General features: G+C 39.2%; 2 long non-coding RNA genes across 3 annotated transcripts in view; both read right to left on the bottom strand.

Moving 5' to 3' along the window:
• LOC131383780 (uncharacterized) overlaps nucleotides 1-9,461 on the bottom strand; it is an 18,572-nt gene extending 9,111 nt beyond the window's left edge. The window contains exon 1 of the long non-coding RNA XR_009214054.1: nucleotides 9,408-9,461. This is a non-coding gene — a long non-coding RNA (uncharacterized LOC131383780). The remainder of the gene's footprint in view (nucleotides 1-9,407) is intronic.
• A 20,996-nt stretch (nucleotides 9,462-30,457) lies between these two features.
• Nucleotides 30,458-48,308, bottom strand: LOC131383779 (uncharacterized). Of its 2 annotated transcripts, XR_009214052.1 has the most exons (4): nucleotides 48,210-48,308; nucleotides 45,947-46,103; nucleotides 33,234-33,446; nucleotides 30,458-30,611 (listed from the first exon to the last, which is right to left on the bottom strand). It is a non-coding gene; the product is annotated as an uncharacterized LOC131383779 (long non-coding RNA). The 2 variants fall into 2 exon arrangements; XR_009214053.1 differs by lacking the exon at nucleotides 33,234-33,446.
• Between the last annotated feature and the right edge of the window lie 23,781 nt (nucleotides 48,309-72,089).

The raw sequence follows: 72,089 nt of genomic DNA, 5'->3' as shown, positions 1-72,089 counted from the left end.
TTATTATTTGAGACAAAGTTTTGCTCTTGTCGCCCAGGCTGGAGTGCAATGGCAGGATCTTGGCTCACTGCAACCTCTGTCTCCTGGGTTCAAGTGATTCTCCTACCTCAGCCTCCCAAGTAGCTGGGATTACAGGCACGTGCCAACACGCCTGGCTACTTTTTGTATTTTTAGTGGAGACAGGGTTTCACCATGTTGGCCAGTCTGGTCTTGAACTCCTGACCTCAGGTGATCCACCTACCTCGGCCTCCCAAAGTATCAGGATTACAGGCATGAGCCACTGCACCCGGCCAAAGATTCTGATTCAAAGGCAATTCTAGTTAGTGAAACCACCGACTGCTTCTTCCAGCAGAGGCGTGAATGTGGTCAGAGGACAATAGAGATGCATCCATCAAATTACTATTAACTTTTCCTTGGAGTTTTCTATGAAACATGGGTTATCTCCACTTTTGCCCTATACCATTTAAATTTCTATTTTCAAAAGAAATGGAAATTTTTAAAATTATCTTTCTAATTATTGGTTATTGACAGTAATTGTCTGCAGAAAACATTTGTAAGTCACCCCTTTTAACTGGTTTTGAAAACTGATTGGGGATGTGTTTTATAAACTTGAATTCTAGCCCTTGAATCCATAACACAACTTATTTCATTGTATCTTATAAATTTTAAGGTGTGACATTATTATATGTACAACTAAAAAAGAAAATTGTTGCCAATTAAACTATGACATAATGATTTCTTATCATTTTGAGTTTTTAGAACTCACTAGACTTATTTAGACATCAATTTGACTTTAGACTTATTCAGACATCAATTTTGTCATCTATAATTCATGCATTAGTTTTAAAAATGAAATAAATTGGGTAAAGTATTAATGCAACTTCTTCATCTTCAGAGTTGAAACTTTCAGTGTCACTTTTCAACTCAGAGCTGTTGATAACTGGTTTTTCCCATACCAAGACCACTAGTTAAATGGCATCTCTCAAAACAGTGTCCCATTATTGCAATGGGGATTTTTGCCCCCGACCAAGCAACTAATCATTCTGCAACTCTCATGCATATATACAGGTGATGACAACTACATTAAGGTTTCTGTCTGCCAAGTCAATAGCATTCTGATTTCAAAAATGCTAAAATGTGAAAGGAAAAATAAATGATGTCAGATATGTCTGAGTATTGATAAAACACATTAAAATATGGTGTAGAATGCACCCAAGATTCATCAACTGTTCTGGGGCTTCTTTTGATCATTAGAAACCTGGATAATTTTACAGTGATGATCTTGGAGCCCCACTTTCAACTTCAGGATCAATATTTCACTTTCTGAAGTTAGCAAAGCTCCAAGGCTGTTATTTTATTATTCCTGTTAAAATTCCATTCTGGATCCCAAACTCAACAGCATCACTTAATGCTGACCAAATTGCACCTCGGTGACATTCCAGTACTATATGACTCTTCTGAAAAAATGGGAACATTCACTTGGCAATAACAGTAACTGCAAGAGTCCATACAGTATGAAGGAAAACTTTTTTCCTCTTTGATTTTATATTTTATCTCATCCATTTCCCCTTCTATTTCACTTTGAAAATTGCTGCACAAATCTCTGGCGGAACTCTGCCTGTTAGAAAGGCTTTTTACTTACTTTCAGCTCCTACCATTTGTACTTCCCGTTATGCACCTGACAGGCCAGGTAACTGAAATTACCTGCAGAGGTGGGCCTCTGGGAACAGCATGAGCCTCATGTGGTGACCCCTAAAACTATAACAGCTGTATCCTATGTCTCTCTGGTGAGCTATCCATAGGTTTCTTACTAACAAGCTACCTATATGTGTTATAGCTTACTCTTCTATTCTTCCATATATTCCACAAATAGTCATGGACCAAATTCCACACAGTTACCTGGAATACAATGACATCAAGGAAATATCCCTGACTTCTAAAAGTTCAGAATCTAGCAATAGGACATTGGAGATAATCAAAGATGTCAAAACAGTATTTTAAGTACGAGAATCAAGGTGCCTACGATATTTTGAGATTGGTGAAGGGGGACTGAGCCAGTCAAATCAAAATGGTGTTGGGGGCAGGGAAGCAGATCAGTCTTCAGAGGGTAAAAGTAACATCAAAGTCACAGATTACTCCGTAAGTTCAAATATGAGATTGATGAATTTTGGTGAAGTTGAACACAGCTTTAATTTTGCTTGACTGGTAAACTAGGACTTTGGACCAAGTCAGGATTCTCAACATTGCTATTGTGTGTTCTTAAGGCTTCCCAGGGTTCCTTAAGCCTCGTAAAGATGACTAAATATATTTATGCCTGTTAATTTGACTCTATGTTCCACGTATCAGAAAGTTCAACATTAAATGATTGAAAATATAGGAGAATTTTTAGAGCAAATAACTAGAAAGTTCAGAGGTTTATGAGCTTCAGGTTAAGTTTGATCCAGCAGTTTAAACAATTCACCAAACACATTTTTTACTCCCATGTCTCTGCTCTGCCTTTGTGGTTTTAGTTTGAAATTAATGTTGGCTCATCCTGATTGCAAAATATTTTCTGAGTTCTTGAAGCCACACATTTCTTCTCTCCACAAACAAAAGACTAAATGTCCCCCCTACCAAGAAACAGAATTTCAAGTCTCATGTGAATTATCCCAGGTCATAAGTTTGCCAGGAAAACAATTATTGTTGTTTATCATTTACCACTGTCTGGTAAATGGGCTGTGCTTGTGTAGTGTACCAGTAGGGACCAAACCCTGGAGCTCAGAGTGAGTGAGCCTGTGGGCTTCCAGGAATTGGTGAATGCTTGATGAAAAAATGGGGTACTGTTAGGAAGAGAAAGGAGGGATATGTCTGCTGACTGAGAACTATAGATGTCCACAACAGTGGTCTTGACTAAGCAGTCTCTTCAAGTCAAGCAAGCTGCTTTGTTTATGTAGGGTGTGTCAACAAAGAAAGTTGTTAATAGACTTAGGTGGTTTTTTGAGTAAATTGGGGTTTCACTTCAAGTCACCTTTTCTGGAGCATTCCAGATAAACTCATTCTCAATCTGTGTGATGCTCCTAAGACTACCGAGTAGTCATAGTACCAACTCTAGGAGAATCCTGTGCCTGAAATGACCCCTTCTCACACTATAAAAATCTTTCCCAATTTCAGAGGCAGTTGCAGGCCAGATCTTCCCAAGCCACCTTCCCTGAGGACCTATGTCCACTGGGGTCACTTTTCTCCTGTGAGTTCCTTCTGTCCACATCACTATCTTGGATCATCATAGCCCAGACCACTTGGGGCTGTCACTCTGGCATGTGTAGGTAAACAACCACAGATCAGAGCTGGCAGGAACCTCAGGGACTTTGCAAATGGGAGAACCGCCCCTCAGTGAGGTTTAGCAAACAGGGTCAAGGTCTTGTAGATAGTCAAGAAGTGGAGCATAGGCTAGAATCAAAATCCTTGAGTTACGTTCCTACTTTTCTTCCACTTTATCACATGATGCACTTTTCAGAATATTCTGTTGTCTTCCACATTTAGCTACATTAAATGCTAAGAAATAGCCTTATACCTCATTTTGCCTTCCAGGATGCATGTTATAATTTCAACACATAGTATGTACTCATCAAATATTCATTGAAACTAGCTTGAGATTGTGGAAAGCACACTGGATTCCTCTCCAAGAAGTTGGAGATTTATTGATTGTACGATCTCCCTCCATGATGTCTCTGTATATATATTGCTCTGACTATGCTGTCCTCACAGAATTATACTGGAGATTAAATAAAATAACGGGGTAGATGCCCACTGGGATGTCTGGCACACATTGGTAACTCAATATATGTAAAGGAGGAAGAAAAGAAATCATGCCACATGTGTGCAATCTTCTGGAGGTGAGGGGCACCCTACTTCATTGGGTGAAGTGACCTCACTGAAGACATCTGTCAAGACTTTTATGTTGAATGCATTATAGACTCACAAGAAGTTGCAAAAATAGTACAGAGAGATACCATATATACATCACCTAGTTTCCCTCTTTAGTGGCATCTTACATAACTATTGTGGATGATACAAACCAGGAAATTGATATTGGTCCAATATAATTACCAGTCTACAGATTATCTTTGACATCACCAGTTATTGCAAGTACTCATTTTTGTCTATGTAATGATTGCATTTTATTTTTATTTATTTATTTATTTGTTTATTTTGAGATGGAGTCTTGCTCTGTCGCCCAGGCCGGACTGCAGTGGTGCTATCTTGGCTATCTGAGAGTTTTAAGTGTAGCCATTTGTAGAGCATGTGAGAAGGAAAAAAGTCCAGAATTCAAGCTAAATTTTCCTTACAGGGCCAATGTCCTTGTTGGTTTTCTTCTTGTGTCCATTGTGGTAGAGGTGACCTTACTTCAAACGGTGGCATTTGGACAGGAGATAGACAGAGCAATCAATCCCAGCCTCCATGCAATCTGAGCAGTGTGCCATAGTCGGGAAATGAGCCAGCTGTTGAGAGTTGCTGATGGCATTCAGTATCATTTGTTTCATAATATGTCACTGGTGTCAGCTGACATTGGATTTGTATTTGAATTGTGATGAAAATATTAGGGTGGTACAGCAGAAAAATGCTTGGGCCTTGAGGTCAGACAAACTAGGATCTGAATCCTAACTCTCTCCTTTACTAGCTCTGTAACTATTGAGTGAATCACCTTCTCTGAGTTTCAGTATGCTCATCCGTGAAATGGGTATGCAAATGGCACCCTCCTGGGAGTGGGGGAGGCTTTTGGCCCAATACCAGGCAAATGTAGGTGCTCAGTGATTGGGTAGTGCGATTCTATTTATCAATAACATTCTACAGTGACTTTCACATTCTACATGCCAATATTTACTTAAAAAAATTATAGACAGCCTGACAGGTTGCAAAAATGCTTTCACATATATTTCTGATTTGCTCCTCTCCATAACCTTGTGAGACTCCCAGGTTGAATTGCCTGAAGTCACACAGGTAGCAAGTGGCTGGCCAGATCTAATCTCTGTCTAATGATTTCAAATTCCATGTTCTCCATACATACCCAGCCATCTTCCAGGTGCCGAGAGAGTTGTCAAGATTGCTCTCAGGAAGAGTGATGAAATAGCTCTGGATAGTTTAGGGGTAAAGGAAAGAAAGCTTTCAAGTATATAACACAGCCAAACCTGGAGTGTGAGTTTGTCTTCTTCAGGGAGGCACCCAGGAGTGTTTGACAGTGATACTGAGTTTTGTTTTTGTTTATGTGTTTCCTGTGGCATAGAGAGGATCTTCCTGTCCCTTTCACTGTTCTGTGCCAAGTCATCTGTTTGGTTGCCCAAAAACTGAGGATATATGTTGTGTTTCTGTTTTCTACTCTAAGCCAGAGTGTTAGGATGAAATGGTACCTAGATAACAGATCACTTTTTAGTTTCTTTTGAGAACCTGTTGTTCTGGGGTAACTAGCAAACAGCTTGGCAAATGTTGTTGGGCAGGGAAAAAACAGGGAACACACATAATTATTTCTCCTAGTTAGAGATCAGAAACTACTTATGTCCCTTTGGGAAGGGACTATAAAACATCTACAGCAAATACATCTTTGTATTTGCTGTTCTTTACCAAGGAAAACGTCTCTGTATCTCCTGGCACAGAGACACTGAGAAACAATAGCTGATCTATCTTCTTTATTAGCCTCCAACTTGCCCTATCTTCACTCATAAAAGTGTGGTCTATGCCCCATGGAGCTGATTTGAATTGGACCCTGGTATGGAATGCACTCTGGTGTGAGGGATGGCCTCTGATGTGGGCTTGCGACAGGTGGGTTGAAGTGGAATCCTGAATCTTCTAGTGTCCGTGTGAACATGGGCAGGCTTTTGTTATCCTTGAGGCTTCTTCATACTTTTATTTATGAAATATGAGTTCTAATATATTTTTAAAAAGTGTTCATGTGAGGATTCAATAAGACGATGGATGTTAAATGCCTAAAGTAATTGTCTGGCATATAGTAGGTGCTCCGTAATTGCCTCCCTCAACCCTTGCTTCCTGTGATGTTTCTATTCATTTCCTACAGGCACGTAGTAAATATATATATATTTATTTATCTACAGCAGATACAGATATATATATATATATATATATATATATAGTCTTTAAGAGCCGATGCACTCTTGCCTGATTATACCCACTTCGACCATTTGGGTGCTTCTCCTGCCCTGGCCGCCTTGGCCATAGGGCTCAGACTCTGCCTACTGAGACCACAGATACCATGTTGGGAGGGCCCTTGGAGCCTCTGTCTGGTTCCTGTGCCCCAAGCACGTGCCCGCACCTACCACAGGACGGATGAGAGCAATTCTCCAGCTAATTTGCCAGTTACATGGAAGATTGCTTCCCAAATCACAAGGCTGTTGAGATTAAACTGGTAATTACCTCATGCAGATTTCCCAAAGTGTTCACTTGTCTGCATCCAACACTGAGTGGCTGAGATTTTGAGTGGCCTCTGAGCCAGGTTTAAATTGTGGCTGATGTGGATAAACACCGGACTGCAGAGAAGTTATGGGACTCAGCGGCCGGGTGTGGGAAATGCAGTCAGGGATGAAGATCCTCTCTTTCTCTGGCTGAAACCCATCATCTTTTCATACCCAGCCCGATGGCCTGCCTGGCAAAGCCTTCTTGAATTCCCTTTCCCTAACCCAAGCTGGATGAATTGCTGTAGATCTGCACTCGGACAGCATCCACAGGAGCATCCATATCCTGTGACAGTTCTTGATGTATGTTTGAATTGTCTGCCTCCACCCACTGGGGATTGATTTGAGATCAAGATTCATTATCCTCAGTGCCTGTCTCACTAACTGTCACATAGCAGATGGTCAAAGATATTTGGGAAGGAAGGAAAGGGGAAAGAAAAAGACCTCTATTAAATTCCCTGTAATTTCTCTCTTAAAAGCAGGCCATATTTTTCCTGCTTTTAAGAAGAATGTGATGCAAGAAACTGTACCACCTTTGAATCCTGCCTGCCTATGTGCCCTACACAGACTGCTCCCCACGACCCCCTATGAGGAAAGCTGCCTGACTCTTCCAGAGGGAGAGTGGAGCAGGAGCTTCACTTCCAACCGCCTTCTTGGGAACTCTCTCATGTATCTCAGAATTCGACTTGGCTGCGTGCAAAAGGGAAACATGACAACAATGGCTTAACCCAAGGTAGAACCTTATCTGGCTCCTTAGTAAAAGAAGTGTTAACATTGGCAGTGTAAGGTGGTCCTGGTGGCTCCTTTCCTTGGGTCTGCAGAGACCCAGGGTCCTACCTTTTTGTTGCATCACATCTTCAAGGTCACTTTATGATCTGTGATTGTGACTGGCCCTGTAGTCCACAAGGACACATTTCAGGCTGAGAGAACGAGCAAAGGCAAGAGAGCAAGATGGGGGCATCCTCCAGCCAAGGTGGCTCCCTCTAAGCAGGAATTGATCTGTACCATTTCCATGTACACCTCTTTGGACAGAATGTAAGCACGCAGCAATGCTTGGCTAAAAGGGAGTTTGAAAAATCTAGTGTTTTTTGTTTGTTTTTTGTTTTGTTTTTTTATAAGGGAGCACAATGTTTTGAATTTTGCTCCCTTCCAAAATTTGTTATATTGAAGTCCTAAACCCCAACGTAAATGTATGAGGAAGTGAGACTTTTGAGAGCTTAGGTCATAAAGGGCAGAGCCCACTTGAATGAGATTAGTGCCCTTATAAAAAAGAGGCCCTAGAGAGCTCATTTGCCCTTTCCACTTTGTGAAGACACCGTGAGAAGGTGCTCTCTCCGTGAGGAAGCAGACGCTTACCCTTGATCTTGGACTTCTCAGCTTTCAGAAATGTGAGAGATAAGTTTCTGTTGTTTATAAGCTACCCAGTCTATGGTCTTTTGTTATGGCATCCAGAAGGGAATAAGACAGAAGGCAATGATTCCTTCTGACCCCAAATCAGAGTTCTGATATTAAGGAGTTCAGAGAGAACAGGCATTGAGATGACGACTAATAGACACTGCTATCGGGAAAATAAATAGGAAAAAAAAATGAAAGGGAAATGAGTTGGATTTCTCTCTTCTATAAAGACTTTAGCCCCCAAGTGCCATTTTTCCTGGTAACTACATTTCAGATATCTATCTCAGAAAGATAGAAAGAAAGGAGGGAAAGATGCTTCCCTCTCTGTTTCATGGAAGCAGCCTAAAGAAATGAAACAGCAGGAAAGAAGCAAATATGTATTAATTTCCTATTTGCCCCAGGCAGAGGCACGCATTTTATCTTATTTAATTCTCACAACATCCCCAGGAGGAAACTGTTACTACTTCGATTTTGTATTCAGAGACTTGAGTTCAGAGAGGTTAAGTGACTTGCCCAAGATTGCAGAGTTAGTAAGGGATGAGCTGGAAATCCAAACTAAATCCCATCAAAAGCTAACTGCTGCTCTTTAATGCTAACTCTGGCACAACAGTAGAAGAGGGAGGAAGATGCATGACAACATCTCTGATTCAAAGGACAAAATGCCCTTGAATTTTGGTTTCAGCATTTGGTGTAGAATATTAAATGTTCGTAGTTCCTTTAATGTGCAAGCATTTGTCTGACAGACAACATTTTCTGCATACATGAATTTTGAAAATATTCTAAATCTCAACCAAGAGTTCTATATTGGTGGTGGAGGGGTGAGAGGAGAGTTGAATGCAAAACCTCAAAGGCTGAATGAGAGTAATCCTGTGGCCATCTAATTCACTTAGATTTCTCCTGTGCTAGAGAAATGCTAATGTTTATTTGTGTGAAAGCTGGTCTGTGCTGGGCTTCTAGAAGACACAGGCAATTAAAGAACATAGCACTGGACCTGCAGAAAGGAGCTGTCAATGCAATTCATTAGGGACCAAAAGGAACTCAGAGGTCCCTATGGGTACCCTCCTAATTCCCTGAAGAACAACCATCCAGCTTTTGGAAGAAAACTTTAAGATAGGGACTTGCTATTTTCCAAGGCAGGCATTCCATTGATGGACGTCTGCTTTTAAAATAAAGCAAAACCCTGAACCCCTGAGACTCTGACTTGAACAGTGAGTAAATATTGAGAGTCTCCCACACGATATTCTTTTACGCAAGTTATCTTCAATAATTCTAATATTGCGCCTAGGCCTATGAAGATAGTAGACATTATCTGTTTTCTTTTGCAATTGTGTAAGGAGACTGGGAGCTTAGGACTTTCCAGAAATCACAGGGCTCAAGAGATGATTAACCTTGTCATCTGACTTCAGAGTGGGTATTTTCTCCCTACATAGTCACTGAATCTTAGTACTGGATCTTGGCTCTTATTCTTACACTTTGGTCCACACTTCCCTGGTTCTGGCTGGCTGGATGTTAGTGGTACCATTATCTCTTCTATGTAGGACACAATGTTTAGACCATCATCATTTGACTGACCTTCCTGAAATACAGGTCAAATTTTTCAAAGTTTTTTTTTTTTTTTTCTTTTTTTGATGGTGGCTCCCAGAACTGAGAATAATATGCTGGCTATGATGAGGATGAGATGGGATTTGCAAACCTTGCATTTGAAGATCCACATGCACCTTCTGCTGAGCTTCTTCTTCAGTTGACCTGTGGACTCAATTGAAAGATCCAAGTTAAATGCCCAGACTCTGTTCTCCTAGAGCTCAACCTCATGCGGTTGATACTGAACACTTTCAAGTGTACTCCTACCCGTGTGAACCATATTCTCTGCCCATGCCTCGAAAGTGTTGCCACTCCTTTTCAGGAGACAATATACAGACATGGAAGTAGTGTAAATATAGAGCTACCTATGCTGCATAGCTAACCATACCAAAACTTAGTGGCTTAAAATAGCAATGGTTATTCATTCTATTCTTGGATCTACCATTTGGGCAAGGCTCAAGAACAATAGTTTATCTGTGTTTCATTTGTCTTCAGCAGGACAGATTCACTTAGGGAGTGGGAGATCCACTTTCAAAATAGCTCATTCACATGGCTGGCCAGTTGGTTCTGTTAGCTGAGAGCGTGGATGGGACTGTGGGTCAGGGCCATGGGCTCTGGTTTCTCTCAACATGAGTCTCTCCATGGGCTTTTGTGGCTTCTTCACAGCATGATGTCTGGGTACCAAGGGCAAGTGCCCCAGAGGAACTAGAGAGAAGCTGTGTGACCTTCCCTAACTTCACCTGAGAAGTTACACGGTGTCACTTCTACCGCACTTCATTGATCCACCTATCACTAAGCTCAACCCACACTCAAGGGGCAGGGACATACACCCCATGTAATAATATGATGTGTATCAAAGAATTTATGACCATATTTTAAAACTACCCCACAGGCCAGGTGTCATGGCTCATGATTGTAATTCCAGCAATTTGGGAGGTGGAGATGAGAGGACTGCTTGAGCCCAGGAGTTCAAGACCAGCCTGGACAACATAGTAAGGTCCTATCTGTAAGAATAAATAAATACAAAGTAAAATAAAAAAGAAGAAATAAAATTGCCCCACAGACGTACTTGAGAAGGTGGCCAGCTTTAATATGTACTTCAGTGCCACCTGGAGCAAACTACTTAACTACCCTAAACCCACCTTTCCCCTTTCTGTAGCAAGAAACTAGAATTTGTGGAAAGGTGTACTGTACTGCCTGCCCCTGTCCCTACTCAGAAATATAAGTTGGCTTCCTCCTGTCTGCTCAGTTTCTTGTTATTATTCAATTCATGTTATCTGAATAAATTAGTCCGTCTGAAAGAATCACTTTATCTTCTCCAGCTCCTTCCAAGTTTTTAATAAAACTTTCAAGCAGGTCACAGTGCTGGGGCACACCATGTGGGGCTGCTCTTTGCCTGACCCGCCAATCTCCATCAGGTGAAGTGACTCATTCCACTAGGAATCCTTGTTAACCTCCTAGAGTTCATGTGGTTTCCTTAATCTTTCTCTTCCAAATGTGTGGTACTAAAAAAAGTAATGATGAATGAATGAACAAATAAATGGAACCTACATGGAAAACTAAATCTCATACTAATTTTATGACAATGCGTTCAAATCGTAATTTCTAGATGTGGGCTAAGAATTTATTTTCTTATTAGGGAACAAACTCGGGAACAAACATGACCTAGTAGATACTTACTCTAAGATTGGAAAGTTACGTCATTGTATTTAGGATCATTTGATATATATGCTTTTTATTACCAAACTGATTCTTTCTGTGTGTATGTTATTGTAATTAGGTGAGTTAAGGTGGGATAATTTTCCAGAGAAAAAGCTTCCAAAGAAAACTTTTCTTGAAAAATTGTGTTAGATTTTTTTTTTTTTTTCAGCAGACTTTAGTGCCAAGTCAACTTCACAACAGGCCACTTGTCTTACTCCAGTGAAAGTGATCACCAAGAACTCTCTCGATAAAATAATTGCAAAAAAAAAATCACTTTCTTTTGTCTGTTGATATCTATACATCATATCATTTGATTCCTGCAGTACTTAAAGTGGTTAGAAATCTTCAAGGAACTATTTTATATATTTGAATAAAACTGTTATTTATTGCTTTCTGTTGTGAAGGCATGAACCAGCGAAAAGATAAAAGCATCTTTCAAATTTAATGTCTCAATTAATTAATTTTTACTTATAAAATTGGAGGCTTTGCCAAGGCTTCTGGAAGCATTATAAAAGATTGATGTCATAAAGATAAGAATTTAACTGGGTCAAGCCCGACCATCAGATTATTCTTAATTAGGACTGAATCTCTCTATAATTTCTATAAAATTGGCTGAATAATGGATGACACACTGAATTACTAATGTAATTCAAGGGGGTATGTGATTTAAAAATGGGCTGCTCCTTTTTTCGCCTGTTTCATTGATGGTGCTCTCTGCCCTGATTCAGTCTGCAGGTTGTTTATTTTCCAAGTTCAGAAAAATGTCATCTTTAATTATAGATGGTGGCCAGGACACACCTCCCCCCTCATGCCTACTCTCAGTATTGAATGTAAAATATTGGCCTGGATAGAAAAACATGTGCTTGTGTCAGAGGAGGCATCATTTCCCAAAGGTCACATTTGAAACTTGCCGGGTGAGTCAGCCTGGAACTTGTGGGCTGTGTGCTGTGGTTTTCAAGAATCAGAAAGGTCAGTCCCTCTAGGCAACTCTAGATACTGCGGAGGAAGGTAGCTTTCATCAGGGAAAAGACAGAAAGCATGTTTGAGAGATTTAATGTACATTATGCCAAAACATCATAAATGACACTCACAAATGTAATGTTGAGAACACCTGCGTACCTGGGAATACATACTGCTTTATTCCATTTATATTGAGTTCAATAACAGGAAAAACTAGGCTATGATGATAAATGTTAAAAACAGTGGTTAATTGGGGGGTTGATATTAACTGGGAAGAGGCATAAGGAAACTTTCTGGAGCCATGGAAATGATTTATGCCTTGATTTGACATGTACATAATTTGATATGTATATCTAAACATTAAGTTTCTGTAGCTTGATCTATGTGAATTTCACATCACTACAATGACATACACACAGAAAGAATCAGTTTGGTAATAAAAAGTATATATGTCAAATGATCCTAAATACAATGGCTCAACTTTCCAATCTTAGAGCAAGTATCTGCTAGGTCATGTTTGTTCCCTAGACTTCTGCATCAGACTCAGCTGGAGTATTTGTTAAAAATACAGATTCCTGGACTAACTCTAGCCTAACTGACACAAAAGGGCTTTGAGAAATCTCCCTTTTCAGTAAACTTCCTATGTAATTCTCCTATCTCCTTATTAAAATGTATTTTGGAGGGGTGATCCATGAACCTAGCAACTCAGCATTTTCTGTTAGCACAGATGGGCTCATCAGAATTATTAAGGGGATACCAGGAAACCAAAATTCAGAACCAATATGCAAAGGAGTTATGGTATTTGCCATGAGTCTTTGTATTATCTTTTTTGATTTTCACAACTCTAATGTGAGACTTCATATTATCCCATATCCAAGAGGTGTTGGGGTTAAGCTGGATAAGTCAGGCACCCCCAAGTCACAGCCTGTAATGGAGGAGTCACCAAGATATGGATGACTCCATAGCCTAGACTTTGAGCTACTATACCTCTTTAAACAACCTTATGGTGTCCTAGTCAAAAAACTAAATATGAGCTATATTGAGAGAGTATGCTGAAGTGGAATCTGCCTGTGCAGTGGAATCAGACAGAGCAAGGTCGCCAACTCTGTAAGACTGGACAAGACCATGCTCCCTCTGTGCCTCATTTTTAATCTCTGAGAGGTGAACCTCCTAGCTCATAGGGATTGAACACCTTTATCTGAGTAAATAGCTGTCTTAACACACAACCCCTGCCTACAGAGCTCACAGCTCATCTTCAGCAGAATATACATTAGTAATTGGCATTTCAACTGGTATTTGTTGAGTACTACTGTGCCTGGTGCTCTGTGACTCACACCCATAGTGTTACACAGATGGGGTGCTGCAGTTAGGGTTTCCCACCAGGCTGTGGAAGCAGCACCAAGGATGATGTGGGCTGGGAAGGACCAGGGCAAGAAAGGTTTCAGATTACAAAGGACCCATTCTGAGTCTTGCAGGAAGGGTAGGGTTAAGTTAGTTAAAGAGGAACAAAGATAGACACCGAGGTGGGAAAGGCAATGGAATAGACACTCATCAAGGAATTCCACAAGGGACAAGCTTTAGGCATGATTGGGTAAGTGCTGGATTTTAACCATAAGGAATGAATAGTAAATGTAAACGGGGAGGCTGAGACAGACTGGCGAGGGTCTTGAATGCCAAGTTACCAGGTTGGTCTTTCCCTGTATGTTATAGGGAAATAATGAAGGTTACTGGGTAGGAGACTGAAAAGATGACAACAGATACTTAGGGATATCAGTCTGAGGCCTACACTAAGAATGAATTATTGGCCAGGCGCGGTGGCTCATGCCTGTAATCCCAGCACTTTGGGAGGCCGAGGTGGATGGATCACCTGAGGTCAGGAGTTTGTGACTAGCCTGACCCACATGGAGAAACCCCGCCTCTACTAAAAATATAAAATTAGCCAGGTGTGGTGGTGCATGCCTGTAATCCCAGCTACTCGGGAGGCTGAGGCAGGAGAATCACTTGAACCCAGGAGGCGGAGGTTGTGATGAGCTGACGTGCCACTGCACTCCAGCCTGGGCGACAAGAGCAAAACTCCGTATCAAAAAAAAGAAAAAAAAAAGGATTATTAAGCCATTGCTCATGGACATTCTTTTCTTTGAATATACTGGCTGATCATCTAGTGGGATCTTATCTCCCTTTATCCCTTCCTTCCTTCCTTCCTTCCTTCCTTCCTTCCTTCTACCTTCCTTCCTACCTTCCTTCCTACCTTCCTTCCTTCCCTGCCTCCCTCCCTCCTTTCCTCCTTCCCTCCTTCCTTCCTTCCTTTCTTCCTTCATTTCTCTCCTTTCTATCTTCGTTTCTTTCTTTTTTCTTCCTAAGGAAGGGGTCTTGTTCTGTTGCCCAGTCTGGAGTGCAGTGGCGTGGCACATGCATAGCTCACTGCAGCCTCAAACTCAGTCCCCCTTTTTCTTAATCTCTCTCTTTTCTTCTCAACTTCTGGGCTAGGCCATCTTTCAATAATATGGTTAGCCTAATCTTTTGAGAGCAAAAGTTTGTACTGCTTGAATAAATCCGACTTTACAGAAAGCACATTCAGCCATTCAACTGCGGATTAAATTGATGTATGCATATCGCATACAATTTGATTCCATACATTTCTATTTATATCACTTACTTTTTTGTTGCCTACTGTTAAAACTATCTATTATTATGTTTGGATATGTAGGCGGGTGAGGTTAGCCCATTTTGAGATATACAAATTAGTTTAGTTATTCATATGTTAATCTCCCCATAAAATCACAAATATCTCAAAGGAGCAACGGAAAACTTACTTTGATTTTTAGTTAGCTAGGGCACATTTAATTTTATCAAGGCTTAGGTCAAATTTAGAATCTCTTACATTGCTGAATTGTAATGTTGCACCCAAAGAGTGTGACAGGCCACAGAGAGCTAGGGTAAAAGAGAGAGCATGTCTCAGAAAGAATTATCCCCCATGCGAAAGAAGTGACCTATGCAAAAATTTGTAATTGTAAAATTTGACCTTATGAGTCTCATAGCATAATGGCCACTGGGAACATGAACTCTTGCTTATGCCTGTCTCTGTCCAGATATCTTTCTTTTTTTCATTTTTTTTTCTAACTCTTAGTGAAATACATTTCAGTTTGTCTGTACTAATTTTCTGTTCTTAAGTGCAATGGGCTTTTCTTCTGAGTGCAGTTTGACTTCAGCAGGCACACATTTCTACTTTTCTCTGTTTTCACATGAATCTCTTCATTACTGAAAATCATCTTTATAAACAACACAGAAAAAAACTACACAATGAAGCATGACCCAAATGTTTATTTCCCATCGCCACATTTCTCTAGGCTGAAGTAAGGATATCTGCAGCTCTTGTCCAAGCAGAACAGGCTTTGGAGCCCACTATGAGTCACAAGGTTTGTAGCAAGAGAGTAAATAAGTATCTCTTGAATACACTGCTGGATACGCTACACCCACTTTTAATGTAATCACCCTGTATCTTTTGGTTATTTCTATTTTAAAATGGAAGAGATGAAAATGAATGACAACCACAAAGGCAGCTGCAAGATCCGACAGATAAATGCAAATATCCAACAAGGTAGAGTGGAATGAAGCTACCATTACAGAAAAAAATATTAGTTTATTATAGAAAACTGAATATGGAAAATAGTAACAACTTTATTAATAATCTTAACCATTACCTCTAGGACACACCTGCCAGATGCCAACCAAGGAATCAAAGTCTGGGGCATGACAAGGAACAAAGCAGATAAACTCTCTACCCTGGTAGAGTTCACAGCCTAGGGGGAAACAATGCTGAGACATGTCTGTCAGTGAATTTTTAATTCTTAATGGTGCCTTTATGACAGCCCCAAAGGAAACCAGAGCTAGTGGCAACAAGCCTGGTTGCAAAAACTCTATGAGTGGGTCCAGGGCAGGGTCCACTCCCTTTCTTTTCCTTGTTTTGCCTCAACCCAACTTTGACTTGTCTAGAGATCATATTAGTTCCCCATTCTTACATAGAAAATTTTACTTCTGGGTGGCTATTAGGCATCTATCCCTGTAAATGCACTACCTTTGATGTTTGTTTTCTGCTCCTTTAAAAGTAACTCTTGCCAGTCTCTGGGTTCAATCTGAAGATGCTCAGTTTCACAGCTGGTGGGTAGCTAAGCTGGGATTCCTATTCATCTATGTTCATTCTGTTGCCTTCCCCAGTGCATGGAGCAGGAAGTAAATTTACACCTACACTTCTATCTCAGTTCCAGATACTTTACTAAAGATGTGGCTTTTTCCCATCCAAGTGTCCACCTCACTAGTTTTGTACTTGTATTTGTTTTAATAAATCAATCAATAAATAAATAAAACTGAAAAGATCGCATTCATGGAAACATTTTTGCATCTTACAAAAGTAAGTGGCTTGGGTGAACTTGGTCCCAAGGGTTGGAAATGAGTAGATTCTCAACTACAATTTAGCCTTCCTGGAAGGGAAGTTTGGCTTTTGAGTCAGGAGAGTAATTTAGCTTTGGGAGTTTCCCAAAGTGCTTTATACCAACATTACAGCATTAGTCATTTCCATAAGATCTTCACATAGTACCTGCAAATCTTGCTGTGATATTTGAAATTGAAGGCTCAAGAGGTTTTACGTGGAAATAGGTGTTTATACTATCATGCATGCTCCTAGAGCTTCAATTAGTTGTTGCATTATATCAATATGGACTTTAGGAATAAAGGGAGCCACTTGTACAGCTGGACGGGAAGTTGGCAGATTTGTGAGGACAGGATTGGGCTACAGTTCTTTGGGTAGAAATAATTACTTCGAGTATCAAAAAGATCATGATAGACTTTGATTGCAAAATGATCTTGGTTCAAATCTCTGCACTGAACATTACTAGCTGTGTGGTATTAGACAAACAACTGGATGTCTCCAAGTCTCACATGATATAAAATGCAGATAATAATGCAGACACTGATATTATAGGTTAATTTATTATAGTTAGAATAGAGAAACACATATTAAGGAAGTAATTACATATCCCGACTTTTTCAGGATTAATTCTGATGTCAGTACTAATCCCTCCTATCCTCAAATTCCTGTATCCCTAAACCTAGTACATTGGCTGGCTTACAACAGGCATGGAAATATTGAGTGGGTGAGATCTTTTTCTTTAAAAAATTATTTTCAGAAACTTTTAGTATTTTCTCAATAAGTATTTTAGGTGAGCATGCAAAAAACATGTCAAAAGTGAACACTTGGTAAGGAATTAAGAGAGTTAATTTCAAAGCCCAGCTCAGGCATTTTGTGCGTAATTTAGGCTAAGACACTGGACCACATGGGTCTCAGTTTCATGAAAACAAAAATGATGGCGGTGGGAGTTATAGGATGTGAACAAGAGAAACCTTCAAGTTTTATTGGGTTTTACCTTTCAATAATCAAAAGAACACAGCCCTCATCTATTTATTTCTTCTACAGGCTGATTCTCGGGAAATATATGGATCTAATAAAACAATATATATTTATATATATAGACAGAAATATAATAAAAATCCCCAACAGATGCACAATACGCTATTTTTCTTAAAGAATAAATTGGTACTTTGGCATAGCAGGGTGTTTTCTGTTCCTTTTATGAAAGAATGGTTTTAAGGAGCATAAGTATATCGTCTTTGTCAAACATGTATGTCTGCATTTTCATTTAAATGTAAATGCTGCTTTGGGTCTCAGGAAACACACACACCGGATTCACAGCCTTTGCAGAAAAATACCAGAAATAGTGAGCTTTGGAAATTGAAATTCCTTCTTAAATTAATTTTTATGTGTCTCAAGATCATATTGATAATTAATTTTTTAATATATTTTAAACATCTTTTTCTTTCCTTGCAAAGAGGAAGAAAGAAACAATGGTGAAAGAACTCCGATAGTCAAGACAATACGATGCATTGCTAGCTGGGGAGACATTTGAGCAACTTACAGAGATGTATAAATATATTAGTTTGGGGATTGCTACTTTCAGAGCAAATATTGCATTGTCACAAATATCATACCCTCAAGCCAAGGTATGTATTAATGGCTTCATTATTAAAATTTGGTTACAGTTTCAGAACTGTAAATCCATCAGTTATGATAATTTTATAAAATGAAACCACAAATATTAATAAAAGTTTTCAGTTCAATAGAGCATCAACAATAACCAGATATTATAATTCTGGGAAAGTTAGCGAATGGTATTTTTAAAGTATCAGAAAATATTCTCTCATTCAAAATTTTGACTAGAGTTTTCAAGTACCAGCCATGACAATAAATTTCTCCTACTGCCCTCTCTACCAAAATGCATCATTTCTCACAGTGTAGAGGAGAGAGCCCATGTTTTCCTAGCTTGGCATGCAAGAGCCTTACCATCTTCATTTATATAAGCTTTCCACACTGCATCCTTAAATGCAGGTACATCCTCAATGCCTGCCTCTATTATGACATTACATTGCCTTCTGATCTGTGCTCTGGTTACTTATCTCCTTGCCCCATGTGCCCACATTGCAAATTTCTATATGTCTTCAGGGTCAATACATAGGTGGCTCGGAATAGATGGCATTGAATATCTGCTGAACAAACAATATCTCTTCTTTGCTTAAAGCAGCCCTCAATGGGCATGTTTCCCTTTAAATTATTTTTCTAAAATTGCCAAATTAAATTTTGGTTGGATTTTAAGCTCTTTAGTTTCTTGTAAAGAATAGATTCTTAATAGCCTATCAATGACAAAAGAATGAATAAAACACATTTGTTTCTGGTTTCTATTCAAGAGCCATAGAGTTTATATCTCTAAAGTAGGCAAAAAGGGTTTTAAAAAAGAATATTAAAGCTCATTAGGAAAATTTCGCCAAAAGAAAATCTGGAGAACAAGCAGGATGGCTTTAATGCCAATTAATTGTTTCTTTTTGATCAAGTGTACAGCTATTTATGCAGTTATTAAATAGCCAGATTTTTTAGGAGTTGGCTGGTACCCTTTAGGGTTAAAGGCCCTTGCTTCTAATACATGCATCACAGATTGAGCAAGATTGAACTAGACATACAGAAGGAAACGGCAACTTATTTTCTTTTCTAAATTGCAGAGGAGTCAGTCTTTCCACATGTTATCTCCATTCTCTCTCCAGTCATTCTCTTCTTAATCTCATTTGCCAAAATTACACACAGAACTGCAGCAGTACTGTGCACCAAATATGCCCTGGCTTCATCATAAGTATTTCAAAGTACACTATTAAGGCAAAAAGAAAATCGAATCTTATTAACAGGATTGAGTTCTGAACAAGTCTCAAAATCCATTAGAAATAGAAGTGACAGTGTCAGCAATAAGGATCTGAGAAATCATTTAATTAAAACTCTTTTATTTTAAAAAGCAGATTACTTATGTGTTCTAGTGGCTCTAAGCATTAAAACCTGGCAGAATCGATATTCCATGGTGGACCACAATCCCTTATGGTTTGTTTGTTGAGGATTATTTCTTAAAGTCGCATACACAACACTCATCTGTCTCACCCTAGCAAGTTGATTTATCTTCTGAAGAAAACACACATAAGGCGATGCACATAACAGGAGGAAATTAATACCATAAACCTATCATGAAACATTTCAAGTCAAAATAAGATCTAGTGAGACTTAAGTCCTTTATGGTGTGTGAGGGAAACTGTATAGCCCATAGTTACAAAACCAAGTCATCCAGCTTCGGCTTCTGCAAAATAAAAGGCCTACATCTTTCTGAGAAAGGGACGCTTTCTTTCTTTTTTGTTTCCCATGAATTCCACCCTTCCTACTGACTTTAAGGTAATTCATTGGTTTATTCATTTATTTTTTGCTTAACAAATGTCTGACACATGGAAGAACCCGGAGGAGGTACCCATGAACAAGGCAAAGCCCCTGGAATAGAAGGCTTCTTTACAGACAGCTGAGTCCAATTTTACAGCCATTTGTCAGAACAAGGACCTCTGGTTGGTGTCTGGTGTGGGCATGGGAAGGCTGGTGACGTGAAGTTTTGCAATTATTAAGGAACTGACAACCTCACTGCTGTAAATATGTTAATGAGGTCAGAGAGCCCAATAGTTCTGGTTTCTTACAATTGGGATTCCCGGAGTTTCACTTTGTGAGGTGCCAATTTTGTGAAAAATGTTGGTTATCTGGTGCATAGGCTCAAGTTCAGAGAGAAACCAGTGAAGTGTTTCCAAACCAATTCTAGTGCTTGTGATGGATTTGCATCAGGGATGTTCTGATCATCTTAGAGAGGCGCTGAAACACAGCCCACCACCTCTTTAGCAAGGGCTGGGGTTTTGAACTCAAAGGCAAACAGAGGGTAAGGTCAACACAGTCATGGGCTTCTTCTGTCATAAACAAGATGAGCTTCTGGGTATGAGGTATTGGGACATAGCTTACTTCCTCTTCTGTTGATTTCTAGGCCTTATTTGAAAAAGAAAACAGTTCTAACTAGCTTAAGACCTAGTATAATTTTCAAGTCTTTTGTATTACAATTCTCAATAACCCATTCCTGAATTCTGTGAGAATAAACTTAAAAAAATTCTCCAAGTATCTATATTGCTTTTCATATTATATTGGCATCTGACCTTCAACTATGGGCTATTTGCATGTTCATTTGGTGACACCATGTATATTGTAACAGATTTTACCTACATGTATTTTTTCTGATCCTACAGTTAGAAGGTCTCTTATTTGGAGCAGAATTCCACAACCTTTGATAGTATCTTTTAAATATAATATACAAAGAAATCTATTTAATGATGAATTGTGCTTCAGATGTGTTTCCATAAATTTTTAATTTTTTTTGCTTGTGAAAGAATATTTCCAATTTAACTTTAAAGTAGTATATGAGAGGAATATTTATCTATATATGTAACTTCTCTCCCATCCATTAATAAGCATTTATCAAGTGCCACCTATATTTAAGAAAAGTTATTTGCATAGAGGTTATAGTTGAATCCTAACATCAATAGGCAAATTTTTATTACCTGATTGGATGGCACTCATTCAAGGGTATGGCTGCCTGTGTTAAGAATGTGTACCTCTCTGATGCCCATAGTGTTCTTTCTTTTAAACTCATGAGGTGAGAGCAGCAAGTTGACCCAGGGTCTTTTTCTCTTATTCTCCTGTATTGTCTTCTCAGGGGTCTGAATGCAGGATGAGAAGGTTCGAAAGCTGGGTTGGGACTTGGTGGAATAGGCAGCTTTTTGGCGTTCATTATTGACCCTGAACTGCAACCCAACTCACCAGAACTTTTTGTACTGAGATGAGGTACTCAAGCCCAGCTGACAATGAGGACACTTCCACTTTTCTTTGCTCCTATTTCCCATTTGTTTGTCTTCCTTGGAGAGGTTGGGGGAAAAATGAGAGGGTCTAGGGAATGAGCCCCCGAATCCTGGGTCCAAATGCCATCTTAACACCTACAGAAAGACTCTGAATCTTCACATTGTCTTTCACAGCTGCTGCTTCTCTCTCTAAACCAATGCCTGCAGGTTCTCCTGAATGAGAATTAACCCTCAAATTGGGCATCGAGCTGGGATCACAGCATGGCTGGCGTCAATTCCAGTGTGAGGTTTTCTCTGGATGCTGTTCATAGCAGCACCTGTGTTCTTAGCAGGCACAGTGGAGTCAGCTTTGGAAAGTAAGAAGTCAGAGTGCAAGAGGTGAAATGGCTTTGGGCCATGAGTAGAAATTAGCTTCATGTAGAAAAGTGATTCTGACCTCATAAAATGGTTTGGGTGCCAACCATTGCTCTCTTTTGAGCATTTCCCTTGAATTTGATCTTGCTTATTGGGTTTTGTGATGAAAGGCTTTTATTGATTACTACTAAGCACTTGAAAGTTAAATGGCTCTGTGGAAAATAGGGAATTAGATGATCATTATTTTTTATCTTTTTCTGAAAAGTACAATTTCTAGTTAGACATTTGACTAAATAAAACCCAGGGCACCTTTATACCAGAAAGTGAGTGAAGAAGTAAAAAGTGGAATCTCAAACGCAGCATTTCAGTATGATTGGATTTAATTAAGTACTTCAGATGAGGCTATGGGGAGGAAGCCAGTTCTCACCAGAAGTTAGGTGGCATTTCCTTTTATGAACCAGTGTAGGAGGGAATAGGCAGGCCCTGTTAGCCATCAGGGTTCCCTTCCCTCATGCCTTATCAAATCCCAGCAGGGCCTTGGACTAATGCCTAGTGTCAGTCTGTTTTTGCTCCAAGGCACTCTGTAGCGGTATTAAGGAACTAAAGCAAGTCTGGCCTCACTTAGTCTCTAAGTCAATCTTAAGAAAAGCCTGCTGAGAACTACAAGCAGGTGAATTGGTACACTCCAGGATGGGAGTCCTGATCCTGCCATGCTTGGTTAACTTCCTTTATCTTTATCCCAGTCACTAGATGATATTCTTTTTTTTTTTTTTTTTTGAGACAGGGTCTTGCTCTGTCGCCCAGGCTGGAGTGCAGTGGCTCAATCTCGGCTCACTGCAAGCTCCACCTCCTGGGTTCACACCATTCTCCTGCCTCAGCCTCTCCAAGTAGCTGGGACTATAGGCAACCGCCACCACGCCCGGCTAATTTTTTGTATTTTTAGTAGAGACGGGGTTTCACCTCGTGATCCGCCCGCCTCGGCCTCCCAAAGTGCTGGGATTACAAGCACTAGATGATATTCTTATGCCTGCTCACCAAATGCCTTTGCTGCTAACAATGGCCATGACAATGTCATTTTTAGAGTTGTGAAGATTGTGTACAGCAGAGGCGTTTCACCTGAACTTCAGGATGGGTAAATGGGCTGATGTTGTGGATGAAATTATCTTTTTGTGTTTCCATGCACAAGACAGGCAAGTCCCTGACTACCTGGAGCTTACACTTAAACTGGAAGAAGCAAACCATGAACTAAAGAGATTAATATACTAGATAAGTTCAGGTTGTGATAAATTCTACAACAAAAACCTACAGGGCCTTTTGACAGCATTTTACATGAGGTTTTCAAGGCGAGTGAGCAACATGAGGATTTCTCAAAATTCTTCACGCCTCTTGGAGAGTAAATGAAAAGTCTTAGCCTGGGAAATCTGGCAGAACAGCCCCAAATGGTCCACTGAAATGACCAAATTTCTTTAACACTTCTTGTTTTAAAATAATGTTTCATGCAAATTCTGTTACTGCTCCTTTCTATATTCCTGTTGGTTTTGATATGGAATATATTTTACAAGTGGTCAAGAAAAGTCAGGAACAAAAGGATATTTGCTATACTGTCCCCATCAGTTTATGTCTCTAGGCATATAATCTGCTCTAACTGGAGAAGCAATTTGGGACTAGTACTGAGCCACCTTCTCCCACAAAGGATTTTCAGACATCGGCAATAATTGATTCTCCACTCCAGGTTGTCCCATTCCCATGGACACTGTGACCTGGGTTGCTGGACTCCTCTTAGTGATGTTATTGTCTAGCTAGTCTTCCCATCCTGCCTTCTCCACTGGATCCCTTATCTTGACCTATATAGTAGCTCCACTGAGGTTCCCACTGTGCTATGGCTGGACTCAAGCAGGTTATAATCCTCAGAGTCCTGGGTCGTTCTCTTTTAACCTCACTTAGAAAAGTCATTAATGACATGGACTTATAGGGGATTTGGGGAATATAAGTGCCATTCAGTTCCTCTCTAATTCTATAGGCTCCACCTGAGTGGTAGAGTGTCTGGATCCATAGGCAGCTGGATATACACGAGGCCTTGCTTTTTTTGGAATTCTTGCAGCATGGAGAAAAGATTAGTGCTGAGCTTTCTCTGCTTGGAACTGGCAATAAGTCCAGGGCATTAATAAGAAATCAACAGGAACTGACAGAAGCTGGTACTTAGTACTCTGAGGATCTCAGGGAGAAGAGCTGGCATCAACCCAATTGAATGCAACTGGTAACCCCCAAGTCCCTGAGTGCTATGACCTAAATGAATGGCTTAAGTCTTCCCTGCCTCCAAGGTTGGATATAATTGAGAGTCAGAAAGAAGGTGATTTCCCACACACGCTTTGAGAATGAAACCAAAAATAGATCAATAGATAACAAATACACTACAGATGAATATAAATGAATGTAAAGTAGGTAGATAAATAGATTAGATAGATAGATAGACAGATAGATAAACACATCACTCTGAAAATAGAGAGTATACATTGCTCTTCATCACAGGGATTTTTTTTTTTTTTTTTTTTGACAGAGTTTCACTCTTGTTTCCCAGGCTGGAGTGCAGTGGTGCGATCTCAGCTCACCGCAACCTCCACTTCCCGGGTTCAAATGATTCTCCTGCCTCAGGCTCACAAAGTAGCTGGGATTATAGGCATGCACCATTATGCACGGCTAATTTTGTATTTTTAGTAAAGACAGTGTTTCTCCATGTTGGTTAGGCTGGTCTCGAACTCCCGACCTCAGGTGATCCACCTACCTTGGCCTCCCAAAGTGCTCGGATTACAGGCGTGCACCATCATGCTCGTCCCATCATAGGGATATTTATAAGCAGCATTTCTTAAAGTTAAAAAAGGTCATATTCTCTGTTTCTTATCCTAAGATGAAGAAATCAATCAATAATCAAAATGTTAGCTTCTTGGAAATTAAATGATACCCTCCTTGATGATACTAAAATCAGAGAAGATATAAAAGTGAAAACACAGATTATCTGGATAACAACAAAAAAATACTTTATAATGAAAATTATAGGATGCAGTAAAAGCTTTCTCACCAACCTTAATTAATTATTAGTGGAAAAAAACACCAAAGGAGACTAAGTAATAACTGTTAAACAAAAATTATGGGAGGACTTTTTTTTTTTTGAGACAGAGTCTCACTCTGTCGCTCAGATGGGAGTGCAGTGGTGTGATCTCTGCTCACTGCAACTTCTGCCTCCTGGGTTCATGCAATTCTCATGCCTCAGCTTCCCAAGAAGCTAGGACTACAGGCACGTGCCACACCTGGCTAATTTTTGTATTTTTAATAGAGACAGAGTTTCACCATGTTGCCTAGGCTGGTCTTGAACTCCTGGCCTCACGTGATCCTCCCGCCTCAGCCTCCCAGAGTGCTGGGATTACAGGTGTGAGCCACCATGCCTGGCCAGGAGGCCATTATTTTGAAAGGAGGTCTTGCATTTGACCCCAACAGACCAGACCAAACCAAAGTCACTCATGCTAAATGCCACATAATAAAACTGAAACTTGAAAGAAAAGATCCCCAAACAGATCAGTGTTTCCTAAAAACCACAGATTTTAGTCTGCCTGAGGCACTGTAATAAGAAAGTGTCTTCAGCTTTATCCCTTACCTAAAAGTAACCTAAAGTAACTTTATGCTAACCAATCAGCTTTTTTTTTTTTCTATTGTTTTGTGTCCTTGCTCCCACTTTATGAAATCCACTGTTTTGCCATTTCCCAGGGGGGTGTTCTGATTCTACTTTGTAGAATAGAGGCTGCCCTGATTTGTGAATCACAAATAAAAGCCAATTAAATCTATGACTAAATATCTTGTAATTTTGTCTTTTGACATAACCTCAATAACTAATAAAACAACAAAAAAATTAAAAGGTAGAAATGAGAAAGTTAACATACATATACACACAGTCACACACACAAGATAGTCATCCCAGGAACACGTAGAAGAAATAGGGAAGGTGAATATAATTCAAAAATGTACCAAGATTAGAGGGCTTTGAAGAACAGACAATTTTTATGTTATTTAAATAAACTCAGGCTATGAAAGAAGATGGAAAGTTTGTCAGTTTGCTTTATGGAGCAAGCATAGCTTTAACTTTAAAACTAACAAGCATAGTTCAAAGAATTAAAAAGATAGATAGAAATATGATATCAGATATAATATATTATTAATAGTCTGTTGTCATAATCAAATATATGAGTAAGTTTAGCAAGATCTATTATATCCCCACATTTTGAAAATATATTTTCTAAATTCAGTGGAATAAGAAAAATAAATCAGCTATATGTGATAAATAATGCTTACTAAAAATGGTAGCAAATACATCCCAAAGAGAAAAATATTCAGACAACTTCAAAATCAAATCATGAACTTCACGGCGATATTTGTCATCACCATTATTACCTTTCCTCTCTTGAATGTTAAAATGTAATATAACAAGAAAATTAAGTGACTATTATAAATATTGAAGAATGAGCAGTATAATATAACTTTCATTGAAAAGTAGTTTAAAATACAAGAGAATAAAAAATAGAATTATTGAACAGGTTTTATAATGTGAAAAATGAAAGGAAAAAATAGCTTCTGCTGTTTTAGAAAACAGTATATAGAAATTAAAATGGGAAAAATAATTCATTTTTAATATTGTAAACAAATGTAAGAATACCTTGTACAAGATAGCAGAGAAACTGTCAAGAAAGTGTTTATATCTTATTGAAAGAAAATGCAATTTGCAACTAATGGAAATAAATGACTTGCTCTTTAATTTAAAAATTTAAGCATTATAATTAATTTTACCAAGATTAATAAAATAAAATTATTGGCCAAGTTAGATATATTTCAGGAATTCAAAGATGGTATAATATTACCAATCTATTATCATAATCATTTGTATCACAAATTAAGAGAAAAAAAGATATGTATCATCCAGTTTTGCTGAAAATATATTTGTAAAATTCAGTAGGTATATTTCGTCTAGTTTTTATGATTAATTTCTAAATCTTAAATTTTATCCCAAAGAACACATGTCTGAAATTATCCAAAAAATATGACAAAGAAGGACCATGTAAGAAGATTTGACTAAAGAGTTATATTTAAAACAACAACAAAAAAGCAATAAGAATTTTGCCAGAAAGTACAGGAAACTACATTTACAATCTAGAAGGTAGCACATTCTTAATCAATAATGAAAATACAGAAGTTAAAAGGTAAAGTCTACGTATGTCAATAAAAACCAAAAAGCAGAAACAAAGCCGATAAACATTAATAGAGATGGAAAAATCAAATTGCATCATTGATACTAAATCGTAATGTCTGTAGTATACAAATGCTTCTATATGTTGCCAAGAAAAAAATGAAGAGTACAACAGAAAGATTGGACAAAAAATATGATTTACAGAAGTGCAAATCAAAATGGCTAACAAGTATATTTTAAAAGTGCTCCATTCACTAGTCATGATGGAATGCAAATTCAAGTAACAATGAAATACCACTTTACCTCCATCGGACTGAAGTAGCCATTTCGGCTGCTTGATATGGAGAAAGTTTACTTCAAGTATTGCTGGTGGAAATTCAAAGAACTTCTGCCTTTGGAAAACAATCTAGCAGTAGCAATTTAACTTTAAAAACATTTACTCTTTGAGGTAATAATATCATTTCTGGGAATCAAGAGCCTGGAAATCAAAGCACCTATATATAATGCTCATGATGGGAGTAGGGGATGAGAAAGAGAATACTCACTGATCAGTGAACAGGTATATAAATTGTGGCATATTCACAACATGAAAATAATAATTATTCAAATGAATGAGTGTAGTGAAGTTTAACAACGTGTGTATAATAGCCGTTATTGTAAAACAAATTACAACTAAGGAAAAGCACACCATCAGGTTAGCCTATACAGCACTTTAAGAGCACGGAGAAAAATATGGAAAGATATAGATTGATGCATACGTTCTCTTGTTGGTGGTGGCAGGTCTTACATACTGATTTATGTAAAACCAATTGTGGGGGTGTATATAGACAAGATTGAGGAAGAGAATAACAAGTGTGTTGAGGCATTTAGAGTTCCAAAGGTAGGATGCTCACAAAGTGTTAATATGAATCACAAGGGACCTAATATTCCTACTGACTTGGTTGGGACTTAGATAGAAAAAAAAAAACTTCAGAATTAATCCTCTGCTGGGGATGGAGAACCATCTCCTCAGTCACAACATCCGTGAATAACCAACTATTTACACATATCATTTTTCCCATTATTCCCTTTCATTCTGGGTAATCACTTTTCAAAACCTCCTCCAAAGACGGAAAGCTACTTTCCTTGGGATCAGATATATTCCCTAGGAATGTAAGGTTCAGAAAAGTTGAGTAGTGTAATCTGTGTTTCTTACTGTGGTTCATATAATAGAATGACAAGATTTTTGAGGAATTGCATGGGGCACAGAAGAGTCCAGCGTGGTTTACTGGTCGAGGTTGTGAATGAGTAGCTACAGGAAGGGACACTAGTTCTAGGCAAGGTGACTGTCAGAATCTCTGTGAACCATCAGAGTGATGGAAGGGTAAAACTGGGAGGAGACTGGATGAAATATTGGGAATTCACTTTTTTTTTTTTTTTCCCCGAGACAGAGTCTCACTCTGTCGCCCAGGCTGGAGGGCAGTGGTGCAATCTCGGCTCACCGTAACCTCTGCCTCCCAGGTTCAAGCGATTCTTCTGCCTCAGCCTCCTCAGTAGCTGGGATTACAGGTGGGCTGTAATTACAAAATGCCCGGCTAATTTTTGTATGTTTAGTAGAGTCAGGGTTTCACCATGTTGGTCAAGCTGGTCTCAAACTCCTGACCTCGTGATCCGATACACTCGCCTCTGCCTCCCAAAGTGCTGGGATTACAGGAGTGAGCCACCGTGCCTGGCTGGGAATTAACTTTTAAAGCTTCCAATTCTGATGAAGACATGAACTAGGGCATAGCTTGATTCCCTGAATGGGAGGAAAACAAAACACCCAACATGGTATCTTGCATTTTAGCAAAAACAAAAATAAGTAAAAATGCAGTTATGGCATTTAAGGGAAGAGATCTGGGTTTAGATCTTAGCCCTACCATGAACTTGGGCTAATTGCTCGGTTTCTTCGACCCTCACTCTCATCTGTACATAAATGGGCACAGAAACCCTTGTCCTGTGGAGCTTTTGTGAACAGTAAATGGGATCTTGGCACGTGGCACTCAGGGATCTGTGTCTGGTATTATGTTTTTGCATGAAATAAAATATCTGGGCGAGAAAATGTGCTGGCCCCATATGCCAAGAGTGAACAAGAAAGCTTCAGTGCACAATCAAGTCTTCCAGGAGTATGTTTGAAAAGGTTCCAATGGAAACGGACACTAAGTGGCAAACAAAACGCTTTGTCAGCCTTAACTGGGAAGATGCTGGTAAGGAAGTTATTAATTAATCACCAACCAGCCATAAGGTGTTATGGAGCCTGCTAAGTTTAAATATGCTTTATTATCCGACATCCAACATATGGCACATGGTTATGAGGTGGATGACACTAGTTTTAAAGGTCATCATTACCCAAATGAGCGGATCTGAAATGGAGAAATTAGTTAATGCTTTCATCTGCTGATTTAGCATGAACACATCCAAGAGAGCCGAGGCACTCCAGATGGCAGGCAGCAAAAATAGATAAGAAAGATGATGTGTGTTAACTGTTTCTTAATGACACTGGTGGTTCACCAGGGGAGGACGGGTGAGGAAGAAAGAAGGAATCCTTCGCCAAGTACTGATCGAACTTACGGGTGAAATGAAGATCTCTTTACCTGGTTCTCAGGAGATTAAATTCCACCTGTAACAAATGGAAAACCTGCCCTTCCATCCATATTATTGGTATTGCTACTGAGGATGATGATGATTTGTTGTTTCGGCTACATTTAATAAGCACGTCCATGTGCCTGGCACTGTTTTGTGTTTAACGTTCATCTTTTTAGTTATTTCTCTCAACAACATACTGAGGCAGTTATGGTTAAGAATGGTGGCCGACAGGTGCAGTGACTCATGCCTGCAATCCCAGCACTTTGGGAGGCCGAGGCGGGTGGATCACAAGGTCAAGAGATTGAGACCATCCTGGCCAAGATGGTGAAACCCTGTCTCTACTAAAAATACAAAAAATTAGCTGGGCGTGGTGGCACGTGCCTGTAGTCCCAGCTACTCAGGAGGCTGAGGCAGGAGAATGGCGTGAACCTGGGAGGCGGAACTTGCAGTGAGCTGAGATCTCGCCACTGCACTCCAGCCTGGGTGACAGAGTGAGACTCCATCTCAAAAAAAAAAAAAAAAAAAGAATGGTGGCCAAGGAGCCAGATTTCCTGGATTCCAATCTTATTTGTGTGGCTTTCAACGAGTTACTTCTCTGTGGCAGTTTGTCTGTGAGGTCCAGATGATGTTACTATCTATCTCACAGGTAACTGTAGGCTCACATGAGATAACACATATAAAGCACTGAGAAGAAGAAATGTTTGGGACATAGTCAATGCTCAGTAAATATTAGTGCTACCTCCTCCACCCTGCACCCAGGTGATTTTCTCCTTTTTTGCATAAAAGGAGAAGGAAAGTTTCAGATGTTAAAGAGCATGACCAAGCTCACTTGACTCAAATGTGTAGACAGATTCAAGTCTGCCTTCTACACTTGTGTTGCACTGTCCCACGCAGCAAATCTTTCTCCCAAATGCACGCAAGTGACATTTTCAGGATAGCAGCAGAGAAACAAGAAAGGTACTTGCCAGTCTTCAGAACACCACCGTATCACAAGCAGGAAAATTCAGGAGCGTCATCAAGGCCAGACCCAAGTTACTTTCTTTCTATTAAAAAACAAACAAAACTGTTCAGGCTTTGGGTGGGATGGTGAGGAAATACATTGGAAAAGTAATCTAAAATCATTAAATCATAATAATGACACGTAGCATTTAGCAAGTCCTTATACTGCGTGCCAGGTGTTGGATTAAATGTCTTATATGCATTTATATTTTTCATCCTTCTGGCAACTCAACGTTTGTCCTGTCATTATCCACATTTTACACATAAGAGGATTATGGCAGAGGAAGGATAAATATCATTCCTAGAGTTGTATAGTTAAAAAGTGAAAGATCTGGGATTTCAACTCAGGGATTCAAGAGGCAGGACACATGGACTCTACGATTGCACTCTCCTGGCCTGGCTTGATGGATTAGGGGCAGGGATCCTCTCTCAAACCGGGGCCACACTTTAAGAGCCAGTGGATAATTAGACTTTAGAGCCTAGATTAGAGTCACAGAAAACTTCCCAGTGCCACCACTTTGTACTTGTACAACACTGAGCAAGTCCTGTAACTCCTCGGAGCTTCAGTTTCCTTATCTGCTCAGTAGGAGTATAAGTCATTCTAGTCTTATTGACTATGTAAATAGTCATTAAAAGGATGCAGTTAATAAAACCTATCTCCTAGAGCTGTTATGGAGATTAAATAAAATACCATGTATAAAGTACCTAGTAAGTATCCCGGAACACAATAATAGCTCTCACATGGTGGTCAATAAATAAACTTGTCACAAAATTATTAAGTCCTCTCTGTGTACAGAGCACATGGAGAGAGAGAAAGATGAAGTCACATTTCCTATCTGGAACAAGTAGATTTAACAACTGAAAAGATCCAAGAAGAAACATAGATGCACACCCAGACCCCAGGACACACACACACGTGCACACGCAAATACCAAGAAGCAAAAAGTGACTGTGTCTGTCTGGGGGCCTGCAAAGCACTAAGAAAACTTGAGAATGAGCACAGATGTTCAAGTGGAGAAATTACCAGAGGTTTATGGAGAGAGGACCATCTGAGCTGACTCTGAAAGTAGCCAGGCAGACATATAATTATTCTTATTTTTTATTTTGAAAGATTGAGTGCTGACTATGTGTGAGACACTGTGTTTGGCATTTTGTGCTTAATTCTTGTAGCCCCCAGCTGGCTAGAGGCTGGGGATTGCTATTCTTATTTGACAGAGGAACAAACAGGTCTGAAAATATTAAGCAATTTGCCTTAAGTCATGCCGTGTGCATGTGGCGCGTGGGCCTTGGGAGTGGGAGTGGCACAGGCAGGAAGCCTTGTTTCTTTGTACTTAAGCCCCAAGCAGTGATCTTGTCATTCTGCCCCGTGATTTCCTCTAGTGGAGTATTGGCAAGCTGAGCTCTGTAACTTCACATTCTCATCCTCTTTACTTAAAGCTGGTCCCCCGAGGAAGGCAGCGGAAATGTAACTGCATATACAAAACTGAGCTTGGAACATCTGAGACAAAGCTGGGGGAGTTCCAGGGAATCCTGATGAGCAGCTGTTTGGAGCCCCGGGACAGCTGTGCCATTTGATGACTCCCATTCCAGTTGGGCATAAACCTACCTCTGCAACTACCTGCCATACCTCCACTTCCTTCTTCTGAACGCAGGAAGCTCATCTGAGCAATAATGTTTAGGAAAGGTTGTGGTTCTCTCCAAATCCATAACAAACACACCCTCGGAAAGAGAAACTTCAGGTCTTTGTCTCTCTTTTGCACATAGTATGTTGTTTGGGAGCAGGGTGATGATGTTTCTCACTGGAACATGGGAACAATTCATTTGAATTCCCAATCTGTTCACAAAACACGTCCACCAGTCACTGCAGAGATGCAGAGCCTGGGATTCATAGGATACTTGGTGTCTTTTTATGAACAATGATACCCCACTTACCTAGAGGCCAGACTTCTAGCAACTTTACCAAAATGTATTCCTGAAATTCGAAATAAGAGAGAAGGGCTTGCAATAGGCAGAGATGGTTTTCAAAAAGCCCTTTAAACACATGCACACACGCACACACATGCGCACACACATACACACACATACACACTATGGGAGGAGCCTTTAGAACTTCAGTCAGTACACGCAGGCTCTAACTCTATACATGTTTCTAATAAATCTTTTTACCTGGTTTCCAACTCATAGAAGACAATTAGGGAGGTGCCTTCTACTGCTTGGGGCACTGACAGTAGGAAGGTTAGATAAAGCAGGTTACTTGCCAGCTTAGAGAAAGATCCAGATACAGAGACCTAGGAATCTCTGTCCTCCAAAATAGTCACACACATGAGCAATAATAACAAAATAAGCAAGTGGCAGTGTGGAGTCGGAGAACTCTACAATTAGTGTCAGTATTGGCAAAAGAGAGAAATGGCAGTCAAGGGGTGAGGATATAAGTTGGCGGGGCCAGTAGCCCTAGGACTTGGAATGCATGTCTGACTCAGAATCAGATCCATTTCCTAGGAGGCTGTGGTTTGGCATGGAATTATCACGAGAGTAGGTGAGTCCCAAAGGAGCGGAAGTGCAGATTGTCCTCCATGCACAATAATGCTTTTAGCCTTTGACTAGGTGGGCTTCCCAAAGGGCCAATTAATGCTTTCCTTGGCAAAAGAATGCAAATCAATCCAAACCTCCATGACCATGATCCTTGGAGAGTTTCCTTTGTGCTTGGACTGATATGAGTTGTTTAGTTTTGTCTGAAACAGCAGCCTGAGTGCAGCCAGGGCTTCTTTGGAGTTACTCAGGTCTCCAAATTCCTGGGGCCTCTTATGTGTCGGAGCACTGCTTGGAGTGTCTCCTTCTGTGCAAATTCCTGAGTCCAGGATGTGGACCTCTGTTCCCTGCTGTGGGCAAAGGACACAGGTCATTTCCTTTGTTTATTTTTGCTGTGGTTTGCAACAAGGATAGATCTGAATCCTGGCAAAAGCGGGCTGCCAAGACCCCACTGAGATCAAGTAGAGGACTGAGAGGTGAGGAGAAACAATTGTATGTCAATGCTCAGCATAAAGAATGCAATTCTAAGCCATGTTTGGGGCCAGAGCTAATTAGAATACCACATTCTGACTTCACTCACGTATTCCATGGTTCCCTAACTCAGGAACCACCAGGTGAGAGAGATCTCTGGTATTAATGCAAGGAAAAGCTGAGCTTCCCTTGAAATACCAGCTCTTCTTTTCTACTCTCCCCCAAGCTCCTCTTTAGTGTTGTGTTACAGAAATCAAGAATCATGTAAACAATTGTATTTCCTGCATGTTTTGGACACTGGGGAGCTTAAATGAAAATCTGGGCCAATATTTAGGCTTCCATAAGGCCATGTAGAATGCTTATATAGTGGCTATTGCTTTTCTCTGAGGGTCGTTCCTTTCCCTGATCAGGAAACAGGTTCACTCATTTACTCAACTACAGGGATGACATTGGAATGAGACTGGCTGCATCATAATAAACATCCTCCTAGCCAGAGTGAATTGTCCAGAGATGTCCATGGGACCCAAGCTGTGCCAACTGGGGTCCTACTCTAAGAACTGGTAGAGAAATGCAGATGTTCCAGTAAGTCAGACCATCTCCTTGCCTTTAAGTAATGGAAAAGTGAGGACTCGGTTCACAGAGCAACAGAGATGAGAAACTTATGGAGAGAGTCCTGACAGTGTTCAGAAGCTATTTCTGGTCAACCTCAAGGCCATTTCTGCCATTGTTTACTACTGCAGTATTTTATATGCAGCAATTAATTCTTCATTGGTCCTCAGGCAATTTCAAGCTGGATTTCCATCACTTGCAGCCAGCGTGCTAAGTCAGGATCCTGGCTCACTAATCTTTTTCCTGGCTTTTGTATTTGCTTTCCTGTATTTTCTCCTCATCTCGATTCCTTCAATTATTTGTCATTTTTCTTCTGTATTACATATAATTTCATAAGCCGCCCTCAAATTCTTTGTGAAGAAAAGCAGAGTGTAAACATGCACGTAGTATCAAGTAACTTCAAATCCAGCACTTTTTCTCTCTGCCACAGCTATTGATAATGGCTGACTGTGACATCAAGAAAAGGTTAGCTTGGTTTCTGTATTTCTGTTTCAAAAAGCCAAGAGGTATGTGATACAATAAATTACAGTTTCTTTTAAAAATAGTTAATATAAGCAATTACCACTGGGATCAATACTAAGTCTTAGTTATCTGGAAAATTCGTTCATGTGAAAAAGTATACTCACTAATTTGGCCAAACACACACAATATCACCGTTCAGTAGTCGCCCCTTATCTGTAGGGAATATGTTCCAAGATCCCTATAGGCTGCCTGAAACTGCAGATAGTACTAAACCCTATATACACTTTTTATTCCTATACATACATATCTATAATAATGTTTAATTTATAAATTAGGCACAGTAAGAGATTAACAACAATAACTAGTAATAAAAAAGAATAATTATAAAAATATAGTGTCATAAAAGTTATATGAATGTGCTCTCTCTCTATCTCTCTCAAAATATCTCATTCTATATTTACCTATTTTTGGACTGTGGTTAATTGTAGGTAGCTGAAACTGCAGAAAGCAAAACTACCACAGAAAAGGAATGACTATTGTATTTAAAAAATATATATATGTGTATATATATATATTTATATTTATATTTATATATAAATGAAGTCAATTTACAAGACAACCAAAAGCAACTTAGTGGCTGTTATTTTAGTTTTGGTATATTTTTCAGAAACAGTTCTCTAGGCTATAGAGACTTCCTAAAGCATATTTTAGCCCAGGTCCTAATTTCTTGGAGAATATTGTACATGATGATTTTGTGTGCATGTCTCTGTATACGTTGTCCAGTCAAATAAATACTTCTGGTCGGGCATGGTGGCTCATGCCTGTAATCCCAGCACTTTGGGAGGCTGAAGCTGGCAGATTGCTTGAGGCCAAGAATTTGAGACCAGCCTGGCTAGCATGGTGAAACCCCATCTCTACTAAAACCACAAAAAAATTGGCTGAGTGAGGTGGCGCATGCCTGTAATCCCAGCTACCTGAGAGGCTGAGGCATAAGAATCACTTGAACCATGGAGGCAGAGGTTGCAGTGAGTTCAGACTGGACCACTGCAATCCAGCCTGGGTAACAGAGTGAAACTCTGCCTCAAAAAACAAAAACAAAAGCAAATAAATACTTCTGTGCAATGATGTCTAATTTGATAGAGCAAATCAAATGATAATAGGACCAGTTTCTTTGGTGATCCATGGCTTTAAACACAGAAACCTTCTGGATTTTTATTTTAAATTACATTCTTTTATAAATAAGTCATCTTGGAGGGGTACTTATTCCAAATGTGAATGATACAACTGACCCAACCCACTAATGGGAATACAGAGATTATGTTGTCACACCCCGAGGTAGTGCTGAGCCTGTTGACAGGTGATACTTAATGGGGCTGAAGAGGGTTATTGAGGACTGTCTTTATCTAATGGATAATCTATTTTTGCCATAAACCCCCAGTTGGAATTAATTCTTTCCTTGGAAAAACATGTAAAACACTTGTCCGTAAACCAAAGTGGTCAAATGACTCTCACCCCTAAATACAGACACCACCAACTCTATCACCGCTGCAGAGAAAGCAGGGGCAGAATTCAGCATTCAGTTTGGCAAAAAAGAGAGCTCCTTTGAATACTCAAATAAGCACGGATATCAATAGGAAGCATGCTGGAAGGAGGCAGAAATAAATGGAGGTATACCCTTACTGATGTATACACTTAACTGAGAGATAGGGGATCTGGACTGGTTCAGGATTCATGGCAGAAAGTGGGGTCACACACACATAGAAACCCACAATATGGCTTTTTCCAGTTGTGTGCCCATCAGACATAGTTGTCAAGCATTTCTACCAGCACTTCTGGGAAGAGGAATGAGGTCAACATCAGAACCAGATCGAACAGCCCTCTCTATAATTGCACTTATCTTATTTCAGATGATAGTTAAAAATGCCTTTCTCTGCATGGCACATTTCAGAAAGTTTTCAATACAGAATATAGGCTCACTCATGCTTCACAATACAAGGTATCCAACAAAGCATGGTGAGGCATACATGACCTTTGCATTTGGGCCACCCAGTTCTGTCTTATGCCACCTCTGTGACCTTGACAAGTGCCTTAGCCTTTACAGGTTTCAAGCTTTTCATGCTTAAATAGCAATATTAATAGTACCGATTAGAGTTGTGAGGATTTATAAAATTATATGTATGTAAGGAGCTTGGTTCCATGCCTAGTGCATTTACATGTTTAATAAATGTTAGCTATGATAATTTTATTATCATCATAATTAGTATTATTACCAGGATTATCATGTTCATAAATCCTTTAAGGGACTTCATCTTTCTTTTAGTTATTAAAGTAGAAAGGATGGAAAAAGAAAGATGGTAGAGAAGGACCAAAGAGTAAAGAAGGTAGAGAGGGATGGTAGAGAAGGAAAAAGGAAGAAAACGGGACAGAAAGAAAGAGGAAGGAAGGAAGAAGGAAAGAAGGAATGGAGGGAGGAAGGAAGGAAGGGAAAAATAAGGACGAAACTATGATCTTATTAGGATTGGGAAATACTGTGTATTTATTTCAATTAAGATTCAGATGACCAGAACAGGACAAAGCATAAAACATGTCTGTTTTGTAGATGTCTGCCTTGAGTTATTTCTGCTTGGGGATATTAAGCATTAGAATAGCTCTTATAGATTCAGCTTTCAGAAGGCATGCCAGGATCCGAGTGGCTAGTTACAATAGGAAGAGGATGAAGACCTGTCTAGATTCCTGAGCGGATATTCAACAGTAGCTCGACCCTCAGTCTGCCAAGAGGCAACACATTGAATTCAGACTTAGCTGGGATAACTGAGCAAGTGGAAGTGATGGGAGAGTAATGGAGAAGAGATATCTAGATAGCCATCACTACCAGCATCAGAGGGAAAAAGGGGTAGCCAAGTAGCAGCCCAGACAGTAAACAGAAACCCTGTGGTGAGGATGGAGTTTTGACTCCAGAGAAGAAGTACAGAAGCCCCCTTATGGGAAAGTTTCCTACAAAACAAAGTTCGGAGGGAAGTCCCAATCCTGAGTGTTGAGCAAGAGTCTATATAAATAAGATCAAGTTTCATCTCCACTTGCAACCCTTCAAAACTTTCCACTTCCTGTAAAATTCTAACTTCTTTTTAGGGTTGGCAGGTGTCTAAATGATATGGTTTGGCTGCACACCACAACCCCCCCACCAAATCTCATCTAGAATTGTAGCTCCCACAATTCCCATGTTTCATGGTAGAGACTCAGTGGGAGGTAATTGAATCACAGGGGTGAGTCTTTCCCATGCTGTTCTCATGATAGTGAATAAGTCTCACGAGATCTGATGGTTTTATGAAGAGGAGTTTTCCTGCACAAGTTCTCTCTCTTCTCTGCCGCCATGTAAGATGTGACTTGGTCCTGCTTGCCTTCCACCATGATTGTGAGGCGTTCCCAGCCATGTGGAACTGTGAGTCAATTAAATCTGTTTTCTTGATAAATGACCCTGTCTTGGGTATGTCTTTATCAGCAGCATGAAAACGGACTAATACACTAAGTGATCTGGATCCTGCCCGGTCTTCTGAACTCCTCTTTTGCTACTTGCTCCATTTGCTTGAACATACCAAGCTCTTCTCATTGTGGGCCCTCTGCACTTCCTTTTTTCTTTTTATTGTAATGTATTTCTACCCATCTCCACATGACGAGCTTTGTCTCATCACTCCAGCCTCAACTCCAATGCCATTTCCTTACAGAAGTCCTCCTCTGCAGAGTAGACTTATTGTATATGGTACCACCATGTTTATTCCCATTAGAGCATGCATCACAATCAATAATCACTTTGTTTCTTTTTTTTACTCTTATTATCTCTCTCCCACTGTTTCCAGGGGCCATGCTTATCTTGTTGCATTCCACACTGCTATATCCTCAGCACCAAGCACAAGATCTGACAGTGGACAGATGCTCCAGAAATACTTGTTAATTAGGTGGGTGAAAACTCTTAGGGCTGAATACAATGCTCCACAGCTCATGTGCTATTAACTGTGCAAGGTTAACATGGTAACCTGGTTAGGAGTTCCTGCCTCAATAGGGCCCACTAGAATCAGCCAAGTAAGCTATGAAATCTGTTTGGGTCACAGTATGTGTATTCCCAATTTGGCTACATGTTGTAACTTAAGAACAGATACTTGGTGGAAAAAAGAAGCAGAGGATCACATTAGTGTTTCTCAAGGACAATAGGTATGAGCAGCAACGGTATTAGTGGAGGGTGTATTATGCAGGGCACAGGAGAAAGAATGCAGCTTCTCTTCCAACTCTAGCAAAGAGAAGGAAGAACCTCTTTTCCCATGTCACTACTGAGGGCTGCTTTGTAGAATTCTAAGAGTGGAAGGAAGAACTCCACTGCCTCCTAACTTACAGGTCATGTCAAAAGAGAATTAGAGATTTTTCTTCTATGAACACTGCATCATTTGAAATAAAATAGAACATTTTTTTAAAAAGTTTAGAAATATTTTGATGCTATTTGATATTGCCATCCTGAACTTTTTGGATATCCCATAATATTCACAAAAGAAACTTTTAAAACCCAATTTTAATGCTTTAGTGCCAGTTTGCAAACCAGGTACTATTCTCATCTGATTCAAGATTTAAAAAGACAAAGAAACAAAAAACCTTTTATGAGAATTCAGTATTTGAGAAATATGGTTTCCAGTCACTCAGAAGAGCTCTAGAGATGGAAAACATGTGGGGTGAATAATATATGCTGTAGACAAGGCAAAATATGTGAAAAACTTATATTTGTACTTTCGTTTTTGCTATGCAGTTTACACAAATCACTGCCTAAGGATTAATATTTATACTCCTAAGCGTTTTTTTCTACCATGCCCATCAAACTGTCACATAATCAGGGTAGTCAGTATATCACATCACACAGGGGAGAACAACTTGTCGGCCTCAGTTCCTGTAAATATTTTTCTTTTGTGCTGGATTAAGGTTATCTTCATGGCAGGGGTCCTTGTGGAAGTAAAGTTTGCCAACATATTTTATGATTTAAAAAAATATGGACACTTGATGACTCTACAAAAAGTTGGTGTTTATGTTCTGCATGGAAGATGTGTTTCTGACCTAGCCCCTGAAGTTTTTGAGGTTTATTCATCCTGAATTTATTTTTAAGCTAAAGAGAGGGCTCTTTTCTGCAGAGAGATATTTTGCTTGGCAGAAAACACAAATACCAAATTTGTTCTTGGGTTATGGCATGTTAGAAAGTGTTCCTGCTACCCCCACGCTGCCTAAAGAAGGTAAGCACTTTTGTACTACTTTTGCTAAAATAATTGTAGGACTGCTTACTATCTTCAACACATAAGCAGGTAAAGCTCTTTGCCCTGGTGTCTAAAAGCATGTAGATTTAACCTCAATCTTCCTTTATCATGGTATTACTTTTTCAGTACTTCCCTTTTGTGTGAGAGAGGATAGGATGGCACAACAAGCGTGTGAGTTTAGGGTGAGGCAGACCTGACTTTGCATCTTGTTTCTGCTTCTTCATATGTGCCCGATTTTACTTATTCCAAATATAACTGCAACATTTGGATCATATGGATAGGCAGTATCAGCAAGTGGTTAAGCCTTCTGGCTCTAGAAAAAGGACAATCTGAATTAAAATACTAGCTACACGTGACCTACTACAAGTGACTTCGCTTCTCTAAAGCTTTAGTTATTTCACCTTTAAAATGGGGATGTGTAACAGTACCTATTTCACAGTTGGTTGTGAGCAGCATATGTATATCAGCTAGCTGTTGCTGCATAACAAACTAACAACACTCAATGGCTTAAAACAATAACTGTTTATTATGGCTCATGAGTCTACTGGTGATTTGGGCAGCTCTTCTGTTTTACCTGGGCTCATTTTTGCTTGTATGTTCAGCTACAAGATGGGTAGGTGGCTTTGCTGATTCTGTCTGAGTTCTGTCACGTGTTTGGGAGTTGGCTAGCTCAAGATTCTATCATGGTCTTTGCTGGAAAAACTGGGTTTTCTTTCTCCAGTAGGCTACCCTGGACTTATTCTCTTGGTGGTTGGACAAAGTTCTGGGGGAGAGAGAAGGTGGGGAGAGACAGAGAGATTGAAAGAGACAAAAGGAGAGAGAGAGAGAGAGAGAGAGAGTGAGAGAGAGAGAGAAGGAGATGGAGACAGAGAGAAAGAGAGATTCAAAACCTATTGAGGCTTGGGCTCAGATCTAGTATAACAACATCTTTGCCACAAAACAAGCCCAAAATCAGAAAGGCAATTACAAAGTTGCAGCAATATCCACAGCTACGGGGAAGTCAATTATTTTGGCCAAAAATACCACAAAATTCAAAATGCTTAGCATAAAGGTGATCATATTGTAACTGCTTAATAAAAAGTTTTCTGTCATGACAGATTGGATATTGAACAATAGAATTATGCTGAGGATTAAAAGCTCATAGAGACAACCCTAACTAAAGTAACAGCATCTACTATGAAATAAGTTATCACAAAATAGTGTCAGTGATGCCCCCTGTGGCCTAGACCAAAAACACTGTATCTCCTCTTCTTTTTAGATGTCTTTGCTATGGATGTTTACCCACCCTAGGATGCTGTGATAGTTAATTTTATGTTTCAACTTGACTGGGCTAAGGGATGCCCAGAAAGCTGGTAAAACTTGGGGCTATGTCTGTGAGAATGTTTTTAGAGGAAATTAGTATTTGACTTGGTAGACTGAGTAGAGCAGATTTCTCTTCCCCATGTGTTTTATATTTATAAATTGTATTTTCCTTTTTAGCTTAAGAAATATTGGCCAATCTGATAATATGTGGGTAGAAGCCAACCAATCCTTTGAAGACCTGAACAGAACAAAAATGTGGAAGGGTGAATTTGCTCTTTCTGCTTTAGCTGGAATATCCGCTTTCTGTTGCCTTCGGATGTCGGTACACCTGGTTCTCACGCCTTCAGACTGGGGAGTGGCACTTACATCATTGACTCCTTTGGTTGTCAGGCCTTTGGGTTTGGACTGGAACCAGCTTTCCTGGGCCTCCAGCTAATGTATGGAAAGTTTTGGGTCTTCTCAGTGTTCATAATTATGTAAGCCAATTCCTCATAATAAATCTTTATCTGTATATCCTATTGGTTCTGTTTCTCTGGATGCCCTTTCTCTATCTCTATAGGTCACAAAATCTTCTCCAAGGTCTTACTTCCGATTGTTACCATCCCTCATGAGGTCATCCTCCCACTAATCCTACAGAGACTCTATCTGCACATTGTGTCATCCAGCTACTTCCTTCCTAGATTTTGGTTATGTTGACGTTTTTATCTCCTTGTTGATTCTACTCACTTCTTGAGCTCAGAGACTGTTTAAAAATCATGTTTTATTTCCTTCTGCACATGATAACTACTTAACAAATATAGGTATTTGAGAATTAGTGTGTACAAGAGAGAATCAGGGAGAAAAATAAATTGTATTTTCCTTCTTAGCTTAAGAAATATTGGCCAATCTGATAATATTAAATTATTCTTTCACCACATACTGCATGGTTAACTTGAAGAAATAGAAAGACCTATAATTAGGTTCAATATCTTATTTTCTCTCTGTTTTCTTTTATGTTTAAAATTTTACCATTAGAAATTTGTTTCTTATGTCTCAGACATTGTTACCCCTTAGAATGGCTCCTCTATAAATTACTTTTATGGTAATTGATGCAGTGTTTCTGTATTAGTCTGTTCTCATGCTGTTCATAAAGACACACCCAAGACTGGGTAATTTATAAAGGAAAGAGGTTTAAAGGACTCACGGTTCCACATGGCTGGGGAAGCTTCAGAATCATGGCGGAAAGCAAAGGAGAAGTAAAGGCATGTTTTATATGGCAGCAGGCAAGAGAACTTGGAGGAGTTCAGGAGCTCCCATTTATAAAACCATCAGATCCCATGATACTTATTCACTACCAAGAGAACAGCATAGGGAACACTGCCCCCATGATCACATTATCTCAACCTGGCCCTGCCCTTGACATATGGGGATTATTACCATTCAAGGTAAGATTTGAGTGGGGACACAGCCAAACCATTTCAGTTTCAAATGAGGTGTTTACTTATATTAATTTATACCTAATAACTCGCTTATCCAGATGCCAGCCTGTTCTCTTGACCCTGCTGGTCTCTTAGTCTTGACCTGGAGTCCACTGATATGTATTCGAATTGGCAACTGTTTACATTCCCCAGAAATAATCACTTTGTGTCCAAAGACTTAGAAAATAATTTTGATTTTGCTTTATATCCCTGACAAGTGAGGAATGTGAACTTGCCCATGTTTTTTTATACATTTTACTGCTCTACTTTTCTCCAGAGTCAAAATTAAACCAACATCCACCCTGAGGGTAGGAGTTACAACTAGTCACAGGTGACATATGACTTTCTTGTCATCCTACAGGCCAAATTTTCTATGCTTTGCAAAACTATTCATTTCCAGCTTGTCAGAGAGCCTTATATTGTGTTTTCTGACTTTTTTTTTGAAGGGGCGTGTCAAACTGGTATTAATTTAGGGGTTTATTTTTTAATATCAATGTTAGATTTACTTTACTCTGCCAACATTTCCAGAAGAAAGGCAGTGGATAAATACAAAGCATCATTATTAAGTATTATTACATTGATGTATAAAACACCACTATTATTACTGTCAGTTTGGTCTGCTGGAATTATATGACACTTAAATATTTTAGGCCAGTTATCAATACCTGTGATTTTTGCCCATGTGTTTGATGTTTTCATCCTTTAGAACCATAGTTCACTAAGCAGGCAAACTATTTTATGGAGGCAGAGCACAGTGGGATGGAAACTGCATGGGCTTATGGAAATCAAGTTTTAAATTCTACTCTCTAAGCACTGGATGGAGAAGCCCTATCTAAATGGCAGTCCCTGCAGAAAAATGGGCTGCATTGGTTGACCTCATGCTCACCATGACCAGCAGCATAAAATAGCTGCTCGGAAAAGCAATCATGAACTTAGTCTAATAAAAATCAGTGACAAAGAGAAGAGATAAGTAAATCATCTTCTTTTATAGAGACTGCAGCTATGGTCACATGCTGCATTGGGGTATTGCATTTGAACAGGGTGTTGAAAAAGCGTGACATCTCCCCCACCTGCAGGAGAGTTGAGGCTGTTAAGATATTTAGGCTGGAAAAGAGATCTAAGCAGAATGATGATAGTAGAAAAATGACTGGGTTCAATCATGTGATTGGTAGATACATAAGAAAGATGTTAGAATTGTTCCTCTTTTCCAAAAGGCAGAGCAAAGCCAAAGAAAGTGTTGTTTCAGAGAAGTTAATTTTGGCTCTATAAAAAATTCCTAGAGATAAGGATAATTCAATAGGAAGTACAGCTACCTAAAAATGAAGAGATCATTTTGTCACTGAACATAGAGTGGGGATAGTATTATTCATTACCGTGGAGGTGGGCAACGAAATTACTCAACTGGGTTGAGTGTGCCCATAGATGATCTAGCTATCTTTAAGATTCCATGGCCTAGTTGGGGAAGATTAGGAGAGAGTTGAGTTCAGAGCTGGGGCTTACCTGAAGCTTAGAAATTTCATAGGTAGATGTCACATGAGATGGGAGAAACAGCAAAAGCAAAGCTTATGAGTAAGTATGAGTTTTCCTGTGAACATGAGGAGAATGATGAAAAGCGCTTATGTGGAGTGCAAGATTCATGGAGAGGGAGGAAGATAAGTCTTGATGTACATAACATGAGTCTAGAACATCGAGGATACCCTAAGGATTTAGTCTCAATTATATAGGTAACTTGACAAGTTAGTAGGTTAAAAGAGGTTGGAGAAAACATATTTGGATCAGTATTTAAGGAAGATGACCCAAGTTCCAGAATGTACTGAAATGTGAAGTGTGGCAGAGAAGGAGAGAAAATATGAAATTAAGTGAAATAAGCCACCTCTAAATTCACATCTCCATCCCATCAGGAGAGAAGGTCACTATTCTTTGCATTATATTGTATTAACCAATTTTTCATGTCTGTCTCTCACACCATGAGCTTGAGGTTAGCAGAGTCTCTGTCCCAATGACCACTTTATCTGACTCTTAATAAGTGCTTAATTTGTAATTATTGAATAAGCATTTCATTTGCAGTGTAAAATGAGGAGAGCTTGGGCATGTGACAAAGACAAGCAAACAAGAAAATCAAATAATTTTTGGAATTATGGAAATAGATCATTTGAAGAGTCTATGATGGTGGGTGGTTTGGGACTGGAAGTAGAACCTACCCTGAATCTTTGATCCATATTTATTTATTTCTAAATATTTTGAGCCCTTCTCTTTTTGTTGTTGTTTTATTTTTTGTTTTGTTTTGTTTCTACAATAAAAAAGATATATATTCCTAAAATGGAATAGAAATAGAATATAACAAGTAATGAGGATGCCAAAATGCCCCCCACCCCATATTTTAAAGATTAATCTCCTCAGTTGTGTAGCAAAGGTAGGTTGTGGTCATAGTTGTTTGTTTAGGTGAAGTCATAAATTTTCCCTTGCAGGAAATCATAGCCAGAAAAGTAGAACTGTAGTCAAATAGGAAGTAGAACTTTAGTCAAATAGGAAATGGAAAATTTGTATAGCAGGTGTATAGCTAACAAGCCAAATTCTCAAGGCAGGTGGAGTGGGTTGGTGATGAAATATTGTGTTCTACTCCTGAGAATGGAAACAGATCTGTGCATGAGTCTAATGATTGCCTGTCCTCCTCTCCCTGATCACCTTCAAGTTCAGGGGATTTTTGGTCGACTGAGACCTCTGTCCAATTGACTGACCAAGTACACCCATGGGCTTGGTTCTCCTGTGGTCCAAAGAAGCACCTCTGGACCTAGACAGACAGGCTGTTAGAAGATTGGATCATACACTGAGCTTCCTTTGGGCTCAACTTCATGTTCAAAGTGGAATATATTTGATTTATAGTAAAATATTTCAGATGACCCTAGGTAAAGGAATATTGTAGAAGGAACATGAATTAGGAACCAGACACTACTGAGTTTGATTTGCAACTTCATCACTATATGAGTATGGAAGCTCTTTACATCTCTGGGACCCTTAATCATCTCATCTGTTTAAGAGGAATAATTTTAATACTTATAGTATGTAAGAGCCCTAGTACCAAAGCCAATTCTAGTAGAATTCTTCAAATTATTGAGTATTTATAATTTAAAATATTTATATTGTGTGTGTGTGTGTGTGTGTGTGTGTGTTTAAATAGTGCATCCATTCTTTACTTATCTTTAAAATGACATCTTATGACTTGGGGGAATTGTCAAAGGTCAAAGGCAGAATGAAAACAAATACCTCAAGTTTCTTGATTTGCAGGCTTGTACTATTTCTACCCCACTACTCTTCTCCAGGAGATGTTAAATGACAGCCAGGACCATAAGAATTTAGATGTTGGCTCTTCATATTTTCGTCACTGAAAGAATTAGCTTCACAGAAATTGTCCTTGAAGGGTCTAAAGTGGATAAAAGTAAGCTTCATCCTAAATGAGGAGATATCTAACAAATTGTCAAACTTTCTGGAACTGTATCTCTTATAACATTATTAAGAGAACTGATATATTTCATCATTTGTAAATTGAATGACTTCATTGTCACAAAGGTATCACAAACCACCAGACAGCAGATGTTTGGGTTAATATGGATATTTTATAATACGTGGAATCATAGTACAGTATGAAGAGTCAAATCAGTGTGAGTTTGAATCTATACTTTTGAGCCTAAATGAATTGTATGAATTTGCCAAAATTACTTACCTGAGTCTCAGTTTCCTAGTCAGCAAAATGGGTATATTATCCCTAATTTAAAATTAATGCAATATGAAATAATGAGCATTATATATCAGACAACAAATAACTAGTACATAAAAATAAAAACATTTTATTATCCTTCTGCCTTTGAAAGATGTTGCTTTATAAAACCTCTATTGCTGACAACCTTTTCTGCAAAAGAAACTCAGTGGCTGTGAAGTCTCCCTAAGCCTTTATTAGGAAATCAAATCCAGTTGCCGATTTTACACAGACGTTGAAAGTAAAGCCCCAATGACAAAGTCAGGCAACTCAATATCTTTGGCATTTCTGGTGTCAAGACCTAGCCAGAGCTGTCACGGATGATGTGGGTGAAAAGTCTCCCATTGTATTTTTTATTTTTCAAATCAAGGTCACAAGGGACAAACACATAAATTAATAAAAGAATGCCCTGGAAGCCCTAAGAAGCCCAGGAGGTTGAGAATACCCCAAGCCCTAAGGCCAGGGATACAGAAGGACAGTATCACTCATGAGCTCACATTTGGGCTGGCTCAATGAATGCAGCACTGTTTTTCTGCATCGCTGAGATCACAGCAGGTTTTGACAAATCCCTTTATATCCCCCACTGAAAGTGAATTCATAAACATTGCCCCTTTTGAAGGGAATTTAAAGATAGTTCTATTTTGTGATCACCCGTCAAAGTAGGGATGACATTTCTCTTGTTCTTAAGTGAACTGTTAGCCTACAAACTAAATCTGTGGAGGGTCTTAAGGGGGGAATTAACATTTAATTTTCAGAATGTAAAAAAAAAAAAATGACAGCTTTGGCGGTCACATAGGTTTACTGCCTGGAAGGTAAATGCACCTTGGATCTATTTTATTGCTGTGCCTGCCAGGGCTGCACAAAACTAATTTTAAGTTGATATTGGAGGAATCTAGAAGACTTTGCCCCTCTTCTAAGGGAGTCGAGCACTAAAATTACAGTAGCTGTTCTTCTGCTTGAGATTCTGACTGCCTCATAAAGAGAACATGAAACATCCAGACATGATGGGATAAAATACGGGTATTAGCATAGCATCATGCTACGACCAGGATAGTCCTGTTCTCTTAGCTATTTGACCTGAGGCAAGTAGCTTCACCCCGTTGAGTCTTACTTTTCCTCTCTATAAAATGGGAATGTAAGCACAATGTGATGCCACCATACTCCCACAAGAATGCCAATAATAAAAAAAATAGATGTTGGCATGGATATGGTGAAAAGGGAACACTTCGACATGGCTGGTAGGAATGTAAACTATATACGTACAATGGAATGCCACTCAGCCATAAAAAGGAATGAATTAATGGCAGTCACAGCAACCTGGATGAGATTAGACACTATTATTCTAAGTGAAGTAATGCAGGGATGGAAAACTAAACATCATATGTTCTCACTCATAAGTGGGAGCTAAGCCATGAGGGTGCAAAGGCATAAGAATAATACAATGGACTTTGGGGACTCGGGGAGAAAGGGCGGGAAGGGAGTGAGGGATAAAAGGCTACAAACTGGGTTCAGTGTATACTGCTCAGGTGATGGGTATACCAAAATCTCACAAAACACCACTAAAGAACTTACTTATGTAACCAAATACCACCTGTTCCCAAAAAACCTATGGAATTGTTTTTAAAGGGAATGTTGATGCCATCTTTATAATACCTTGGAGGATATATATAGCATTCTGATAAGGTCTAATTTCTCATGCCAGTGAGAAGGTGTTATGGATCAATTTGTGCCGCCCACCCCAAATTCCATATGTTGATGTCCTAAGCTCCATACCTCAGAATGTGACCTTACAGGAGTGACTATAAAATGCAGGTCCCAGAGTTGAATAGGACTCTCCTTCTCCACCAAAGCCCTCTCCAGAAATGACTGGCCTTTCGGAATACTCCAATTGGGATTTAATTGTCTCAGAAACACAGTTGTCATGACAACTGGATATAAAGTTTAGTTCCAGAACTTAAACCTAAATATGTTAAAATCTCCACAAGACATTTTCTTTGACTGGGAGTGAATTAAGAAAAGCATGTGCATGCACACACAGACACAATCTCTTAAAAACGTTAAAAACGGACTATGTCCTCTGACTCACACATCAGTGTTCTGGAATAGGAGACATTCATTACCATCACCCTTCTATTCACTCACCTGACATTTATTCATTTAATTGGCATTTACTGAGCAACTACGATGTGCCAAGCACAGAAGGAAAGTTCTTGGCAGATGAACTGCTTACATCAGAAAGTTTGAGATTGTTTGAATATCTGGATTGAAAAGTGGCATATTTACTTGTGACAGGTTAAGGACCACCATGAGCTTCACGAGAAAGGGGGGCTGTGGCTTGCTCATTCATTTCTTCTTCCCCAGGGATGTAATGCAGTTCCAAGGACCTTATAGCTGCCTAGCAGATATTTACTGAACAAATGAATGAATGGTTGAACAAAAGACAATTCAAAGACAGCACTGAAACCAGTCGGGGATTCTTGAAGCATTAAAATGTCTAGTTGTGGATGTAACATTAATATTAGCCAGTACTTACTGAGCACTGACTATGTTCCTGGCTCCAAGCACTCCACAGATGATGGTACGGGTTTTGCGTAATATTTGCAAAGCTCTTTGCTGAAGTGAGGCATAGCCTCATTTTATACATGAAGTGAATGAGGCTTTTAGAGCTATCATGAATTGCCTTTGGCTATACAGAAACACACAGACCTGCATTTGAGCCCAGGTCTGTCCAAATTCAATGCTTGTGCTCCCTAATGTAGCTGCTCACCTCCCTCTTTCTTTAGACTCTGTTGCCTCCTCTCTCCAGAGAAAAGGAAGAGTGAATGAGAGTCGATTTCTAAATCTATTAGTTGCTCATTTACACCCTCTTAAATGGTTTTCATTAATTTTCATAAATGACAGCACTAAGAAGAAATTGAAGAATCTCGATGTGTGTTTTGTCTTCTTCACTGTCTCAGGAAACCATCCAGTGATTCTTTTTTTCAATCTTACAAACAAAAACCCCAAAAAACTAAAATATGATCCACCTACAATACTTTCCTACAGGATCATAATGTAGCTCCCAATGATGCCCCGCTTGGCAGGATTTTAACACCAATTCCAAAAAATGTCAAGGAATGTCATTAGTTTGAATTTACATAATTAATAGAGTACGGTATTGATTCAGATTAGTAAACCCAAAGCCTTGAACCTGAGATGTGAGTTAATTGGGGTTAAATGGTATCATCTCTTGACGGAGAAAAATGTTTTAGCCTGGTTCTGTTGGATTCTGCAAATTATTGCTGCCTTCCCAGTCCCCATTCAAATAAGAGAGACTTCTCTTCTGGAATTGCTGAATGTGGAGTCAAACTGAATGTAACATAACAGGCTCTTTAATTAAAAAAAATGAGAGTAAAGCAACTTGACCTTCCACTTTAAAGGTGAGTTTTCCGGAATAAAGTACAAATACTAGATAAAGTTGCTTTGAAATTAAAGGTATGTCTGTAGGGAGGGGAAGAGGAAAGAGTGACAAGTGTATGATAAAGGCTGACTTATTTTTAATGCACAGTATAAACATTCCAGTGAGTGACTCTCCATGTGTCATGAACTTGACTTACCACCATGATATATGGATGCTTGAATTCTGTTCAACATTGCCTATCTGCTGAGCCTGACACTGTGCTGGGCAACTGGCACAAAAGCTGACAATGCTGAGCTAGACCTCTATGATTACTTAAAGGGTTCCAAAACTAATAAAATATGGAGATGTAAAGGAAGCAATCACAGTAGGGCAGCATGCTATGGGGCACAGCAGCAGGTATGGCCCACTCTGCTTGGGCAGGTGGAGTTAGACTGCTCGCAAGGGAAGGAGCCCAATCCGGCGACCTTTGAATGTGGACGATTGGAGTTACTCAGAATTTGAGGAGCCTAGGACACCATGTCAGAGGTGTTTGCATGGGTGAGCACAGCTAGTGTTGGAACTCACAAGAGATTCAGCATGACTGGAATAGAGAGAAACGCGATCTCACAGCACCTTGTCCTTTTACTTCCTAGCCTTTGTCAAAGTTGCAACTCATTCATTCATCACGATTTTTTGTTTGTTTGTTTGTTAGATGGAGTTTCACTCTTATAGCCCAGGCTGGAGTGCAATGGTGCGATCTCAGCTCACTGCAACCTCTGCCTCCTGGGTTCAAGTGATTCTCCTACCTCAGCCTCCTGAGTAGCTGCAATTACAGGCATGTGCCACTATGCCCAGCTAATTTTATGTTTTTAGTAGAGATGGAGTTTCTCCACGTTGGTTGGGCTGGTCTCAAACTCCTGACCTCAGGTAATATGCCTGTCTCGGCCTCCCAAAGTGCTAGGATTACAGTCATGAGCCACCACGCCTGACCCATTGTGATTGTCTTTAACAACACCCTCATTAGGCTGAAAGCTCCATGAGGACTGGAATTCTAATAGGCTTGTCCACTACTTATTCTCAGCTCAAACAGTGACTGGCAGATTTTAAACAGCCAGTATCTGTGGATTGAATAAGTGAATGAATGTGTATACAGGCATGTCACGACACGAGATCAGAATCAGGCCATTATCATATAGAGAGCCTTGAATGCCACTATATAGGTGCTCAAGAGATAGTTATTGAATAAATGAACAAATGAATGAATGAAAATCCAAAAGAACACTAAAACTGCTCTGGGAACCATGGAATCTACAGTGAGAGGGAGATTTTGAAGGATCCTACAGAGGGCATTGACGTGGTTTATTCTAGGAAAGAATCACTTATTAGGTGCTTGTGATGTCGGTTATTTGAGGACAAATGAAATATAGCCCTATTTGATGAAGATTATAATCCAGGAAGTAAAGGGATTTACTTTATACCTTTAAATATTTTGGACACTTCTCTACATGGAAATATCTAGATATTTTTTCATTCAATGCAATGAAAAACAGGATTCGTACTGAAAATAATTATTTTTACCATCATATGTATATTTTCTAATGGTACAAACCATAGTGAGAAACAGCTACAATTCCTCTATATTAGGGACCAGAAACTATGGCAGGAGGGGCAAATCCAGCCCACTGCTCATTCATGTATAACTGAGCTAAAAATATTTTTCACATTTAAAAATTATTTTTCAAAATCAAAAAAAGAATAAAATTTTATGTCATGTGAAAAGCATGTAAAATTCAAATTTCAGTGTCCATAGATAAAGTTTTATTGGAACACAGCTATGCCTGTTCCTTTTTGTATTCTCTGTGGCTGCTTTCTTTTTACAGAGCAGAGTTGCTAGTAACTACAATTTGGCCCACAAAGCCTACAGTAATTACCATCTGGCCCTCTACAGAAAAAGTTTGCCGACCCCTGCTCTAGATTCACAGTAATTTTTAGTGGCACGATTTGTGCCAGTATCCATTTTGGTGACCTTCCCTTAAAGGAGTTCCTTTTCCCGAATCAGTGGTTCCCTGCAAATTAGAATGTAACCACATTTGGGGAATTTCATTTCCTACTTCTCAAAATGAATGCCTTGCAAATGATGATTGATTACACCTTTGATTAGGAAGTAAGGGGACATACTGCTTAGTATGAAATGCAAAGCTATTTAGGTCAGGGCAGCACAGTTAAAATAACAGCAGCTTAGGATCAGGAAGCCCATAGTTCACCCTGCAAGCTTGGGCAGCTCACATCTGTATCAGGACCAAGGCCCCCTTATTTATCCAACTACAGGGCCTAGAAAGCAGTCTTTAAGATTTTTTTTTTCCCTGGGGCTAAGAGTCTGTAATTCAGAAAAGTCACTGTGCTCAGAGCTCTACCTACTCCTAGTAGATATACGTTTTACAAAGAAAACACTCATTGACCACTAGATACCTTTGATTATTTACCCATGTGTGGAGTTAACAAGAACTGCATGGGAATGAAGCACAAGCTGGAATTTCAAATCTTCAGGAAGCATGGGAACACTTAGAATTCTGTAGTTCATCTCGTAGCTTTGGGAGGCATTTTGTCTTTTTATCTGGAGGTGGCTGGGGAAAGAAATATACTTACAACATTGTGGAAGGAAACAGTCAATTTTAAAAAAGGAAGTATGGTTGCAACCTGTAGTTACAACCTCTTCACCCCATGCCAATTTCTCTATGCTTTAAAAATTGCAATCTCTTTCCTGCTTAGTCCCATGATTATTCTACCTTAGAGTTTCCTGGCAGAATACAGGCAGCTGATAACCAGGGAGGGATTCAAACAAACAGCAAAAGTGACCAGTGAGCACTCCTATGTGGTTTTTCTGGGCCCCTAAGTGATCGCTCATTGTTCTCCCTTTTTAGGCCAGATTGTGGGTGGGAACATTAGAAAGCAGCTTGCAAAATATCAATGCTTAAGTGACTGTTCCAGTCGTTAAATCATAATACAGCGTGATTTCACTGAAATGAAGTAATTACAGGAGGGAAGAAGAAAAGTCAAATGATATAAAAACAGGTCTTTTTGGATTGTCTAATTACTAATGCGCTCTCTGATGCATATGCATTTCTCATTTCTGAAACACTCACCACACAAAAGGTTCCACTCTGTTAAGAGTGGAGGTTCGTGTTATTTTGGCTCAAGCTCTTATCCCCAAATTTGGGCAAAGATAGCTGCACTTACAAGCCCTCAAACATTTCAACTACAAAGAGGCTGTAATTATTCTAAATCAACACATCTCATGTTTTAATATTTTCATCTGAAATATACAATTCAATCTCCCTGCTCTCCAGCCTTTACATTTAGCAAACAGCATCCTTGTTCAAATCTTGGCCCTCCTCTGTCCCAACTGTGTGATCTTGAACAAATTGCTTCAAGTTTTCAATCCTCAGTTTCTGCATCTTTTTAAAGAAGGATAATAATAGAATACACTTCATATGGCTTTTGTTACCTTAAATATAGATGAAAAGCACTTCCTAGTGCCTGGCACACAGTAAGCACTTACCAGATATGAGCTATTATTCTCTGCCCTTTGGGTTCAGATGTTACTAGTCTGGGAATCTGTCCTTGCTTCCTGAGGGCTGGTAAGGAGGCTTACCCTATTACCCTCTCTAGGCTTTTCTTTCTCCTACCATTATTTTCACTGTTGTATCATTATCTAGCTACTTCCCTCTTTTCTAAACAATGGATTTCTCGAGGATTGTAAACCTGTCTGATTTATTTCTCCATCTCTGGCTTCCTTCTCAGACAGATACATAGTTCTGGCCAAGAAGTGTGGTTTTGAAGAGGTAAGTATATAAAAGCAGTATGCATTTTGAAGCAACGCAATCATGGAAATTACTTGTCTATGGAAACCTGCTGCTCTAAGAATAATAAAGAGAAAAATCCAAAACCTTAGCAAGGAATCTGTATAGCTCCTCCCTTGACTTTCAGCCTCTTCTCAGAACATGCCTACTCTCTGTATTCCCAGCCACAACAGAAATTTTTCAGGACCCCTGGCCACAGGATCTTTGCAAGTACTGATCCTGCTGTTTGGGTCTACCACACTTACCTTTCAGTTCACAGCTCAAGTCTCACTTCCTTGGAGAGAGCCTTATGTCACCTCTCAGTCTAAGTCATGTCTGCTTGCTACATGCTCTCATAGAAATGTGTTTCTTCCTATTTGAGCTCTAATTTCAGTTTTAATTAATTATTTAGTTTTGCGATTATTTTAGTAATGTCTATCATTTCTCAAGAGATTGAAAATTCCATGGAAACAGGAATTATGTCTGTTTTTTTGCTGTTTGACATCCTCAGGGTTATAAATAATGCCCAACACATAGTAGGAACTCAGTAAATATTTGTTAAAAATTAATGAATGAAGAGCCAGCATCTTGTATTTCAGAAACGGATATGAAACAATTTTAGTTGCTTGACAAGGCATTGAAATTTTTTATTCAGTTAGTCTAACCAATGGCAGGCTTTCTACATGTTTACCAAGAGACAGGGCTTCACCTGCCTCACCATGCCAGGCTTATTTAAGAAGCTGTATTGCACCGTTCCTGCCAATACTGGGTGAGACATAAACTGACAATGATCAAAGATGGATTAAACTCCCCTAGGTGAGAAGTATAGGCTAATGGAGGACTGGTTCTTAAGCTGCCCACGTGGCCTTTGCTTACTTTATCATTTTTTAAAAGCTTTTGACCACTTTTTTGTGGGCTCTCCTGACATGTCTGGGATATCAGTTTAACTCCATTTGTGTCTTTCTGGTCATAGCCGTGATTCCTCCACAGACGATTCTGTTCTGTTTTTCCTCCCATACCCACTCCACTCTTTAGCCCAAACTGTATCTGTTACCTGATTTCAAAGAATATTCCACCTAGGAGAGACCCAGTTCCTGTAGACTTCCTCTGGACACTTTTGGCAGTCATTGTTCCCAGCTGATTGTGCAAGAGATGAAGGACGGAGGATAGAATCATGAGTAACAACATCTTAGGTTTGCTGATTGGGTAAGGAACTCAAGGTTTCAGGTGAGGGTGGGAGAGGAGAAGCAAGATGTGCTCTCATGCCTTCTTCACCTGTTTACCTGATGTGGTTGAAACACACCTACACCAATAATCCTTAAAGATCACTCTTCTAAGCTCAGGTATATGATCTGGAAGCTAATTACAGGTATGAGTCCTGCTGTGATTCATTGGATGATCTGAATATTGGTGTCCCCTGAAAAGTCATACATTGAAAACCTAACCCCTAAGGTGATGATATTAGGAGGTGGGACATTTGGATGGTGATTATATCATGAGGGTGGTGCCTGAATGAATTGATTAGTGTCTTTATAAAAGAGGCCAAAGAGAGTCCCCATTTCCCCTTCTACCATATGAGAATGCAGCTAGGAGTCTCTGTCTATGCACCAGGCGGTGGGCCCTCACCAGATACTAAATCTGCCAGTGCCTTAATCTTGAACTCCCCAGTCTCCATAACTGTAAGAAACAAATCTCTGTTGTTTATAAGCTACTCAGTTTATGGTATTTTGTTATGTTATCTAGCAGCCAAAACAGTCTAGACTTGCAGCCCAGGTCATCTTCCTTCATCCCCTCACTCACAACGTACAGTGTCTTAATTTGCAATAGTCTTTTTATCTTTGGTTTCAACATATCTGTTTTAAATGAACTGGTCTTTGTTCTTCGCTTTTTTGAAATTATGTAACTTTTAACTCATTTCATAAAAAAAATTCCTTCCATCCCTACTCAGCCATTCTTGATTCCTCCACACTCTTACTTTCATGTTCAATTTATATGCATTTTATTTATCCCCAGAAAGCTTTTGATACCTTCAATGACCTGATCTATTTTTCTTCATTCCATTCCACAGTCTTGGTTCAAACTGTCATCATTTTATTCACAGCAAAAAAATAGTTAATTAGTAGGCATTTTTTCCTATTCTACCACCCAAGAGGCTGACAGTGTCATCTTAAAACAGAACAAAACAAAAACTATACTTATTAAATTGTAATTTCAAGCAATGGGCATCTTCCAATTTCTCTCTCGTCACCTGCCTCATCCCGTGCCCTGAATTAGGTACCCCACCTACATAAAACTTTCCACCAATACCTTCTACAACTCCAGACCTTTGAAAGGACTGCTAACCCCTGATGAGATCCAGCGGCCTTTGGTTCAGTGGAAAATATCCTTTTACCTGCCCTTCAAGAATCAGATTGGCCAAGTGCAGCGGCTCACATTTGTAATCCCAGCACTTTGGGAGGCTGAGGTGGGTGGATCGCTTGAGCCCAGGAGTTCAAGACAAGCCTAAGTGACATGGCAAAACCTCATCTCTACTAAAAATACAAAAATTAGCCATGAGTGATGGCACATGCCTATAGTTCCAGCTCCTCAGGGGGCTGAGGTGGGAGAGTCACCTGAGCCTAAAAAGTTGAGGTTGCAGTGAGCCATGATTATGCCACTGCACTCCAGCCTGGGTGACTGGAGTGAGAGCCTGTCTAAAAATAATAAGATTTTTAAAAAATCATATTTTCTCTGAAGCCATTTCTAACTTTCCAGAAAGAATGAGTTATCACACCTTCTGCAAAACCATAACTCTATACATAAAGCAGAAATAGATACTTTAAAACACAATGGGATTTCAAAAAGTTCATGGAAAAATGGAATTAAAAGTTACAAAATAAAGACAAACTTTATTTCTCAACGTAAGCTCCACTAGGTGTAAGACACTTTTATAAGCCACAATAATAGCCATTCGGACCATCCCTAAAAAAATTGAGAACCCTGGGAATTTAACCACCTCAATGCAATCTTTTTTATATTATTAACTGAAGAAAAATTGATGCCCTTTACAGATTTTCTTAGAATTAGGAAACAAAAAAAACAAAGTCAGAAAGAGTCAGATCAGGACTGTAAAGTGGATGCCCAGTGATTTTCTACAGAAACTATTGATAAATTTCCCTGGTTTGATGAGAGAATGAGCAAGAGCATTGCCATGGTTGTGAAGGATGCTTTGGTGAAGATCTCCTGGGCATTTTTCTGCTAAAGCTTTGGCTAATTTTCTCAGAACACACTCATAAGAAACACTTTGGCCCTCTGGAAAGTCACCAAGCAAAATGTCTTGAGCATCCCCAAAACTGTTGCCACAATCTGGCTGGTCTATTTTTGCTCTGACTGGACCACTTCCACCTCTTGGTAGCTGTATTATTCCATTTTCATACTGCTATGAAGAAATACCAAGAAATAGAAAAAGAGGTTTAATGGACTCACAGTTCCACGTGGCTGGGGAGGCCACATAATCATGGTGGAAGGTGAAGAAGGAACAAAGGCATGTCTTAACATGGTCGCAGGCAAGACAGTGTGTGCAGGGGAACTGCACTTTATAAAACCATCAGATCTCATGAGACTTATTCACGATTACGAGAACAAGATGGGAAAAACCCACCCCTATGATTCAGTTACCTCCCACTGGGTCTCCCCCATGACACATGTGAATTATGGGAGCTACAATTCAAGGTGAGATTTGAGTGGGGACACAGCCAAACCATATCAGTAGCCTTTGCTTTAATTGTGCCTTGTCTTCAGTATTGTACTGGTAAAGCCATGCTTCATCTTCTATTACAATTATTTGAAGAAATGCTTCAGGCTCTTAATCCCACTTATTAAAAATTTCCCCTGAAAGCTGAGCTCTTTTCTGTAGCTGATCTGGGTATAACAATTTTGCCACCTATTGATAGAGTGAAAAGTTTGTTTAACTTTGATTTTTCATTCAGAATTGTGTAAGCTGAGCTAATTGAGATGTCTAGGTATTGGCTGTTGTTTATACTGTAATTGCCAGTCCTCTTCAATTAGAGCATAAACAAAATGAAGTTTTTCCTCCAAACTTGATGTGGCTGGTCTACCACTGTGGGCTTCATCTTCAACATCATCTTGTCCTCTTGTACCCATTTGCAAACTGCTTATTTCTTTGGGGCACTCTGTCCCATAATTTTTTTTTTTTTTTTTTTTTTTTTTTTTTTTTTTTTTTTTTTTTTTGAGACGGAGTCTTACTCTGTCGCCCAGGCTGGAGTGCAGTGGTGTGAGCTCCGCTTACTGCAAGCTCCACCTCCCGGGTTCGTGCCATTCTCCTGCCTCAGCCTCCTGAGTAGCTGGGACCACAGGCGCCTGCCACCAGGCCTGGCTAATTTTTTGTATTCTTCGTAGAGACGGGGTTTCACCGTGGTAGCCAAGATGGTCTTGACCTCCTGGCCTCGTGATCCACCCGCCTCGGCCTCCCAAAGTGCTAGGATTACAGGCATGAGCCACTGCATGCGGCCTCCATAAACTTTTTTTAAACATCAATGATTTGACCATTGTTCCACTCAAACTTTACCATAAATTTGATATTCATTCTTGTTTCAACTTTAGCAGAATTCATGTTGCTGAGAGAGGTGCTCCTTTCAAACTGATGTCCTTCTTAGTGCCTCAAACTAGATGCCCTTCAGACATGTTATAACAAGTCAGTATGAGTTTTTTTTTTTTTTTTTTTGGTGCAAACATTTTTTAAATCAATGAATAGTTTTTTTGTAATATGCATTTTCTAAGAAATTTTTGAGGTCCCCTCATAATGATCTCATGGCATCTTTCTATCTTAATGAACTAGGAGGTTTGTGAGTGTGAGACCTATGACTTACAGTACAAATGTTCCCTTTGTGCTTAGTACAACACCTGGCACATTATAAGCATTATAATATTTTCAGTGAATAAAGAGTTTAGCTTAAAAATATATCTTTTTTCCTTTGATAACAAGCATTTACTCCAAAAAAGAAATGTGTTCCCTCCTGACATTGAAATGGTGTTTTGTTGAAGCAGCAGCCATTTGAGAAATACAAAAAGTGGGTAACATCTGCATTTTGATGTGTGTATGTCTGTAGTAAATTGTCATTTATGATGATCAAAAAGAAAGGGAGGATAAGGACATTTTAAGACAGACTACAAAAATAACCTAGATTGTGATTCTGCCATTTTAATTTTATCTCAGTTCTGATAAATATTTCTCTTTAACATGCTTGCCCTCCTAAAGAGTGCTGATAAGCCCTCCAAACAGATCCCCCCACTCCTTGCATTTCTAAGCCTTTGATTTCGGTTCTTAGTAAATGCTAAATGATAAGAATAATCTTCAATGATGTTTGTGAATTTTTGGAAATACTCTTTTCATCTAATTTTCCTTTTCACAGGCTTAATCTATATTAGCATTCCAATGCTTCTCTTTAAGTATGATCTTTATTTATTTCAAGAATTCAAGTCATTCCAATTTTCTATGAACATTTTTTGAGTGCCTACTGTACCCCAGGCTTTAAATTGAGTGCTGGTTGTTCTGTAATACATAAGACAGTGTGTCTAAGCTTAAGAGGTTCCAAGTCTGAGCCAAAGATGTAAAGGAATAAGGTCTTAGTAACAATTGTATTAAAGGAAATATGTTTAACCTAAGGAAACAATTAGACTGACTGTTGGGAAACTGGATGGCAGAGTTGACTTCAAAAAGTGATGGCTTTTGAGCTGGGCTTTGAGGGCTGAATAGGAGTTTGCCGTTACACAGAATAAGAAGCAAATAAAAAGATTTAATAATGTGTTTATAAACTAATATCACAATTGATTTTAATCAAGTCCAGAGAATGGATATTACAGAGGAGGGAGGAGAGATAGGGGGATGATGTGATTTGAAAAAACTTTCCCCTTTTGACATTTTTGCTGTGATTTCATTGTCTTTGAGGCCGCAGGAAAAAATACTTTGTGAGGGCTGCTTTGATGTGTATGAATTATTCATCATTAAGAAGTCAGGCAGCTGACACTACTCTTTATTAAGGCTATTGAGTGTATTATGGCCCCCCTGGAAAAGCAGCGTGTTTTTTTATTCCTCTCTGCCCTGTGTGAGGGTCATCCGCATGTGTAGGAAGGTCTTGGTCAGCTTCTCTCTGATTGGTGCAAATGAGAGGACATTTTGAGCCTTCCTGTCCTGTTGTTTTTTTTCTCCAGTCTTTTTTTAGGATGAAAACTGTTTATCATTGGAGACACAGGCACACATACACACACCCAAGCTGCCTGAGTGTGTGGGTTGCTTGCTTTATTAAAAACCCAGAGTCTAGTCAGACGGAAAGACACGACCACCTAGTCCATTAGCGTTCTTGCTCTGACACAGGCAGCTTGACCTGGGAGCAGCCAGAGCTAACGGGATGTCTCATTAAAACAGCTTTCGTCTGAGTGTTTTCCCCACCATTTAACATTCTCCTGTGCATTGTGCAGGATGTAGTGTGAGGAGCCAGCTGTCTCTTCTCAGGACAGAACAATGTAGGCAATAGAAAGACTTCAATGCGTGCTGAGGACCTACTGTGTGCCGAAATTACCCAGCTCTCTCAATATCTCCACTAAAGCCACCATGAATTGTCATTTTGCATACATGCTAATAGTATGAGTCAAAGCTAACATTCATACTTGTTGGCTGGGTCTCATTGTTCTATAAATGCTTATATAGGTAGATTATATCATTTACCCTAAGAATTCTATGATAGATGCATTATTACTGTTCCCATATTACAAATGAAAACAGATTATGTTACTTGCTCAAAGTTAAGAACAAGTTTATTTGATAAAACCATACTCAGTGTGTTTGCTCTTTGTACAATATTATTATACTTCTAATCTGGTGTTTTATCTCCACAGTAGGCTAAGCAGCATAGAATAAACTCAATAACAAGAAAAATGCTTGGGTTGGTGGTTGTGATTGTCATTGTTACAATTAAAACCAGCAATTGCTGAGGTCTTGCTATATGCCATGCCTTGAACTAATTACTTTATTTACATATCTCATTTAATTCTGTTTTCAGCCCCGTGAAGTAGGTTCTCTATCTGTTCCTATTTCACAGATGTAGAAATAGAGGCTTAAACTAGTTAAATACGAATGTCAGCCTACTTTGATTCCAAATCTGTATGACTTTAAATCAGAAGGAAGAAATGATGGTGGCTTGGGCTAGGGTAATACACTGAGAGAAATGAACAATTTTGAAAGATGTCTGTGATTTATGATTGATAAAACTTGGCTATTTATTGTTGAAATGTAATTCAATTTAATAGCTTTTTATTGGGTAAAGCTACTGGTATGAGATATTATGCTAAGCCCTAAGTATATCCAGGTAACTATCACACAATCTCTATGTTATGATTCTAATTAACAAGAAGATCAATGAACATGTGAATTTTATGATACATGTGTCTACCTATATGTAAATATGATACATGAACAAAAACAGTGATCCACTGATTTATTTTTATTCATGAAATATGCAAATAATCATAAGAACAAACACTTGGCATTTGCTTGTGTGATACCTATGCGTTTGTTTTTAAAATCTTCTTAGAAGTTTGATGTGATAGGTGTTACTATCATTCCCATATTACAGATGATGGAAACAGAGACACAGGGAAGATGAGTAACTTCTGTGAGTTCCTAGAGCTAGCCATAGTCTCTGAAAACAAAATGAGGAAACAATTACTTCCACCTGGCTGGGGAAGTGTGAGTTATGGTATGGAATAAATCCTACAGAGAAATAAAATTTGAAACGGGGGAAAGTAGAAACAATCTCCAAGGAAAAATCAGATAAGTACTGAAAACAATTGATAATTTACACAATAAAAGTGCAAGTTGTCTCTCAGCTTATGGCAAACTCTTGGACTCATGCAAGTTAACATTGTCTTGTTTTGAATTCTAATTGCACAACTTACTGAGCCTTCATTTCATGTGAAAAAGTGTGTTTTGAATACCTATCTGATAGGGTTGCGATGAGAGTTAAAAGTGATAAAGCAGGTAGCAGCCCCAGCATAGTCTGTTTGGGACATAGTAAATGCTCAATAAGTGTGCAATCAGTTAATCAATCAATCAATAAATGTGGAAGATACTGTAATGGGCCACCCTTTTGTGAAGCTGTGGTAGTCTCAGCAACTAGGAGTGCCATCTGCAAATGACTTTCAACTCTTGCCCCTGCAGGGATTATCTCATGTTGTGGATCTCAAGATCGTGATCCTTACTGGGGCAACCCAGAGTCAAGAATTGATCACTGTAGGGGTATAAGGTTTTGGCCATTGACTCTGGTTCAGAACAACTCTGATGTACCATTCTAACTCCATGATTCTCTTTGGGGTCAGCCAAATCTGTCTTGTCTGCATCACACCTTGAATTTTTTGAAATCTTACTTACTTTCTCTTATTTCCACAGGTATTGATTCTAAGGATACCGCCGATAAACATATTTCATGCTAAAACCCATTCCAGAACTTACTTCCCAGCTATCTTTGATGTTCATGTTGTCAGAGGTGGTAGCCGCTGAAATAGGCAAAGACATGGAGCATATCTTGGGTCCAGGTTAGTGTCTTAGGATGTGTGACAAGTGCCAGCTTGGCTTGCTAAGAGACAGCTTTAATATGATGTTGTTTTAAAAGGGGCTTGCATTTTTCCTATGCCAGCCAACAGGACCCTTCACTTAAAATGTTAATTGTTAATAAAATCACTACTCATCCATTTTATAGGTAAAGGAGGTGGGTGCACACAAGTGAAAAGATGTTGCTGAAGTCACGTGGCTTCAAGCAGTAGAGATGACTGACTGTCCTCTAGTCCATTGGTCCCTACAGGATGAAAGCTTCTCTCCATTACAGAGCATGTGTATATATTTTCTTTGTCTGAAGTTATCTAGGGCTGAATCAGAGTTGCCACCTCTTCACACAAAAATGATGGTGTCTACCTTACAGGACCTTGGGAGTCCACAGGAAGGTCTTTTTACCATCAGCATTCTCTCCTGTGTTCAAGGACTGTCAGCCAAAGATGGCCAGGTAAGTGATGGAGCTTTAAAAGGTTAATTACCATTAATCATTATGAAAAGGTGGCTTATTATCCATTCATAAATTCAGAATAAATTTATTTTGCTGACAAGCAAAATGTCCCATTTGCCCTGTGGACCTGGTTCCCATTTTGAAAAATATATTTTTTTTATATTATGGTCTTTGTATGAACTGCTGTCTTTTCCAACACACCATGTGGGGAAAAGCTTAATTAAATTCATAAAGTTGGTTAAGTTATTCCACATTTATCAAAAACCTTTAGGATTACACATCTATGAGTTTCTGTGCAGACTCAGATATATAGTTACATATCTATGAATAGAGATACACAGAGGTTGTTAACCAACACCTTTAAAGTGTGTTCTACAGGTGACTCACAGATGAATCTTACTTTAAAACTTCTACAAAACGTTTCGTGTATTATATTTTAATAAACACAAAGCTTAAGCATTCAAGGTTGCAACCTGCAAAACTCAATCTAGCCCAACTCTAGGTTGCAGTTCAGGTATTATTAAAACTATCTCTATCCTTCATTATCCTTTAGAATGTATTTATTAATTGCTTGCATTTTCATGAATGAAACTATGAGGCAAAATAAGGCGATCTAAAATATTAAAAGTAACAAGAATAAATAATATCTGCCATTTTACCATTTATGTGTCAGGTTCTCTACTGTGATGGTGAATTTTATGTGTCAGTTTGGACCATGGGATGCTCAGGTACTTGGTAAAACATTTCTCTGAGGATGTTTCTGGATGAGATTAACATTTAAATTGGTAGACTGAGTAAAGCATATTGCCCTCCCTAATGTGAGTGGACTTCATCCAATCTATTTGAGGCCTGAAGAGAGCAGCTGATTCCTTATAATAAATCTATTTTTATATATGTATACATTCCAATGATTTTGTCTCTTTGGTGAATCCTACTACCATTTATAGTACTCAATAGTATACTGGTATGATATAATGAGAGTTATAGCTACCTTCTTTCACTACCCATTCCATATTCCCTTTGCCTTCAGCAAGTACCTTAGTTGATTGTGGTTCTTTGCCTGGTGGGGTGACCCAAATCTTCATTCCTGATGAGTCTGAGCCATTAGTAGGATTGAATTGTTGTAGTTTTTCATTGACCTTAATCACAGGGCATGACCTTAATCACCCTAAAGGATTTCTTGTATTCCAGACATATTCTTCCTACCTCCATTGGGCAGAAGTGCTTCCATTTCTCCTTGGTGGTCATAAGCAGTCACCCCAGTCAGCACAGTGACTCCCTTTTTGCCTGTTGATTTAGAGGCAGGGGAGCCCAAAGTGACCTGGTGGCTGCCTTAACTTCCTGTTTAATGCAATCATTGTTGGGTCCTAGTGGAAGCACTCCTCCCTTTGGAACTAAGTAAGACCTTTAGGCCAGTAGAGCATAAGGTCACAGCGAATAGAAAGCAAGGTTTGGGGTGGAAAGATAAAGAGTATGCCTTAGCTGCACTCATCTACTTGAAAGTATCAGCATACCGTCTACCCTGTGTCTAGCTTCCTGCCCTGGTAATTAAAGGGCAGGTAAACAGGTCAACTAAGGCTTCAATATGGAGACATTTTTGGTGGTCTGCCCAGTATTTATGGACAATTTTCTTGGCCCCACCCCATCTTCTTTTCTGTGGCCCAAGGAGAAGACCCTCTCCCTTCCTCCACAAAAAGAGATAGAATAACATCTTTCTGAGAACACTGAACTTCCCCCAAACCTGAATTCTATCTTCTTGTTTAATCAAGGAGGACAGGGTTGGTGTTAGGGTAAGCTCCCCAAATTGCTTCCTTTCAGTAAGCCCTGCAGAAAAATGACCACAAGAACTAGCATTCTTCTGCACATATAATTGACATATTTATTAGCATTGTCAGCATTTAAATATGTATTCTTTTTCACTTATTTCTCCCATCCATTTCTCTTTTGTTATTTGCTTTTTCTAAACTATCCTTCTCTCTTTCTCTAACTTTGCCCCATTCTGTCTCTTTCTTGGTTGCTCAGAAATTAATTTTAATAAAAAGGCAAAATTATTGTTCTGATGTTCCTTCTACTTGTACCATCTAGGAATGAAAAATCTTAATCTTCACCTGTCCCAAACATATGGGCGAAATGAGTTCTCCCCACCCCTGCCCAAGTTTGACCCTCTGCTATATCTTCCCTGGTTCCGTAGCACCAATGGGATGGAATGCTTTCCCTCCAACTGCTTACCTAATTTTAAGGATGCAGTGGAAACACACACACACACACACACACACACACACACACACACACACACACACGGCAAAGTATGTTCCTTTCTTGAACATTATAATAAGGGCACTTTGGTATGGAGCATGTGAGATTTGTGGGGAGGGAGTGTCCCAGAACATGATATCATTGGCAGTCTTTCTTATGATGGCATCTGAAATTTTTGAAGCCCATTCTTCCAGGTGTTCTCAGCACATTACCCTGATTTGGTTTGGCAGAAGACCTTGTTTAAACCTGAAATAACAACAGGTGTTCTTTCCTATATTGGCTCACCATCTAGTCCTATCTTGAGTTCCTGTGGGGACACAGGTGCTGATTTCATAAGCAATCCCTCTCAAAGAGTGGACCAGAACATCATCCTTCTGGAAGGAAAATGCTTTCCAGAGGAAGGATAAGGAGCTGGGAAGATCACTGGGGTCTCAGTTCCAGTCCTCCCTTCATTGTTCATTGACATTGTAACCCTAGAAAAAATCTTTCTTCTCTCAGAGAGTATTTACATATCTCTAAATGAGATGAGGTGGCGGAACATGAGCTTCTAAATTACTTTTAGTTTTAACGTTCTATAATGTCATATGCTCTTCTTCCAAATTAAATTCGAACTCACTTTGCTTACACCTTTCCTTCAGAAAGAAATGCATTCAAAGAACCTACATTCACAACATAAAGAAATAAAGGTAACTATATAATAAAATTGACTTGCTATTTAAAATGCTTATTAATATTTTTATCGATGTGGAAAATGGGTATCAGTGAGTATGAACAAGAACAGGACAATGTAAGTGCCATGGGTCGTATGATACCTGATAGGTGAACAAATATGATAAATTCAAGAAAGAAAGAATTTATGAAACTATGAACAGCTACTTCTGAGGGGTGAGATTATGTGTGCTTTGTGTTTTCTTTACTTTTTGCAGCCATTTCCAAATTTATCAAAGTGATTGTGCATTCTCATCAGGAGAAAAAAAAAACCTGCATTTTTCAAATAAGTTATTTTTCATGTGAATTGGATGTGATTTTGAATCAAGAAGCTTACCATTTTAGCTTTTCTATGTCATTCCTTTGAGATCAAGTTCATGTAAAAAATGTATTCCAACTTTTAAAAAAAGCAGTGTGTGCCCATCATATGTATGTATCTGTATGTATTTAGGTATCTATTTTAAAGTTGGCAATGGAGTTGAATTCCAGATGTTCACTGAACCTATGTATGGAATCTCATGGAGCCAATAAGATGATTTAGCATGAGGCTATAATTTTAATTAGATTGTTTTTATTCTCTCTAATGGAAGAGAAATGCAAAAGCATCAATGACCTCAATTTTAAAAATTCATTCCTCAACACATATTTCTGCATGTAATTATATTAAAAATCACCTTCTCCCCAAATTCTTCTACTCTTTGAAAACTATTGGTAACTAGTGGTCTGACACCCAAAATTCCTTATAGTCATCATTCATTTGCTCATTATATACTATGAAAATGCCCACACCTCCATTCCTGCCTTTGGCCATGACTCCAATCTCAGCCTGTTTCTAGAGAAGGTGAATCATGTTTAATAAGGGTGTATGTGTGCAGGAGGGAATCTAAGGGAGATATTAGGGTCAAAGCAGAATCTTGCTTTGCAAGCCCATTTTTTAGAAATTTAATATATTCCTTTAAATTCATTCCTTGTGCTGGGAAAAAAAGATTTATTCGGAAGAAGCTGCTAAGGTAATAAGAAAATATAAATCTTTTGGCTGATTGTGGAGATTTTTAAACGATTCAGGGAGAGAAGCTGAGCTTGTGTTGCCAGGTAAGCTAGGAATGAGGATGCACTATAAACTCCCACCCCCTACTTCCTCTGCAGAAACATCACGTTTTTCTAAGCCTCATTTTGCCCATCTGTAAAGGAAGCAAGATGTTTCTCTATTACAAGGTATAAGAAAGCTTAATGAAATCATGGTCTTAAAGAGCTTCTGACGAAAGCCCTATCCTGATATAATGTGGTTTCAGGACTAAGATCAATTATCCCGCCTGAAGCCTACAAGCAATGTCCTTCTTAGGCAGGTGTAGACAGAATGATGCAGTGAGTCTTATTCATCTTTGCATACCAAGACTGAATCCTTTTCAAAGTGGTTTTCAGCAGACCTGAGCTCTCGGATACGTGAAATATCTACCTCCAGGAGAACAATGGCAGATTATAGGCTCATCTCTGTGGCTGCCTTTTCTCTCTGAGGGTCTAAGTTTCACCTTTCAGATAAATCTCATGCATACCTAAGTACAGGCACCCTCTGAAATGGGTAGATGGGCTTATTTCCCCATCCCCTTCAGTAGGCAAACACATCTGGCATTGAGTTCCCTAGAGCCCACCTATTGTGACCCAATTCTAACACCTGGGAGGTGATTTTCACCAACCTGCACCTCCTTATTAAAATCATTAAATTTTCATTGTCTACCACTTTTCACTTTGTTCAGGATGGCTGAAAAATGAAAAGAAAGAAAAGGTCTTTCCACTTAAATGTAGTCACTCAGATGCAAACCTCCCTGAAGCTCATTCTCTTTCCCGTCAATTTCGACACCCACTGAACAATCCACAAATGTTGACTCATTGACTAAACAGCTATAAGGTTAATGAGCTATAAGTGAGTGTGTTCAGAAAGGAAACACACTGTAGATTTGGTCTTGATGGGCAGGGGAGATTTGAACAGTCAGAGAAGTGTGAGAGAGAGGAAGAAGACATGAAAATGACCAGATGTATGTTGGGAATAGAGAAGCTTCCATCTATCTTTCTAGAACAAGCCTTCCACTCACGCATTCATTCACTTTATATTCCTTAATTCAATAAACATTCGCTGTCTCCATCCAGCAGGTCAAATAATCTTCTAAGCTTGGGGGAAGTGATGCTCCAGCCAGTCTTTTCCCTTAAAATTTTCCCAAACACATAGACTCAGCCACACCCAAACACAAATCTGCAAGTTGAATTGATGGTAGGGTGAGCTCCGGGAGAAAAAGAGCAAAAACATATCTCTGTTGCACTGGGTTTAGAAAATCTCAACATATGAGGTGATTGTTGCAGTGCTCTTTAGGTGTGCATTCACGGTTGTACACAGGGGCCAATAGAACATACAAGGAAAGTGGAGAAATGATGTTGGTAGATTTGATAATGCACCATGAAAGCCAGGGTAAGCATCATTGGTTTTCAAGCAAAGCAGTGATATAGTGGAGATGGGAGGGTTAGGAATGGAGATGCATTTGCAGAAATAAAATATTCTCCAAAGGATGCTGGATTTTCAAGGGTGGAAATTGCAGGTGAGTCCCCAGTTTTGAAGGAAGTCTTGACTCTCCCTCTCCCCAAGATCAGAGTGTTGCTCTGGGCAAGATAATAAAAGATCCAGGGGACACTGAAGTTTCCTAAGAGGGAATGTGCATTCTTTGAGCCTTGCTAGGTGTAGGATATCTTGGTATAATACAGGCAGTATGACAGGAAGGTCACCTCACTGTGTAACCCCCTGTTTTAAAATATTATTTAGAAGCATCCCTAAAGATCTGAGTGTAATTTTGTTCAACCTTTATTTAAAAATCCACCTCTATGACGACCAATTTTTACTGGCCCCTTAGGTGATAACTTAAGACAGATTTCTCTTTAATAGTTTTATAACAATTTAAGTCTCAGGCTCATTCATCTCATTTTATTTCCCACATCCATAAAAAGAGCCTGGGTTCTCACTAGGGAAGAAAGAGGAAATCAGGTACCTGGAAGGAAGCGGCAAGTCTCAAGCCTCCCTGACTGGTTGTGGCTTTGCCTAGAGTTCTACTTCTCCCAGGCCTCTGAGCTTCACTCAGCATCCTGGACATGTGGCTAGTCAATCCTAGGTGCAGAACCTAATTCTCCAATGTAAAGACTGTGTGACTTGAGAAGTCATTAAAACTCTCCAACAATCAGTTTGCTAATCTGAAAAATGGAGGTAAATGTCACCCATATGTTACGTAACTCAAATGCAGCAACCTGCAAATGTGCCCAAGGTAGGTGGGTAACTCGAAAACATAAACCATCGTCATGGTTATCTAACCAGAAGGACCATGGTCATTTGCATTTCCTATTGTACTCCCCTTTCTAGTTCACTGTTTCTCCTTCTTCTACTTTTTACAGTCATAAGAAAAAACTAGTTACTATATGTTCCAATCCCAAAATTTTCCAAAGCAGCTAGATTCAAAGGAGACCAGCTTACGCAGAGTTGAGGGCACATGCAATTTCCAGGCCAGGGCTGCCCCATAAATACACTAACTTTAGTGTTTATTTGTAGAAATTAATCTATGTGTTCTGTAAATGTATGTCAATAAACTCTGAATTCATTACCATCATGAGGTCTCTAAGGAAACATACCCCCATATGCAAGAAAGCCAAAGGACCGAGAAAAAGAAAAAAAGAAAAAAAAATTCTACATCTTTGTGTGATTTTCCATTAGCAGAAGAAATGCTTCTTTTCATCGTCGATCAAGACACAGTCATTGTTCTGAGCTGCACACAAATGAGTGTCCTTGTATCGTCAACTGGAGACACATCATCAGTTAAAAAAAAAACAAACCCAACAGATTAGAGCCAAATTCTGAGAATTTTAGAAACTAGAAAGGTAGAAAGTAAATGCAAGACACTGATTCTTCAGCCAGTAAATGTAGCTCAAGGCTGAATTTTCAAACTCTTTCGATCCTAGCTAAATATAACTCAGAGGTTTGAATTACTATAAATTCATATTACATTTATCCACAGGATGAGGGTCACATACTAAGTGCTTTTCCAAACATAAAAAAGGTCCCAGACCATGAATTCATTCTCTTTTCAGCATATTTTGCCAATGTTTCTTTAGTTGTAAATAGCAGTGATATTTCTATTAAATTCATTTTCTCCCTTGGTGGCGTATCTACTCCAAATATGGTCTCATTATCTGCAAGGAGGCAGATTCCCGCTGGACCTTTCCAAATTAGGCCATCAGACTCCCTTGTTTATGCCTTTTAAACTCATTCATACGCGGGCAATGCTATCTCATCCTTCAGAGAGCAGAAACTCACCAGTCCACTCTGCAGAAGATAAAGAAAAATGAAGCTAATATTTCTCTTTGCTATGCCCATATTTACTGCTTCAACACGACGTAGCTCTTTGCTACCCTCTCTGATGGACACTAATGCAGAGCCAATGCATTTTGTTCCAAGTGCTGCTTAATGTGCCCACAGATAAATCTTCTGCCCTGCTCTGTATCAAAAACATCTTGCAAATCTAGGTAAATTATACACCACTGCTCTGGTTTTGTCTACTAATTTTTTAATGTACATGAAATATTCAAGGTGATTTGTGAGGCATGAAATATCTCTCATGAATCCATCCTGACACTTCCCTTGCTGAGAATACATTTCTAAAGGCTGCCCACGTCCATCTGGGGTTGAAGTTTTCAAACTAGATTAAAGATCCACTGGCTGAACTGATAGAAAGACAGAGCCTAAGCATCCCCTCAGGCATGCTACTAGTTCTTTGCTTCCCTCCTTTGCTGCCAGTGGCTTTTGGAGTCTGTAATTTCTCCTTGCGTCTCCTGCTCCATGGCATATTTACTGGGATGGAGGGTTGGAGAAACGAGCTGGAGTAATTTTTGAACTTCATGAACTCCTAAGACATCCCATGTCTTGAGGGTCTTTTCTCTACCCTACGGATTGGAGGTGAAAACAAAACTGTAAAAGCAAATTGTTTGAATATGATAGAGAACTCAAGACTCTAAATGGTAAGAATAAGGTCATAGCTTTCAGGCATCTGAACTGGGCAAGTTAAGATAGCCCACGTATTTTAATCGACTGGTGTAATGCAAAAACTGGCCTTTGATTTCCAGATTTATCAATCATTAGTGGCAAGGCCCAAGACATTTAATTTAAGCCTTCTGTACCTCCATTTGGGGGAAATTAGTGTCACTCTCATAGGGTTGTTGTGAGGATTGAATGTGTGTATGTGCCCAGAACACTGCCAGGGCTCAGTCAAGGTTAATTTCCTTCCCTCCCTCCTAGTTCATTTCTGTAATAGCTCTTTCTACGATGCCACCCTACTTTGAAATTGGAACAGCTTCCATGTAGAGAGCTGTTTGGCAGGTCATTTACACACATTTTTTTATATCTGATGCTCACAACAGTACCGTACAGTTGGTATTAGTATTTCCACACAACAAAGAAAATACTGAGGATAAAAAGGTTAGAAAAATTGGCAAAGGGCACACTTTCTTTGTATCATAATTTTTATATCCTAATGCCCAATGGTATGATCCCAAAATTCATCTATGCTCTTTTAACTATGCCTGTTCACTCTTCTTCACATCATTTGCCCTTCATTCTGTAAGAAGAAAAAAAAAATCCCTGGAATCTGGAATATAACATCTCTCTTCTTCTTTTTCTACTATATGATGGCAATATCTCAGGTTGCTTTAAATGTCTGTCTAATCCCTGCCTTTGGGGCTACCCTATTGTCATTCTAATTTCATCAGGGTTTTATGAGCTACACGCTTTTCACCAATTAGAGATTTCTTACAAGGTTTTGAAACATTACTTATCCTCAGTTTTGCCAGATGCACTTCATTCTTGCCTTTTTATTTTTTACACATGCATTCCTGCATTTTTATATCTTTGATGACAGTTTAGGATTTTAGTGTCTTGCATTACTGGCCATTCATTCTTTGCTTTATTTATTCATTTATTCTCTTCTACTTCTACTTCGATTTATCATTGAACAGCGCTCCCACTTTTCCAGATGCATTAAGTTATTAACTCCATCCATTTCTTTCCTGTCTTCACCTACAATAATATTACTCCACATATTCATTCCTCTTCAACTTTGTCTACCAGAGATCCAATATCTGTGGCTTATGTTTTCCCTTAGCTGCCATATGCTCTTCTTTTTAGCCTAATTATGAGCATAATAAAGTTTTGATTGTGATTTTTCCAGGTTTCCTCTTCAATGACTTGAGTCATAACCTCTCTAGTTGCCAACTGTAGTACTTTCACCTATTAGAAGTATAAATAAAATATTAAATTAGAAAACTATCCTGCCCTATATCGCAAATAGCCACTGTCACCTCCTGCTTTATTCTGTGCAATCTTAGTTACATTGGG

This window comes from Hylobates moloch, unplaced genomic scaffold (genome assembly GCF_009828535.3).
Source record: "Hylobates moloch isolate HMO894 unplaced genomic scaffold, HMol_V3 SCAFFOLD_6, whole genome shotgun sequence".
NCBI lineage: Eukaryota > Metazoa > Chordata > Mammalia > Primates > Hylobatidae > Hylobates > Hylobates moloch.
The sequence above is the reverse complement of the archived record's forward strand: the minus strand, read 5'-3'. Positions and strand labels throughout refer to the sequence as shown.